General features: G+C 42.2%; 3 protein-coding genes across 4 annotated transcripts in view; 2 read left to right on the top strand and 1 right to left on the bottom strand.

Annotated features, from left to right (window-relative positions):
- The first annotated feature begins 6,774 nt into the window (after nt 1–6,774).
- Nucleotides 6,775–29,543, top strand: pnpt1 (polyribonucleotide nucleotidyltransferase 1). The gene is made up of 28 exons (XM_083774187.1): nt 6,775–6,974; nt 9,796–9,856; nt 10,439–10,513; nt 11,748–11,853; nt 12,309–12,358; nt 12,480–12,543; nt 12,634–12,681; nt 12,779–12,892; nt 13,019–13,205; nt 13,613–13,664; nt 14,893–14,950; nt 16,188–16,284; nt 16,474–16,576; nt 17,351–17,421; nt 18,201–18,237; nt 18,558–18,624; nt 18,754–18,843; nt 19,110–19,163; nt 24,165–24,274; nt 24,488–24,559; nt 24,656–24,719; nt 25,229–25,312; nt 26,234–26,317; nt 26,752–26,858; nt 27,079–27,134; nt 27,793–27,871; nt 28,168–28,215; nt 28,344–29,543. Exons 1-28 carry the CDS (start codon nt 6,859–6,861, stop codon nt 28,497–28,499), a joined length of 2,310 nt encoding a protein of 769 aa, XP_083630313.1. The 5' UTR covers nt 6,775–6,858; the 3' UTR covers nt 28,500–29,543.
- Nucleotides 29,544–31,314: 1,771 nt separating this feature from the next.
- LOC310866198 (poly(A) polymerase gamma-like) lies at nt 31,315–48,699 on the top strand. Its single transcript, XM_083775655.1, has 24 exons — nt 31,315–31,447; nt 33,151–33,309; nt 33,464–33,530; nt 33,671–33,752; nt 34,553–34,662; nt 35,305–35,358; nt 37,062–37,173; nt 39,058–39,147; nt 39,367–39,505; nt 39,772–39,844; nt 40,299–40,419; nt 40,582–40,666; nt 41,467–41,520; nt 42,232–42,351; nt 42,575–42,684; nt 42,803–42,924; nt 43,056–43,228; nt 43,840–43,940; nt 44,102–44,286; nt 44,550–44,633; nt 45,062–45,121; nt 45,256–45,359; nt 45,838–46,046; nt 46,221–48,699. The coding sequence occupies exons 1-24, from the start codon at nt 31,431–31,433 to the stop codon at nt 46,394–46,396; spliced, it is 2,607 nt and encodes an 868-aa protein (XP_083631781.1). The 5' UTR covers nt 31,315–31,430; the 3' UTR covers nt 46,397–48,699.
- A 20,313-nt stretch (nt 48,700–69,012) lies between these two features.
- Nucleotides 69,013–72,089, bottom strand: part of rel (v-rel avian reticuloendotheliosis viral oncogene homolog) — a 15,691-nt gene continuing 12,614 nt past the window's right edge. For both annotated transcript variants that reach the window (XM_083774771.1, XM_083774772.1), the window contains one exon: nt 69,013–71,567. In XM_083774771.1, coding sequence (XP_083630897.1) covers nt 70,525–71,567 — 1,043 coding nt within the window. In that variant the 3' untranslated portion in view covers nt 69,013–70,524. The remainder of the gene's footprint in view (nt 71,568–72,089) is intronic.

A 72,089-nucleotide genomic window follows, 5' to 3' on the forward strand; every position in this document is an offset into this window, starting at 1 on the left:
ATCTCTTACGTCATCATTTAGAGCTAGTCATACGTATACTATATACATAATCAGTAAAAAATAAAATAGCAAATTGTGCCTGATCTGCTGGGACCAGAGTACGTGGTGTGTATGTGTATGACTAGCTCTAAATGATGACGTAAGAAATATGGTCATTTGTGGTCATTTGGTCCAGCAACACAGGCACAGATTTGATGTTTTTCTGCGTAAGCATCAAATGGAGGAACAGCTGTCACGGTTTTTGGCGCAAAGTAACCACAGTATACCGCTAATCAACTTACAACTACACACTTTATACAGTATAGAGTATAGAGTATATATGTATACGTATATAGTATATGCCTATATACTATATATATACTATATATATTTCTTACGTCATCATTTAGAGCTAGTCATACGTATACTATATACATAATCAGTAAAAATAAAATAGCAAATTGTGCCTGATCTGCTGGGACCAGAGTACGTGGTGTGTATGTGTATGACTAGCTCTTAATGATGACCTAAGAAATATGGTCATTTGTGGTCATTTGCTCCAGCAAACCAGGCACAGATTTGCTGTTTTCTTGCATAAACATCAAATGGCGGAACAGCTTTCACGGTTTTTGGCGCAAAGTAACCACAGTATACCGCTAATCAATTTACAACTACACACTTTATACAGTATAGAGTATAGAGTATATATGTATACGTATATAGTATATGCCTATATAATATACGTATACTATATATATAGTATACGTATGACGTAAGAAATATGGTCATTTGTGGTCATTTGGTCCCAGCAAACCAGGCACAGATTTGCTGTTTTCTTGCATAAACATCAAATGGCGGAACAGCTGTCACGGTTTTTGGCGCAAAGTAACCACAGTATACCGCTAATCAATTTGCAACTACACACTTTATACAGTATAGAGTATAGAGTATAGAGTATAGAAAATTGTGCCTGATCTGCTGAGACCAGCTAGTCATACACACAACACATACTCTGGTCCCAGAGTTATTGTATAACTGCTCTCAATGATGACGTAAGTAATACAACATTATGTTTCTGGAATGTATAAAAGTCACAAAGTGTAACGATAAATGTTAACGTTAGTATAGTGTGCAAAATTAAGTATATATCTAAGTATATAATTATATATGAAAAAACTAAGTTAAAATTTCTAGAGTCTCAGCCATCTCAACACGCCTTGGCCTCATTATCCACAGAGAAAAGACGGAGATACTGTAACGAGGACTATTGAAGTTTGAATTGAAGATTGAAGACTAGAAAGAGTCAAACAGTCTCAGCCATCTCATTATCCACAGAGAAAAGACGGAGATACTGTAACGAGGACTATTGAAGATTGAATTGAAGATTGAAGACTAGAAAGAGTCAAACAGTCTCAGCCATCTCATTATCCACAGAGAAAAGACGGAGATACTGTAACGAGGACTATTGAAGATTGAATTGAAGATTGAAGACCAGAAAGAGTCAAACAGTCTCAGCCATCTCATTATCCACAGAGAAAAGACGGAGATACTGTAACGAGGACTATTGAAGATTGAATTGAAGATTGAAGACTAGAAAGAGTCAAACAGTCTCAGCCATCTCATTATCCACAGAGAAAAGACGGAGATACTGTAACGAGGACTATTGAAGATTGAATTGAAGATTGAAGACTAGAAAGAGTCAAACAGTCTCAGCCATCTCCGAGAAAGACACAAACATAGTCTCAGCCATATCAACACGCCTTGGGATCTCTATCCACAGAGAAAAGACGGACATACTGAAACGAAGACTGTTGGACACAAAAATCTAGATCATTGGATACCTATTATATAGCATTCTGTACCAATCCATAGTTGAACTAGAAGAACAAAAGGCAGGAATTATTGTTATAAAATGAATAAAAAGATGAACCAATACCTTAAAGAGGAATGAAATCTAAGGGTAGAAATACAAAACAAAACCAACTAGAACTGCACTCTGTCGAGTGCATACTTGCTTGTTGCACACTAGTAGGCCATAAATGGCCAACTAGTGCGCAAGCAGAGCGCGCATGTAATCTTTTCGCCCGCTGTAAACTGCCAAATTTCAGTATCTCTGTGAAGGAACGTTTGAAATGATTAATGTTTAGATGTAATTATTTGCTACCTACTATACATGTAATCATTTAGTATTAAGTATGATTCTAGTTTCTATCTATATAAGAAATACTGTTTTATTGTTGTAGATATATTCTGGATCCATTTTTTGTTTTTCAGAGACAAATAAATCATTTATATGTGTTGAAAAAAAAAGTATATAAACTGAATTAAAATATCTTATACAGTATACTTTTTCTGTAAACGGTGGAATCTCAATATCTCTGTGAAGGAACATTTGAAATGTGTAATTATTAGGTGTAACTATTTACTACCTATCTAATTTATGTATGTAACCGCCTATAAAAAAAAGTATATAAACTGAATTAAAAATGTAATTTTAATTTTAAATCTATTTCATGTTAGACTATAGTGATATTAATACTAAATCATGGTCAGAGTAATATGTGTCTCTAACTTCAATTTCTATAATAATACTTTCACATTTGTTAAAATATACATGATCTAAAGTATTTCCGTAATCTGTAGTTGGATTTGTATTTAATTGTTTAAAGCCTAATTTTGACATGTAGGTCTTTATACTTCTTTCTATCTCAGTATTATGGTCTTCATTGAAATCTCCTATTATCAAAATTGCAGAAGTCGGAGATGATATGTACTGTATCATGTATTCGAGAAATGTGTTTAATTTTGAAAGGTCTGTTTTAGGTGATCTGTACATAAGAATGATATATAGATTTTTATCTTTTACATGTATACATATATGTTCTACTTTCTCTAATATCCTGCTTTCAGTTGGAATTCTTTCAATGGAAATATCTTCTTTTATAGCAAACATAACTCCCCCACCTATATCTTTTTCTCTGTCATTCCTCATTGTATTGTAATTCGTGTTCGTTGTTTTTAATTTAAAAGTAATTTTATTATTTTTCTTTAAGTGTGTTTCAGTAAAAGCTATTAGATCCAACATTTCGAGTTGGGAATCTGAGTTTATATCTTCTAAATGTGGTAGATAACCTCTGACGTTCAATAATCCAATATTTAATGAATGTTTTAATGGTAATTGAGTTATTTTACGTATATTAGGATTTTCAAGAGGTGATTGTCGTAATCGTATCATTTCTCTCTCTACATTCTTATCTACTTTGATCTTCGTAGGATTAAAGTCAAGTATATATAGATCTTTTATCCTTTTTACTCTGCTGAATGCTACATAGGCTTGTCCCGGGTTAAAATGTGAGCCCTTCATAGATACGACAATCTCTTGTATAGTTAAACCTTGGACCTTATGAATAGTTAATCCCCAAGCTAATGTCAACGGGAATTGAAATCTATTTGTTGATCCTGTTTTTCTGCCTCCATGGAAAATGATAGCTTCATGTCTGTAAATTGGAACTGCTTCTGGATATTTTTTATAGGTACTATTAGCCTTCGCATTAAGACCAACATATTTGTCTTGGAATTTAACGAGTATTACTGTAACATACGTGCTGTTTTTCCCAAAGTCAATATACTCAACAAATCCTCTGATACCGTTGACTAATCCATCAGATACCATTACATTAGTAGTCAACATCACTTGTGCACCAATTGCTATACTGAGTGTAGTTGGTAAACCTCCTGTTTGTGATAGTTTCCTATTTGTGCAATCCAGATCAAATAGTCGTGTGTCTTTATCTTTTCTACTACAACAGGCTTCCGTGTGAAATTGTCAAATGATCTGGAGTGTTGATATGCCCGAGTCTGTCTGCGTCTTCCTCGGAGAGTCCTGGTTTCAATATCTTCCTTCTTTCACTGTGCATAGGATAGCTGAGAGTCTTTGGCTGAGAGTCACCCCAGCTAACTGGTACACCTGAGAGTCTTTCACCCTTTCTAGCCTTCCCCCGTGGACGTGTCAAATGATCTGGATTGTTGATATGTCAGTTTCGGTGTGGAGGTGTCCTATTGATCTAGATCTGTGTTTACAACAGGCTTCCGTGTGAAATTGTCAAATGATCTGGAGTGTTGATATGCCCGAGTCTGTCTGCGTCTTCCTCGGAGAGTCCTGGTTTCAATATCTTCCTTCTTTCACTGTGCATAGGATAGCTGAGAGTCTTTGGCTGAGAGTCACCCCAGCTAACTGGTACACCTGAGAGTCTTTCACCCTTTCTAGCCTTCCCCTGTGGACGTGTCAAATGATCTGGATTGTTGATATGGCCAAGTCTGTCTGCGTCTTTCTCGGAGAGTGTTAAATGACTGAGCTTCTTGCGATATTATAACTTAGTTTTTGCATATATAATTATATACTTAGATATATATTTAATTTTGCAAACCACACTAATATTAATAATTATGGTAACATTTTTGACACGTTGTGACTTTTATACATTCCAGAATCATAATGTTGTATTACATACGTCATTACTGAGAGCAGTTATACAATATCTATATACGTATATAGGCATATACTATATACGTATATCTATATACTCTATACTCTATACTGTATAAAGTGTGTAGTTGTAAGTTGATTAGCGGTATTCTGTGATCGGCCTGGTCCAAAAACCGTGACAGCAAAAAAAACGTTCCGCCATTTCAGGACCCCCCCAGAAAAACATCAGATCTGTGCCCGTATTGCTGGACCAATGATGACGAAATGACCATATTTCTTACGTCATCATTTAGAGCCAGTCATACACATACGTGTATGACTAGCTCTAAATGATGACGTAAGAAATACGTGTATGACCAGCTCTAAATGATGACGTAAGAGATATGGTCATTTCGTCATCATTGGTCCAGCAATACGGGCACAGATTTGATGTTTTTCTGGGGGGGTCCTGAAATGGCGGAACGGCTGTCACGACAAATGGACCAGGCCGATCACATTACTTGCGCGCTCTGCTTGCGCAAGTAATGAATGAAGGAAACGTATTTACATAAGAAATGATCTCCTTGAAATACCCCTTTCAGTTCGAGAGCAAAGAAAGGAAAGAAGACAACGTTTGGTTATACGTAACAAAAAACTGATGACTAGAGAACTACACAAAAAAACAATGAACGAAGGAAACGTATTTACATAAGAAATGATCTCCTTGAAATACCACTTTCAGTTCTAGAAAGATGTATATTTTGACTACTAATGTAATGATCCTGTCTCTGAAAAACTAAAAAGGGATCCAGAATATATCTACAACGATAAAACAGTATTTCTTATATAGATAGAAACTTGAACCATACTTAATAATACTAGGTGTTTATATGTATAAAGTAGGTAGCAAATAGTTACATCTAAACATTAATCATTTCAAACGTTCCTTCACAGAGATACTGAGATTTGACAGTTTACAGCGGTCGAAAGGACTTGCGCGCTCTGCTTGCGCACTAGTTGTCCATTTATGGCCTACTAGTATGCACTCGACAGAGTGCAGTTCTAGTTATTATTATGATAGAAGGAACAGTATGGGTTGGCGCCCCAGCCTGTGTCTTCCGTGAGGGGGAAGCCCAACAGAACAAATATCCCACGGTGAGGCCTTTAGGAGGGCCATTCAAGCCCAAAGCGGAGCCTGCAGCATCACCGTTGCCCAGGTGGAGCCTGCAGAACCATTGCGGCTCAAGAATCCACCACTCCTGAATGAAGTGTCTGGTGCTGGGAGTCTGGTGCAACACACAGAGGTCATGGACCCATGGTGAGAGCAGGAGTGGACCTGGTGAGACGTAGGAGGGGCCCAGACAGGAGTCAATCAACAGAGCCTAGTCCTTCCACGCGCTAGATTGATCTACCTCCCATTCCTGGCAGAGGACTGGGAAATGCCATACAGACCCTCGATCAGTGGGTAGCTACTCATGGGACTTAGTCAGGACTTGATCACCCCGGCTGGGTCACTGAGGGGTATGATGTTGCAAGACCTGAAACCCTGATGACCTTGGGATACATCACTGAGGAATGAGGATACGTCCCAGGTGCATCCACCGTTATAATAATAATAATAACAATAATATTATAATAATAATTATTATTATTGTAACAAAGACTCTCACTTCCAGTCATGTTGTTGGATCTGAGTAGCCATTGGATATTTAGCCCCCATATATGGGGATATCCGACTAGGACGTTGGGCTATATGACACAGGACATGTCTACTAGCCCAAATATTTGGCCCGAGCCGACCTAGTGCTGATATCAGATAGATGTGGTAGAACCATATATGGATAGATCTAATCTAACTGGCTTAGTCATCGTGACAAGCATAGTCGGACTCGGAGAATATATCACAAGGGTTTTATAATAATTATTATTACTACTATGGGAAGTGTCATTATTGCCCTCCCGGTCAAGTTATAGTACAAACCTGATGAATGCTAATGGTACTAATAGTAGGCCTATTGTTTGACTAAAAGTATTTGTACACACAAAAGCCTCTTGGATTAGAGTAATATTGAATTTGGGTCTCTCACCCTGTAATTGAGAGTGGTGTAGTCTATAACTATATTGGTTATTAATCCAAAAGTATTATTAGTGTCCATTTGGTCACATACAAATAATATAGGCTTTACAATTAATCTCTACGACTACAATAAAGTAGACTAGGATAAAACGGACCTACCGTTGCGTGAGGACGATGTATGGGGATCCCTTTTGAAGGTGCACACAGTGTCATCCAATCAGAGGACCAGCTTCTCGTTGTACTTCGAACTGTCATGGAAGCCCCCATGCGCACGAAATCGAACACATTCTAAAGGCAAACAGTTCCCAGAAGAATATTTGTATTTAAAACATACATTATGCATTTGCTGCGACTCGGGCCGTCACTGGTTCGTTTAGGTATCCGTTTATGTCACCAGAGTGTGTACAGCAGGCATGGAACTCTGCGAAACGTCGTCGTGGACTTGGGAGAAAAGTGAGTTGACATCATCTTCCATTGCCTACTGCCGTTTTCTGTTTAGCTCTGTTTGACTGATTCTTTCACAACGCAGGGGTCTTGAACCATTTGCAGACCAAGGACCCCTTAGTCCTAGCCCAAACATTTAGATTCTCGTAGAGGTTTTTTTTCTCTCTACGAGAACGTCAAACGTTAACCCAGCCCCTAACGTCGAAAAGGAACGTTTGTGCCTCAAAGTCACTCTTACCTTGAACAAATGCAAAATGTAAGCTGCTTTAAATGTTGCCCCACTTGTTTGTGATCTGTGCGCACCCATATTAAACACCGAACATGCTTATTTTTCAATAAAAAAGGTATTTTAATCCACTCTGTTTCGGAATCCTCCATTGTAAATGCGCAACTGAACATTGCCCGCGCCCCTAGCGGCCAGGGTTCTCTTGCGCATCTACAATGGAGAGAAAACCAAGATGGCTGCCAGATTCCGAGACAGAGTGGCTTAAAATACCTTTTTATTGAAAAATAAGCATGTTCGGTGTTTAATATGGGTGCGCACAGATCACAAACAAGTGGGGCCAAATTTAAAGCAGCTTAGATTTTGCATTTGTACAAGGTAAGAGTGATTTTGAGGCACAAACGTTCCTTTTTGACGTTAGGGGCGGGGTTAACGTGTAGAGAGAAAAAAAACCTCTACGAGAATCTAAATGTTTGGGCTACCTTAGTCCACTTGCCAGAATATGAACCCTGGCATTTTGAGTAGTGACTGAGTACCCTAACGTTTTATGTTAGTTAGACATGTTGACTATGGGTCCCCAGCATCTAGAAACTGTCGTATGTTGACTCAGCAATATTCATAATTGGCATAACATGTGACCATACCATTAACAACCTATATAAGGAAAAATGTCATCATGCTATAAGTGGCATGTGACATGTCAAACATGGGGGTTTTCATAATGCTGAATCCATTCCAAGCATTAGCATCAGCATTTGGGCAAGTGGCACATGGGCAACATTTTTATGAAACAAATGCAGTTTGAAAGAGGATAATTCAAGCTTTCCCTACAGCTGCAATGTTGGTGAGTTTAACACTGTACACTCTGTGTTACAAATGGATTTTTTATCGATAATGAATACTGAGTATTTTACTGGTTACTGTAGCTCAGGCTTTGTTATAAGATTTTGCTGCCCGTGTGGAAGTGCTGTGTGGATGCGGATTAGCCGCCATATTTGGTGAGACGATAAACTACCCAATATTGCAGCTGTATGGCAAGTTTGGGTTATCCTCTTTGTCTGTGTCAAGTGTTTGTTCTCCCAACTACACCATTGACATGTTATGAGCAACAGACAGACTTTCTAGTTTTTGTCAAACCGTGTGGAGCCATGATTTTTGTGTGAAAATGAAAAAAAGCACTTGGAAATTGTCAAAACCCTAGCCTGCATAGTGCATACCGCCTGTTAAGAAATTGCTCATAATATGCAGGACGTTGAGTGAAAATGAGTGCTGACAAACTCAAACACTTTAAATCAAGGTTGCACAGAGTACATTGACAGAAAGTCGTTCACGTCAACTAGTCCAGTATCTGGCCTGTACACCCGTCCACAATTTGGTGTTGGGGGAATTTGAACTGAGTCAATGGGTCCCTAGGCGTGAGACATCTATGCATGTGTTTGTATATCACTTAATCACGTAAATAAAAATACAATAAAAGTGAAAGTAAAAACAAAAATCATAATTGAGTTGAATTGAATAAAAACATTTATATTGATATCTCAATGACAAGATGACCCTTAATGGTCAAAACGATATCGGAAATTAATTATAAATGTCAGTATTAGTTGAATTCGACTTTTGCACCTTTCGACCATGACCTTTCAAGGTCAATATCAGCCAAAATGATTAAAATAGTATCCACACACCTCAATTAGTGGCACTATGGCGGACAAGCACCTCTGATGTTTCATGCCTAGTAGGGACCCATTGACTTAGTTCAAGTGAGAAATTCCCCCAACACCAAATTGCGAACGGGTGTATAGGCCAGCCAGGTAGGTACTGGATTAAACGGTGGATTTGGGCTTTTTTTCATCACACACACACACACACACACACACACACACACACACACACACACACACACACACACACACACACACACACACACTGATATCTATCTATAAATGCACCAACTCTGTACGTGTTTGTGTATTGTATGTATGTTTGTAATCCACTTAAAGGTATATTCAGTGATTTCACTTAATTCAAATATCACTTATTTCTTTGTTTTGTTGTGATAATCCTCTCTACTATAGAGTGTGCTGACCATATAAGGAGTTCCTCCCTGTCCCCAGTTAACCCCTGGGGGTCAAAAAACCTTAGGTTTCGTTTTTGGCTCTCTATCCTGATTGGATGAAAGGCTTAGGTCCCACAGCCAAAAACGAAACCTAAGGTTTTTTGAGTGAAATCACTGAATATACCTTTAACTCGAGAAACGTTCGCCCCACCGTTCCACTCCACCACAGGGAGTGCAGTGCCTGGCCTTGAGTCGGTCGGACCCACGGTTGTCCAGAACCGCCACAAGACCTGTTCTGACATCACAATGTTGTTCTGGCATCTGTAAGCCATAGACTCCATATTTGGGTATGCCTGACAAAGAACTCCATATATGGGCATAAAAGGGACACAGCCATAATAACTGGGTGGGGCATGCATTTCGAACTTGCATCGTTCCAAGTAGGCCTGTGCCCAACGGGCACCGCTCTAGTAATAATGACTCCGAGTGGACTGGAGTGGACCTATTGCCGTGTCCAAATTTAATGTCATGTGTGGCGTTTTCTGTTTTAGGAAAATGGATATCTCCATGGGGAAGTTTGCCAAATTTGCAGATGGAGCTGCAGTTATCCAGGTAACATTACTTTCATTTTTTTACATTTATTTAACCAGAATGAAACCACATTGAGAATGAAGTCTCTTTTATGAGAGTGAACTGGCCAAGAACAAATGCGAGTGCTGGTGTTTTTGTCTTGCATAAATGCTTTATGATAGCGTTATAGTCATGCACCAATGCTATTTTGTTGATGCCAAATTCATCTTTATGTACAAATAGGCCTACTTAATTCTGAAGTGATAAATGAGAGGTCATAGCATCTGTAGTAACTTTACCTCCTAATATAATGAGGGCCATTAAGTTAATTTATTAAATAATCTTGACTTTACTGTCTGGTTGTTCATATTTAACTACAATAAGAAGATGTTTGTTTTTAAAAGCATTGTGCAACATTTGCTGTTTGTATGGCATTTCCAATAAGGATAATGCATGTTATTTTTCGTATCTGGTTGGAGTGATACTGTGTACAGTTATAATTTGAGTCCATTTGTTTAGTACTAGTCTGTTGAGTCAAGGCCACCAATCAGAACTTCAAATAAATCTGGAAAAAGCTCAAGATTAAATATGATTCAAATGTGCTTCTTCTTTCTCTCTCTGCAGCTGGGTGACACCTCAGTGATGGTGACCGCTGTCAGCAAGACAAAACCATCTGCCACTCAGTTCATGCCTCTAGTGGTACGTTCACAGACACCATGTTGTCCTCCCTTTTAGTGTAGTCAATATCAATTTATCTCTTTAGATAAACATTACAGTTACAGCACCAAAGGAGATCATCATACTATGAAAAATAAATCTTAAAAAGTAGACAAGTAGACAAAAGAGACAAAAACAACAACAGCAAAATGTGTAATATGTTTTTGTATGATTGAGGATGTCATTGCTAAATAGTGCAGCATGATATGAAAAGAATGTATCATGAGAATTTGGTTGATATTGCCATACAGTACCTTCCTTTTACAGAGGTTAACTCTTGTTCCTCAGTTCATTGCCACAGCTGATGTACTCTCCTATTCACCATCGCATTTACTTCATCATTGTTTTGTTGTGTTTTCCATTTATTTATTAGTCAGGTAATTAAATGCCAGAGGTTGGACAAATTTTGATTATTGAATCAACTGATTCTGACAGGAAATTAGGTCTACTAGCCAGGATAAAAAATCTATCCTGATCAGCTCACTGCTAATACCCTAAATTTGCCATAACCCATTTTGGGCGGGAACCCCTTTTTGGTGTTTTAAACATTATGTTATAATTTAGCTATTGAAAAATAGCAGATCTACAAGACCTTGTAGGTCTGCTATTTTTGAAAAATCAAGAAAATATTTATTTCGAGGTCAGGCCTAAATGGGTTAATCCAAGATGGCCCCATTAATAACCTATATAAGCCAACATTTTCTAAATGTCATTATGCTTTAAGTAGCATGTGACGTGTCAAACTGGGGTTTTTTCATGATTCTGAATCCATTCCAAGCATTAGTTTTGCATGAAAAACACTCCTTGGGCTAAAAACGTCCATAGCCGTCATCACAAATGTGATGAGTTCAGCACATGCAACACAGGTCTCCACAGTCCAGCTGGAGTTGAATGTGGATGTTGTCAGCTTCTTAGGTGGTTGCTGCACTACTAATCAGCCCCTGGATCTTTATATTTGTATGCAGAGCATGGATTACATCTTTATATTTGTAATTTTGTATGCAGAGCATGGATTACATCTTTATATTTGTATGCAGAGCATGGATTACATGGTGTGTGATAATGTCATTAATACAGATGGTATTATAGCCCTTTGTCACGTGCCCAATATACAAGTTTGTATCACCCTCATTAAAATAAATGATATATTTTGCAGTCCTAGTGCTATGAAGCATTTAGGGAACTTGTCTCTGATGATGATTTCTCTGAATAACAGGTGGATTACAGGCAGAAGGCAGCTGCTGCTGGCAGAATTCCCACAAACCACCTGAGACGAGAGATGGGCACCACCGACAATGAGATCCTTACTAGCAGACTCATTGGTATGATAATGAACACAGGCTCCACAGCTCCAGCACTTGTTGGTCTCCATAATGAAGATATATGTTATTTGATGGCAGTTTAGCAGATATCAAGGCAAATGAGTTGTGACTTGTAACTTTAAGCACAAATCCAGCTGACTTTGCAGTATGAAGTGCAATTACGTGCACAGAAATAATGTAATCATGTCCTGTCTAGGTTAGTGTGCTGATTATGTAAATGGTCTTGTACCACTAACTCTAATTATCTTAATGAGGATAAGGTCTTAATCACAGTATGTGTAACACGTATAGTTTGTTGCTCAAACACACCATATTTACGTTTAATGAATCACCTTTTTTACAGACTTGTTACATCCTGATTGTTTTCAGTAATCAGGGAAGTTGTGTGCATGTAATGGCATTCATACTTTCAAATTATTTAACTATCTTATTCTTTTGTGTTTTTCTTTTTTCAGATAGGGCAATAAGACCTCTTTTCCCTGCAGGTTACTTCTATGACACCCAGGTCAGTTTAACAGAAACTACACTTAATTGGTACTGGTAGTACATTTTCCTGATTCGACATATTTAGATTTTTTCATTTGAGAATTCTTTCTTCAATTGGCACATATTCTTCTACACTGCAGATTCTATGTAACCTGTTGGCTGTGGACGGCGTTAATGATCCAGATGTTTTGGCCATTAATGGAGGTGAGTCCAGTCTCAGCTGTCCATGTCTTCTTAATAGTATTATACTCTGTGGAACTTTTATGCTAAAATTAACCTTCTGTTTCCTAACAGCTTCTGCAGCTCTGGCCCTCTCTGACATCCCCTGGGATGGACCAATTGGTGAGGAACGGAGTCAGATAGTGTTGAACTCTGTTCAACGTTGTCTGTCAAATAGTAATGAATTCACCGTGTGTGTGTGTGTGTGTGTGTGTTTCAGGTGCGGTGCGCGTGGGCTTAATAGATGGAGAGTTGTTGGTCAACCCCACAAGGAAGGAGATGACTTCCAGCATTCTCAACCTCGTGATAGCTGGATCCCCCGGCAGTCAAGTGGGTGAGTCGGTACACAGACTTGGAACCATAAACATTCTGTTTCCATTTGACAAGAGACTGGTCATGACAGACAGTAGACAGTGCATGTTGAGACCAGTAAAATGGTTATGTTTGTCTGTCCTGCCAGTGATGATTGAGGCGTCGGGGGAAAATGTCATGCAGCCGGACTTCTGCCGTGCTGTCAAGGTGGGAGTCAAGCATACACAGCAGATAATCCATGCAATCCAGAAGCTGGCACGCGAGCAGAAAGTCTCCAAGCGCACCCCGGTCAAGATCTTCTCCCCACCGGCTGACATGGTGTTACACACACGCCAGTAAGATTGTTGTTTTTACCACACAGATTTGGTATTGATGACAGGGGCACAGGATGTGCACCATCCTGTGCCCCTGTCACCAATACCAAAGGGTTGTGGGGTTTCTTTGGGAAAACTAGATGTAGTGGATGATTAAATGTTAATTTTACATAATCCCAGGAGGAGATTAATTTAAGATGCATTACATTTTTACCACCAGTACCTGATGGTGGACCAGCCACAAGACAAGACATGTTACTTTTTAAGTTTAATCAAGGGACAGGGCACTTATGCATTGTTTATATTTTCAGATATTTAAAAAATGTGTAAACATGATCAGCAAATTGTGATTGGCCGGAATGAGATGATGTATGATAAGAGTGCCCCTCACTTCACACGGGTGTGATTTTTTTTTTTTTATCTTACAGGTCAGCCTCAGAAAGGATCTATTCTGTTTTTACAAATTTTACCCATGACAAGGTGAGTCATTTTTGAACATTTGACTATATATATATATATTGCGGACCCAAGGCCCGCAAAATGTTGGAAGCAGGAGCGAATACTTCTTACAACTTCATTGTAGACAAGTGAGAAAGAAAGGCTACTGACTGTACTGCAACTTTTATACTCTACCTGGCAGGTTAAAACAAACGCCACCAAATTAGCATTTGAATGCCTGTGTCCGTAAAGGTTTGACTACATGACAAAACCATAGTCATAGGAGAGGGAGAGCTCAGGGGTGCTAATTTGTGTTCCTATGATGTTCAGGGGTGCTCTAGCTACCAGGCACCCCCGCAGTCGTCGCCACTGGTTGGACGTCCAGCCAAAATACGGAACAAAATATGAAAATTCTGACTGATACATCTTGATTACATGACTCAAGAGATATTGTGTACTGATTTTGATTTGTGTGAGCTTTGAACATTTGAAGGTCTATGACCAAAAGCTTGCTATATAAAAAAAGAAAATTGGTTTCCTTTTGGCTCTGGCACTTTTCCCAAGTCTACTGGTAAATAAGTGGTGCTTTTTATCCCACGATTTTTGTACCTGCCGAGGGGAAATGTGTTGAAAATGCAAAATGGTGGAAACTGGCAAAATAGTCTGGCATGACTACAATTGCATCATGAACTGAGGAATCCAGGGAAATTAGGCCAATTTCTTGGCTTACTGATAGTGTTCAAAGTTTCACAGCATTTGAACTGTGCATTCATGACTGCCACAAATGCCAATTGTAGCCAATTTGAAAGGAATCGGAAACATCTGATAGATAAATCTTGATCAAATGGAGTAGTAGTAAAGTGTGTTTTGCAAATACAAAAGGGTGGAAAATGTTGTCAGGCAGAAATGCGCGTAGCCTATATACAGTATACTGTAGGGAGTTGCGCCATTTCATTCAAGAAATCCAGTGGAAAGAACATTTTGACTGTACGAGCTCTAGTTCAAGAGTTAGAGGCCGAAACATGATCAGCCTCTTAAATTTGAGTCAGAGGTTCTTCCTTTGCCTACTGGGAGTGTGTCCATAATGTCAGTCCAGCGGTGCCTGAGATTAGCTTCTCTCAGAAACACACAGATGGACAAACCAAAAACATGGTCTCTGGCCTTCAGCCATCTGACCTGGCGGAGACAATAACCGATTTTTTGAGTTTTATTTGGTCTGACATGTTTAGGAAACTAATTTAAAAGACTAACTTCTCTCTCCTCTTGTCAGATTTCTCGAGATGATGCCATCAACAAGATTAGACTTGAAACAGAGGAAATCCTAAAAGGTACAATTGTATTATTAAATGATGAATTTCATTTTTATAGCGCTTTTCCAAGTGCTCAAAGCGCTTTACAATGAAAGGCACGCAAGCTGTCATTGTATTTGGGCACAAGTTAGTGTTGTCAAAGTTACTCTTAAACAGTAATTTATTACTTATTACTTTAAAAAAAGTTCTATAGTCACACTACTTATTACCCCCTACCAAAAGTAACTAGTTACTTATTACTTTTTTTTTCTCGCCCCCAGCAATTGCATCTTTTGTCCATAAAAGTCTTACTTTGCATTTTCAAAGCAACTCCACCCCAACCCAGTCTACCATTATAAATATACACTCAAACCCACAGTTCCACCAACGCTCATGAAAATAGCAACATGTTACTTTTGGAAAAAAGTTAATGTAATATTATTAGTCAAAAGTAACTAGTTACGTTACTAGTTACTGGAAAAAGTAATATTACTGAAAGTAATGTATTACTTTAGTTACTTGACAACACTGGTCACAACATACAAAACATGATGTGTAACATTCTTATAGGTTATTGATTATGGTTATAATTAGAAGCCTGGTGGTCTATAAATGTGTTGAGACCTATATGAATAGAGACGGCACCCGGAGGAAACCCTGAGGCGAAATGGACATAGTGGCTGAATTTGGTATTGCAGCTCGAGCCAGCGCTGGTCCGTTGACTATCATTACGCATGTGTTTGGGACCATGACACGTGAACGAATGTTTCATACGTGAACGCGCACAAACGGCACAATGATAGTCAACGGCAGCGCGTTCATGTGTTTGGGGCCAATCCATCCCAGAATGCACTCTGTTCCTACATGGAAGGAGGAGTGAAATCGCCTCATGCGCTTTTGAGCAACTTAATGCAAGTGGATGGGAGGAGAACTCGGGTGTCTTCTCTATTCATATATACTCTAAGGTTGAGACCTATTTGTATTTGTTAATTTCAGGCTTGCCACTCGGCACCACTATTGATTTTTGTACAAATGATAGGACAATTCTTAAGTTAAGTAGAAGCCACGTCGGTGTAATACCTCATTAATATGCCAATACACACCCCTAGAATGAACATGCCAAAAGCTCCACACTGATTCCAAACACATCTTCGACTGTGGTTGGAAATTGGAATCAGCCAAGGCTGGTAGTTTGACACCCCTTCTTTGAGTTCGTTGATTTCTAGGTTCCAGAGTATGTAATCTAAACGTCATGCATCTCCTTTGTGCTGTGCAGAGAGATTCCCTCAGGCAGAGCCCTTTGACTACATTGAATCCTTCAACACAGTGTCCAAAGAAATCTTCCGAAATCTGGTGCTCAACGAGTACAGGAGGTAAGCGCAAGGCTAGTACAAGTCAATGTAGCTAGCAGATAATAAATGTTCTCTGTGCAAACAATGGCCAGAAAGTGGTTGGAAACGTCAATGTATAGTCCATCTCTGTTCTGATAAGATATTGAGAAAGATAGCGAGTCATCATGTCATGGAATTGTGCTTGCTTGTGTGCGCGTGCAATTCTGTTAGGTGTGATGGGAGAGAGCTGACTGCTTTGAGGGACATCTCCTGTGATGTGGACCTCTTCAGTCCACTCCATGGCTCAGCTCTATTTCAGAGAGGACAAACACAGGTACATGTGCAAGTACAACGTTTGATCAACCTTCCAAGTCGCAAGAAACATTTTCAACATGAGAGTCCCACTGATCATGACACTTAAATAGACAATAAACATGAAACAGTAGTCTATATATTCATGGATATAATATCATCTTATCATCTTACCTAATACCTACATATAGATGTAGGTATTATATTAATAATGTATCATAATTCTTCATTAATATAGTATATATTTTATACTATCATTTAGAGTGTAAAGACAAGGTTACCCAAATCATCTCCTTAATCTGTTACTTCCCTATATATTGATGAATCAGATGAATATACAATGAATCAGATGTACTCGTGTAGCAACGGCCTTGCAGTTATCAATACAGAATCATGATCTTGTCATGAAAAGGGGTGTAGGACAGCAACTGATGCAGACAAACCTCCAACTTAGCCCAAGAACAAAAAACGGATAAATACTGTACAGTACCAGTACAATACAGAGGGGCAAAGAAATTGCCAGCATCTGCTTTATCAGACCAGCTCAGTGTTTTGTTCAAGTGTACACCTAGTAACCTGTATGTGTCCACAATCTCCACTGCCACACTGTGGATGATGGTTGGCTAGTTGGTCTTACCCACTCTATATTTATTACTAGTAATCAGATTTACTCGCAGGACCTAGCAACAGCCTTGCGACTGTTGAATACAGTAACACCCTAGCAACCACGTGGATCACCCGGCCTAGAAACTGCCTAGCAACAGTCCATTTGTCCTCACCTTCTCTTGTTGTGTAGGTGCTGTGCAGTGTAACATTTGATTCCTTGGAATCCAGTGTTAAAACGGATATCATCACCACAGCTCTGAGGTAAAGTTATACAACATGCTTCAAATCATATTCATATTATGTGTGATGTTGATGATTTGTATGTACTCTATGGAACCCCTGTGTGTCTGGAATAAAGTTTAGATTTAATTTAATTTATTTCCCTGGGGGCACGTTGGTGCAGTCGGTAGCGCTGTCGCCTCACAGCTAGAAGGTTGTGGGTTCGATTCCCACTGGGGACACTGTGGGTGCTGGGGGTGTGTTCTCTCCTCCACGTCATCAGTGCCCATAGTACCCTAGGTGGGGTTGGCAAAAGGGCCTTTCTGTGTGGAGTTTGCATGTTCTCCACGTGTCCCACCAGGGTATCTATCTCTAAACTGCCTCCCTCTGGCCAGCCAGGGCACCTGATGGAGGGGAAAGCTACTGGTTGGAATAACATGTTCCTTCCACATGCTACATCCAACCGAGGAAACGCCCCTCTGTCAGGTGAAAAGAAGCTTCTTGGACTCCTCATGTATTGAAGGAAGCATGAGGTCAGTCCGTTGCTCTCCCCAGTTTGGCAGAGGGAGTGTAGCGCCCAGGATTACACTTGACAATTGACACCGGGTGAAATAAAGGGTTACAAAAATCATGAGATGAAATGTATTCATTAAAAGTATTTTCTAATTAGCTGTAAAATGTGTTTGACACTAATTACTAAGGGTTTACTTGAATTACCTAAGCATCCTTTAATTCTATGGACAGAAAGCCCTGTCATATAACACCTTGGCGAAACAATTATCTGTCACCTATATATCTTTTTTTCTTTCTTTTTTTTACAGTGGCATCAAAGACAAAAACTTCATGCTCCATTATGAAGTGAGTAAATGTGAGTAAATGTGACAAAAAACAGGGTTGTCCAACCCTGTCTTTTGTCACATTTTCTTCTACATCCTGACAGTTTTCTGAAAAAGCTATGTTTCTATGTCAGTCGTTCTTCGATAAAACAAAATAGCAGACCTACAAGCTCGTAGCGCACCACTCGGTGGTGCGCTATGAGCTTGTAGATCTGCTATTTTTCAATCGCTAAAGCATATAATGCTAACACCAAAAGGGGTTCCCGCCCTTAAGTGAGTTACTGTATGATCCCACATAAATTGTGAAATCAGCTGAACTTTTCCTTTTTCTTCTGATTTCAGTTCCCTCCATATGCTACCAATGAGGTGGGCAAGGTGGGGGGAATTAACAGGAGAGAGCTTGGACATGGTTTGTGTTTTATTAAACTTGTCAAACATTTTCTTCTGTTTGTGTTTCATATCCACCCAGACATTATTTCTACAACACCTGGCTCTTTTATATATTGTTATTGTGTTTGCATTTGTTTGTTCTTTTTAGGCGCCCTGGCAGAGAAGTCGCTGAGATCGATAATTCCAAAAGACTTCCCTTTCACAATCAGGGTGACCGCTGAGGTGTTGGAGTCAAACGGTGAGTTGTTAAGACCTGCCTCCTGGACATTGGAGCAGAGGTTTCCAACTGTGTAATTCAACTGTCCTGTGGGATTACACACAGTATACAACCTGCAAGCTCTGCCTCTTTCTCTCTTTCGTTATCCGTCTTTTGACCCCTCCCTCTGTCCCCTCCACGCATGCATGCACGCACACACACACACACACACACACACACATATGGCTCTTTTTGTCTTTATTCCCATTCTGCCATTACTCCATCTCTTCCTCCTGTCTTCCCCTCAGGATCTTCGTCGATGGCCTCAGCATGTGCAGGCAGCTTGGCTCTGATGGATGCAGGTACAGTGTAGACTCAATGATGCACTAACACAAGTAATGACATATACGGTACTGAGAATGGTAACAGGACAACTCACCCCTTTTCCGTTTTCCTCCCGGAACTTTCCCCAGTGAGGGGTGGGAGAGGCTGGACAGCAGACGGCTGGACTTGGAATTTCTCTAACTATAAACTTTCATGACAGCAGACAGCCCAAGTACAAATATAATTTATGAAAAGCTACTACAGTGAAGTCGGTTCACAGAAGTTGTTGTAGGGCTATGTGGGGATTATCTGACGAGGTACCATTTGAGTGGGCAAAACCTTACATATACTAAATTATACTAAATTGTTCATAGGGTCAATATGTAAAACTAGAACTGCACTCTATCGAGTGCCTACTTGTGCGCCTAAAGCAGAGCACGCGAGTACTTTTTATGTGTATGCTCGGAGATATGTACCAATGCCGGGTTATAACTTTTTTGATGATGACGTAATAAAGATAGGTTTCAGATTACATGCATGTATACATACAGACATTACCTTTAATTCCCCCAACACTGAAACATATCCTAATTACGTCACCATCGACGGGTACCCCGAGGCCATCCAGTTATAATAATAATAATAATAATAATAAACCTTTATTTATATAGCACCTTTCAAAACGAGGTTACAAAGTGCTTTACAGAAAAACATAAAATCAAATGCAGTGCACACCATAAACAACAGTTGACAATAATAAAAATAAAGAACAGGCAATGAACAGAAATGCAGTAGGACATAAGAACAATAGGGAATGTTAAAAAAAAAAGAAAAAACGTTTAGGTGTTAAAAGCAGCTTTATAAAAATGAGTTTTTAGGAGGGATTTGAAGCGGGGGACGGATTCTGCGAGCCTTATCTCGAGGGGGAGGGCATTCCAGAGAGTTGGGGCTCTGAATGCAAAGGCCCGGTCACCTTTAGTTCTCAACTTGGAAGTTGGAACTACCAAGAGCGCCTTTTCTGAGGACCTTAAGGTGCGCTGTGGGACATAGGGCTTGAGTAGGTCAGATATGTAGGATGGGGCCAGATCGGAGATGGACTTAAAAGTTAATAATAGGATTTTAAAATCGATTCTAAAAGTGATTGGGAGCCAATGCAGGGATGCCAGGATTGGTGAGATGTGGTCGTATTTTTTTGGACCGGTCAGGACTCGGGCTGCGGCATTCTGAACTAGTTGTAAACGTTGGATGGATTTATTGGAAAGACAAGAGTACAGGGAGTTGCAATAATCGAGACGTGAATAAATGAATGCATGGATTACTTTAGTTAAGTCAGGGGTGGATAGGAAGGGTTTGATTTTGACAATGTTTCTGAGGTGGTAGAATGATAGTTGAATTACTTTTTTTACATGGGCTTCAAAATTGAGGTCGGGGTCAAGGATAATACCAAGGTTTCTCACGGAGGGCTTTACATTTGGAGTAAGAGAGCCCAGGTTTTGCACTAACATGGCTCTGTCTTGGGGTGGACCAAAAATGAGAACTGAGAAATGAGTCATTTAGCTGTAGAAAATTGATTGACATCCAGTTCTTTATGTCTGTGAGGCATGCGTGGAGTTTTTGTATGCTGGAGGGGTCTTTAGGATTGATGGGGAGATACAATTGGGTGTCGTCGGCATAGAAATTAAATTGAATGTTATGGCTGCGGATGATGTCGCCGAGGGGGAGCATGTATAATGAAAATAGGATGGGGCCTAGGATGGAGCCTTGGGGGACACCGCAATGTAGGGGGGCTAGAGATGAGGTTGCTTCACCAATCCCGATGGAAAAGTGTCTGCCAGTGAGGTACGATTTAAACCACTCCAGGGCGGTGCCTGATATGCCCACACAGTATTCCAGCCGGCTGATAAGGACCGCGTGATCGATAGTATCAAAGGCCGCGGTCAGGTCCAGCAGGACAAGGATGGAACAATATCCCGAGTCTGCGGTCATAAGAAGGTCGTTAACCACTTTCAGGAGAGCTGTTTCCGTGCTATGCAGAGCACGGAAACCTGACTGGAATTTCTCAAAAAGGCAGTTTCCACTCAGATGGTGCACGAGCTGAGTGAACACTACCCTTTCCAGAACCTTAGAGAGAAAGGGTAGTTTAGATATGGGTCTGTAATTGCTCAGGGAGGAGGGGTCAAGGTTTGTCTTTTTGAGCAAGGGGGAGACAAGCGCAATCTTAAAAAGGGCAGGAACTGATCCAGAGGATAGGGAGCTATTTACAATAGACAGAATATGGGGACTGACAGTGGGTAAGATCTCCTTCAGGAGCCTGGTGGGAATGGGATCCAGGGGACAGGAGGTGGACTATTGTGTTCTGGAGGGTTGAGAGGGATATCTGTTTAAATGAGCAAAAGGAGGGTTTGAGGGAGCTAGAAGCTACATCTGGACCCGGGGGGGGAGGCAGAGGAGACTGTGAGATGACCAGTTGGGATCTAATGAGATCAATTTTGCTGGAGAAAAATTGTAAAAATTGTTCGCACCTTTCAGGGGAAGCAAGCAAGTTCGGGTTGGAGGGGGGGCCGACAGCGAGTTCAATTGTTTTGAAGAGGGTTCTGGAATTATGATAGTTCGTGGCAATAAGGGTGGAAAAGTAATTTGCTCTGGCCTCTTTAACTGAGTTATTATAAGATTTCATAAGATCTTTCATTATTTCAAAAAACACTTGTAACTTTGTGGATTTCCATTTCCGAATGGCTTTCCTGAGCTCTCTTTTAAGTGTGCGAGTGTGGTCGTTGAGCCAGGGTGAGACAGTGGTGGGGGTGCTAGTACGGGTTTTGAATGGGGCGACAATATCTAAGGTCGTCAGACAGATGTTGTTGAAATAATTGAGTTGATTGTCGGTGGAGAGGGAAAAGGCAGGAGGGGAGACAGAGGACCTAAACACAGAAATGAATTTGGCAGAGGTTGATGGGTTGATAGTACGAGAGCGACTGGGAGCCTGGAGTTTTTTGGGGGGTGGGGCTACCATCATAATAAAGGTAATAATGGAGTGATCAGTTACGGCTGACCATTCTGAGGCATTAGTTTCCAGGTCGATGATGCTCAGTCCAGAGGACAAAACAAGGTCAAGCGTGTGGCCTTTTTTATGCGTAGGGCCGGATGGGTGAATCATAAAATCAAACGATTCTGTAAGGCTGCGAAATTCTCCTGCCAGGGAATTATTGGGGCAGCAAATGTGGACGTTGAAGTCGCCGAGCAAGGACACTCTGTCATATTTGGGCATGGATAATGAGAGCAGGTCTGAGAGTTCTGTGATAAAGGAGCTATTGGATTGTGGAGGTCGGTAAAAGTGTGGGTTGGTGCTTGACGGAGAATGCTAAGTACTCAAATGAGGAGAAATTACCAAATGAAAGGGGGGTACAGGTGAGATTAGTATTAAAGATGACAGCAACACCGCCGCCACGGCCGGAAGGCCTGGTGTTCTGTAGGTAGGAATAATTGGGGGGAGAAGCTTTGTTAAGAAGACTAAAATCACCATTTTTTATCCACGTCTCGGTCAACAAAAAATGTCAATATTATTTGAAGAGATGAAATTATTGCAGAGAAATGACTTTTCATTGAGTGATCTGATATTTAACAGAGATATTTTTATTTGGATTGGGGCTATTTTTGGTGGATTAATGTAGGGGGGGCAGGGTGGATAAATTAGGTTGTTGAACTTGATTCCGTGGGAATTGGTGTTGTACTGCGGTCGTTGGCCAATTTGAACAGGGATTGAATACTGTGTGTGAATGTTAATAGAATAAAAAATGATGGGTGAAAATAAAGCGAGATTAGTGGTAGGAGGTCCGCCCGGCCAGCAGGGGGCGATATAGCGGATACGGGTTGACAGGTGGTGGTGGTGGACTGGTGGTGAGCCGGAGCAGACGGGGCGACGAGTCAATGTTGTTGTTGTTGTTGTGAATAGTTGTTATGGGCAGCCACGGAACGGCGGAGGTTACGCTTGAGTATTTCACAGCCGAGTTTGCTTGGATGTAGCCCGTCAGAATAAAACGCCCGGATGGCCTCGGGGGTACCGGTGGCATAATCGACAATCGCCAGTATATACTTATATACAGTATATACAGCCTTCGCGCTGCCTTGGGCAGCGGCCCCACTATGTCCATCGCTATACATGACAATGGCACTTCAATTACAGGGAGTGGTTGCGCTCGGCCGGGCGCGGTGAGTTGGCATTCTGGACAACTTCTATAAAGCTCTTCAATAGCGCGTTTTGCGCCCGTCCAGTGAAACCTCTCCATGACTATCATAGGTTTTCTGTACGCCTCTGTAAAACATTGGAATGAAATACTAAAGTCGGGTTATAACTGGCCGTCAATGGTGACGTAATTACGATATGTTTCAATATTGGTTAGCTAACAGTTAGCCTCGATACCCAGGCTTTCATTTCGTCTGCGCGAAAGATGAAAGCCTAAGCCTGGAAAAAGCCGTGGGCTGAACCAGTCTAAAAGTGGGAGTCAACCCTTCCGGGTGGGCGTCGCTCTAAATGATGTGACGTAGCGCTGCACTAGGGGGGAGAGGAGGGGCCGGGGGTGACGGACAGATCGATGAGATCCAATCAGGGTGCGCGCATTTCTGAGGCGCGACCCTCCCATCTAGGCCAGAAATGTCTCTGCTTAGGTCAGGCTAGCTAACAGTTAACTTATGTATGTATATGTATGAAAAGTACTATACTGTGGTCACAGGAGTATCTTTTTTATATTTTTTCAAAAAGAATACAAACAGCCAATAGCATATTACAAATTAGTTTAATTTAAATTCCGGGCGGAAAAACGGGCAAGCACCGGGGTGAGTTGTCCAGAATACAGTGAAATCGCCCTGTTTTTAAGATTTTTACACTTTCACAATTTTCTATACTGAGCTACTGACTGATATTTTATACGTCATCATTCAAAGCATAAACGTTATGTTTTGTTACTAAGTCTAGTGCAGTGCTGTGAGGTATACATAACAACTCAAACTTCTGGTGGATAAAATGCCCTATTGTATGTCTCCAGGTGTGCCCATATCCTCTGCTGTGGCAGGTGTAGCCATTGGTCTCATCTCTAAACCCAACCCAGACAAACCTGCTGAGATCCAAGACTACAGATTACTGACTGACATTCTGGTACACATGGCTTGGCTGAGATTGTACCCATGTACATGTTTTGAAATGGCAGAAAGACAAATTCATGTTTGAGGATTGTATATATTTAATTAAATTAAACTCTTTGTTGCAGTAGTTTCCCCAAAATCTAGGAGAAGGGGTGCTACTGCAACTGAAACTAACTTCTATTCTGAGGTTTTCTGAATATGGGTTGATTATTTGTTTTATAAACAGGGAATAGAGGATTACCTTGGAGACATGGACTTCAAATTGTCAGGAACAGCCAGAGGCATCAATGCCTTACAGGTACTGTGTGGACACTCATAGCTTTGCTCTCAGACCATGCAAATTCAAGACTTGTGTATATGATATGTTGATTTCATTCTTACGTCTAACTTTTAGGCTGATGTAAAGATTCCAGGCTTGCCTCTGAAAGTAGTCATGGAGGCAATCCAGCAGGCCACAGGTAAGCACCAATGGCAATGAAACTTTGAAAGATGAGGGCCCAGTTAGGGCCGGGGACTTAATTTTCGGCCCTGATGAGAACTCATGTGAAACTGAAATGACCGTATTTGTGTTTTTCTAAACTATAGGCTAGTGCTATCAGCTGCATTTGTAGAAGGAAGGTAGGAAGTCTGCACGCTGTTCTTATGCTCCCAGTAGTTTATTAGGAATCAATGGTCTGGAATCAACGTTTGGACCCCTCGCCCTCTGGGTCTTCAATCATTCCTGATGAAGACCTGGAGGGGTCGAAACGTTGATTCCTGACCATTGATTCCTAATAAACTACTGGGAGCTTAAGAACGGTGTGCGGACTTCCTACCTTCTTTCTGTATGTATATTTTTGTCCTGCACCCGTCAACATTTTTTGAGATGTGCATGCTTCCCGTTTGGATGTTCTCTCATCAGCTGAATTTGTACCATATGTAATTTTTGTCCCCAATTCTCATCTGTATCAAACTGACCCTGCTCCAGCTGCAAAGAGGGAGATCCTAGGGATTATGAGTAAAACTATAGCCAAACCCAGGGCTAACAGGAAGAAAAATGGGCCGCTTGTTGGTAAGCTGTGTGTGTGTGTGTGTGTGTGTGTGTGTGTGTGTGTGTGTGTGTGTGTGTGTGTGTGTGTGTGTGTGTGTGTGTGTGTGTGTGTGTGTGTGTGTGTGTAATAGCGTTTGTTGACCACCAGGTGTCACTGTTGTGCAGCCTAACACACACACAGGCCATGGAGGAGGGTTTGTACCGCACAAGTACAGTACAGCACCACTCACTTCAGACTGGTCTTATTTTTGAGGGGCGCTATATACAGGTTTAATGTTTGTTTTTAGTTCAATGTTTGTTTTAAAAACGCCATTGACAATGAAGGGAAAATGCATGTCATCTTGTCCCTAACACAAAAAGGAAATGCCATTATAACAAAGATAATTTAATGTTTGTTTTGTCACCGTTTGTTTTACATCACCATTACATCACCTAATGTAACACGAGTTAGACTTTTATATTAGCGCCCCTCACTTCACATGGGTGTGATTTTTTTGTATTTTTTTTTTGTCTTAAGGCCTGAAGATGATATGCTCTGACTGTATGAAGGTTTTGTAGAGACAAACCAATAGAGGGTATGACTATGCGCGTGACATCATCATCATACCTGGATGTTATGTAGGAATGCCCACTGAGTGCCAAAAAAACTACTTTCTGGCCTTGACAGCCCATACATCCAAACAGAAAAGTCCTATCTGATTGTATTAAACAATGTTAAACGACGTTAAACTCACTTTGCCACTCAATTTGCCATTCACTTTATGCATGCACATAACCTCTATAGGTGCATACTGCATACACAGGTCATCTTGTTGAGTGCCACTTTTCTCAAGTATCTTGTCAAAATCCGAACCTGCCTGGTTTGAAATTGAAAGATTGTATTATTTCTATTGTATTTTTATTCTGATCTGGTGTGTTTGGCTCTTTTAATATTTTCTGTAGAGAATGTTCGGGTGCCGGTCTCCAGAAGAGCACGTTTTGTTGGCCCAGGGGGGTATAATCTGCGCAGACTACAAGCAGAAACGGGTAACACTCTGCACTAATTTAGACTTTTGATTTTACAGAGGCTGTAGGAATCATTTGGGGGACAATTTGTGTCCGTACCATCCGACTCTTTGTACAGCGACTAGAGACTTGACTTCAAGCTAATTGTGTTTGGCCAATCACTGCTGACCCGCCAACTGGAGAGTAGTGGTTGAGGGTTGAAACACTCTAAGAAGGTTGGAGACCACCTGATGACCTCTCTTCCCGGCCAAGGCTTCATCCAGTAGAAATTGATTATATTTGCATCTTTGATGTATTTACAGACTGTTGCATTTAAATAAGCCAATATCCATTATGTTTTATAGCACTGTAACATTGTAACCGATTTTCCAGTCGATAGAATAAGCCAATATTAAACAAAACGGTTTTTTTTATAGCCACTGTAATATTGTAACAAATATTTTGTCATTGTCCAGGTGTTACGATAAGCCAAGTGGACGAGGAAACGTTCTCTGTTTTTGCTCCAACACCAGGAGCCATGAATGAAGCTCAGGAATTTATCAACGAGATCTGCAAAGATGATGTGAGTCTGCTCAAGAGCAAAAGCCAGGGATCCCTGGCTGATTCAAATTTTAGTAGTTTAACACTTCATAAACCTTCTGAAGTTGAGGTGGTATACAAGGCTAGTAACTAAACCTTGTCAGTGCTACTATGTACAAAACCCTCTGATGGGTCATCGGCCTATTGATCTGAACATGTATACTCCTAACATTTATTTTTGTGCATGCGTGTTTCTTTTGCAGCAAGATCTGCAGCTAGAGTTTGGTGCCGTCTACACTGCCACCATCACGGAAATAAGGTAAACTAGCATTTTATTATGTACAATGGTGTCTCTCGTTTATCTCTCATTTATCAAGTGTGGCCCCAACCAGGTGTAAGATAACTTTACCCTGATGAAAAATACAATTTCATATGTGTGAGCTACCAATATGGTGCACAGACACCAAGAGTAGACGTATGGAAATTTGCATTGGACGGAATGCCATCTGTTGATTCCTGACTAAGAGCTATGACAGCAGCTCGGATGGCATGTATCGTAAATTCTCTTTCCCCCCCATCTTGTCCTAGCGGCCTAGCCCTATCCCAGTCCCTCCAGACGCCCAATGAAAATACAAGTTTAATGAATACTGAACAATGTGTACTGTAAATCCTCCTTAAAATGTACACAATTTAGTTTGACTCACTTCCACAATTGTTGATTCAGGTTTGCAGATTCAGATTCAGATACCTTTATTTGCCATTGTGTAAAACACATAGGAATTTGCTTTGACATTTGACATGTGTGCATTTCTTTTCCTTTTTTCACATATAACGACAACGTGGTTGTGACAGGGGGGGGTGAAGGGAGAGGGTGGGGGACACACAGTGAGATATAATTTCCTATTCTGTATCATCTTTGCAAATGACATCCCATGTATTTAAACAGTTCCTAAGCCCTCTCTCCCCTTTACTTCCAGGGACATTGGTGTGATGGTGAAACTCTATCCTAATATGAGTGCTGTCTTGCTCCACAACTCCCAGTTGGACAACAAACGGGTTAGTAAATCTGTGTCTGTGACAGTGCATGGGGCATTGCATATGTGGCAACAACACCTGGCATACAGTATAAATAAATTGATTAAAACAAACTAGATCGATGTTAGACGGCTGTCTGGTGCATATTTATGTCTGTGGTATATGAAATGGGTTAAGAAATCACACTCTGCTTTATCACTTTATTTAGTTTAGTGAGATTTTTTTTTAACGTGACACAATATTCATTTCTGTAGTTGATGTTTGAGCATAGCTTAGCAATTATTTAACCTATGGATATGCCTTTTGTCTTTTTTTAGATTAAACATCCAAGTGCTTTGGGTTTAGAAGTTGGACAGGAAATACAGGTATGTCATCAGTCAGTCACTTCAAAAATGGCCCAATAAGTACAACTTCTTGACTTCAACTATTTAACCACCTATTTCCCATTATTTTTGTGTGAACTCCTTCTCTCTACCTGGACCACCGCCGACAGGTCAAGTACTTTGGACGAGACCCAACAGATGGCAGAATGAGGCTTTCACGGAAGGTACTCCAGTCTCCTGCAGCAATTGTCGTCAAGACACTGAATGAAAAGCAGAGCATCACTATGGGAACAGGCAATAACCAAGCAGAGAGCAGCTCTTTGTGATGTGACAAACTGGTGTTTAACCAAATTCTGACCATGGCTAAACCTTTAATCACATGGACGGAGCGACGGACACTGCCATGAAACTGTCGTGGTTGAATCCTGGTACAGCAGCACTACAAAAAAATGCAACAGTGCTCAATGCACATTGCAGACCAAACAGGATGGTGTTTTCTGTGACTTTGTGGATCTCGACGGAACTTCAGCTTATCAGAACGGATGCCTTTCTGATAGACCCATGCAATGGTAGAGAACTGTTTTTACCACACGTGGGACAATTATAGGATGAACAATTTATCATATTGCAAGGAACTCCCCTTTTTTCCACTATAGAGTTCCTGCCATGGGGGACCAAATAAAATCCCTCCCCCCCCACACACCCCACTCAGTTTTTCATGTTTTTTATATTGATAAAATGTCATATGCAAATATGCACACCAATTCTGCAGCATAGAACCTCCTTAAGTAGTCTACTCTACTTGTCCAACGGAGATTTAGATCAGAAAATGTGTACCGTTTTATTCATGTAGCATGGATAGGGTTGAATTGGTAATCGATTTCCTGGAGAGAGTGATAGTCATATATATCATTCACTCAAGTGAATGATGGCTATTCCATTATCAACAAATGTTGGGTGTTACTGCAGAGAATATTGCGGTATAATCCCTCTAGCACTTCAACTATTACTCAATTACTAGTACTAAAAATCTCATTTCAGTACGGCTACTGATTTATTCTTTTAAAGGGAAAAAAAGTATGTTTGGTTAAAACTTAAATTTTCTTATTTTCACTTTCAAGTTTTCTTTTTTTTAAGGATCTGTCATTATGTTTGTACCAGCTGAATTGTGGAGACTAGAGACTCATCATCCTGAGTATATGTGGCTATAAAGAAATATTCACTTTGACTGTTAAATAAATGCATTTATTGCATAATTCTGTCACAATGAAACAGTAATTGTAGTAATTTATCTCAAAGCAGAAATTTTCAAATAGCCAATCAATTTCATTTGCATACATAAACCTTTGCTTCATCTAAGTTAGACAGCCCCAACATTTAGATTTCTTTTCATATCGTATGTTATCTGCCTTTGCAGGCATATTGCCCGAGGCAGAGTAATTTTAGTATGGCTACACGAGGCTAATGTTAGAAAGCATAATTGTATAAAAATGGTTATATTAACTACTGTTCTGGCCACTATGCCCATAGCTGCGTGTATTGCAGAGGCCCCAAGTGATTTGCAGATTGGGTTGAAAGTCGGTTGGTGGTTTTACAAAACTACATAGCTCTCACAAGTCGGACCCCGCGATCCTACTGATATGTCTATAATATTATAGACATATCAGTAGGATTGCGTATGTTTATGTCAAATGTAGTATGAATCCCCAGCATTTATTAACTGAAAATGTGATATTGTTTTTTCCTTGTATAGGTTGTAAATGGTATGGTCACATTAAGGGCCAATTATGAAAATTGCTCAACATTATATGCAAGTTAGCATCCGTGAGCCCACTGACCACAGGCTCAGTTGTTAACTTGTCATATGAGATTATTTAGGAAGCACTTGTTTTAAGTCTGTAAAATAATCCTCATGGACTCATGCAGAATTAATTAAATTCAATTTCTGAGACGCCACCAGCGCCATGTCCACCACCAGACCTGTGGTCCTTCATTTTTTCTTGATCAGGCCAGCCGCCAGCCATCACTGCCAAGTTGTAGTTTCTATCTAGACCGTCCAAATATACTGTTTATTGTCTCCACCAGGCCGACGGCATGGGAAGAGAGTAAGTATGTTTTGCACTCCGTCTGTGTGTCCGTCTGTGAACAGCTAATCTCCGGCACCGTTGGCTTGATCGCAGCCATACTCTGCACACACACTCCCTGAATGCCACAGCTGAACCTCTGCCCCCAGGTTTTCACATTGGCCTCTTATAGCGCCACCAGAAGGCCGCTTTGTGCAAAACCATTTTTTGGACAGTAGGCCTACACCTAGGCCTACATATTTTGTCCAAACATCACGCAAATTGGTACACAGTCTAGAGCCATTCAATGAAACGGGTCTTTCAGATTTTTCGGACTCCATTCTGATGGGCTAAGATTGGCTTCCAAAGTTCGCAAGAGTGCTCAGTTTCAAACAAAATGCAGCAAATCATGAACACATTGTGTGATTTCCATGAAATTGTGCACACATTCCCACTAGGAGGAAGAAATGCCACTGGAACATTTTCAACTCAGCCTCATGGTGGCGCTATAACTGGCCGATTAGTGTTTTTACCTCTAACTGCACGGATCTGCTCTTTATAGCGCCACCAGGAGACCGACTTATGTAAAACACATTTTCGAATATTACTCCTTCAGATTTTATCCAAATTTCACGCAAAATTGGTACACATGCGCTCCATAGTCATGTAATCAAGACGGGTTTGTTTGATCTCTTATAATCCATCCTGATTGGCTTCTAAAGTTTTCAGGAGTAGCCCACTGCACTTGACAGTTTTCAAATCAGCGTCATGGTGGCGCTACTACAACAGGCCAAGTTGCGTCACACACGCACGCACACACACGTGCTTATATTACTCCTAAACATTTTGACAAACATCTCACACACACTCCTATCCTCCTGGTGGAGACCAAGTGGAGACCTGTGCCCAGAAGGACACTTTTCTTTTTTAATTATATATATATTTTTCTTTTTCTCCAAATATACTGTTAGTTTTGTTAACCAGTGACGTAAATTCGCTTGCCTGACAACCAACTAGCCAATCGCAGCACGACCTACTACGACCCCTTCGGGCTATGGGATGTACGTTCTACCTTACGGGAAAAAGTGACCATTGTTATAAATTAGGTCGAGGCTGCATCCACTGGCTGAGTTTACAAGTTTTGTACAGGTTCGTTGTGGGGTAAAACGGGAAAATAACGCTCTTTGGATTGTCATGAAAGAAATGTCAAGGTGAGTCGTGTACATTAAACGTTCGTCTGCTCGTGAGCATTTGGTTGAGAGGAGCATCCAAAAGAATAGGCTAACAAGCTAACGATGGCTAACTATCACAACAAGGCCTGTAGACACCACTTGATACCTGTTTAGCAACAAGTAGCGTTCATTATGTCTCTACATTTTTTTACTTTAATCTTACCAGCATCTCACATGCCGCCTTCTGTTGTCCTTGTAAACGTGCGGAGTAAGTTGACTTAAGCAAATCGCAAAGTTGCTAGTTAGCTTAAAGCCACTTCTTCCGTAGCACAATGGCTAACGTCTGCTAGCGTACACTACATTGGCCAACATGTTTGTAGCCGCTCAGCTAACCTAAAGCCCAAACCACACCAAAGGGTCGTGTCGGGACAAAACGCATTTTAAGGTCTACACCACCAATGCAACTCAATGAGTTGCACTGATGTGGTTTACCTTAAAACCGTGTTGTCCCGACCCGACCCTTTGGTGTGGTTTGGGCTTTACGCTACTAAATCAAAGTAGCTGCGTTCAAACAAAACAACCGCCATTCTGCCAAAACAAGTCAATGTTTACGTATCAAATCTCAATGCTGGCACTATCACTGATACATTTTTCCTTAGATACCAAATAGTTTGAAGTATCCGGTATTTGGTCGTTGCTAACTTGTATACTAATTTAACTAACTAACTAACTTAAATCCACTAATACCAGCACCTAGCCCTCCAAGCAGAACCCAAATGCTACTGAAGTTTCTGACATTTGTTCGACCCAGTGCATTGGGTCCTGTTCCTCGTCGTCCATGCCACCTGATTAAAACATTTACTGGCTGTGTTTACATGTTAAAACGCCTCCCCGCGCTCTTTGACGATATTCTTCAGTATGAGGCTTTCTGAATATGTAAAGTATAAGTACACATACATACCTTTGCGAATATCTCCTGTGGCGCGGAAGCCGTTAAGTATTTTTAATATATGTTTGCCCGATTTGGAAGCTTGGATTCTTCTTGTTTATTGACACCTCATTGTACCGCCTATCTGGCTAGCTAGTGGCGCTATAGCTATGACACAGCAGATCAGAGGCAGGGACGTAGCCTCACAAGCCAACCGCACACCGGGAGGCGGTACAATAAACGGTAAACAAACAAGAAGAAATAAAGCGACCAAATCGGTCAAACAAAGATTAAAAATACTTAACGGCTTCCGCGCCACAGGAGATATTCGCACCGGGATGTATAGCTACTTAAAGTTACCGAATTCAGAATAACTCAAGGAAAATAATGGCGTCACATGCCGCGGGGCCTATTTTAGAGAGAATCTCCACATCCGCATTTAGGAATTTCCATACGAAAATACAGTAGAGAGCAGGGACCCAACGTAAAACTCAACACAATATCAAAAAAGTTTTACGTAGGGTCCCGAAAGGGGCTAACCAGCACCTGGAGCAAGCAGTGCGAATTAACAGCGTAATCTAAATGTTGCTTGGTGTGTTAATGTTGATTTTGTAAATTGATTCTAAAACATTCAGTACTATGCATGTAGAAATGCAACAGAAAATAAGCAAAACAAACTACCTTCATCCAAGACTGACTGGTGCATTTATCTTGTACAGAGAAGACAGCAGTTCACCTCTGCTGGTACTGTAGCTAATGAACCATGCTTTTGTGTTGCCTTTCTTACCCTATCCCTATGGTCCCTCCCTGACAGTATCATGCCTAGTGGGCAGCAGCCTCAGAAACATTATGGCATCACCTCTGCCATCAGCCATGCACCCCCTCGGGAAATAGACCACCAGTACACAAAGAAGCTCAGTGATGCTATGAAACCATTTGGAGTGTTTGAAGATGAAGATGAACTGAACCATAGGTGAGGATCAATGGATGGGATCTTATATTTTGATATATTCTGTAACTTCATTCTTCCTCCCCTGTCGGCAAGGCGGTGTCCTTTATATTTATTGCACTTTTTTATTTGTCTTTCTGTCCTCGACCACATGATGACAATTGCTTCTCATTTTCAGACTGGCTGTTCTTGGGAAATTGAATAACTTTGTTAAAGAGTGGATTGCAGAGATGAGTGAATCAAAGGTAGGGGCTTCTTAAGTGAAAGAAATATGGTGTGATACAATAGACCATTACTCATGGGAAAACTATCAAAATTAAGCTTACTTATGACATTCAGTATAATAGTGTCTTGCTGACATTGCAACATTATTTTCTCCCCATAGAACCTCCCACCCTCTGCGATAACAAATGTGGGGGGCAAGATTTTCACATTTGGTTCATACCGTCTTGGAGTGCACACAAAAGGTATTTGTGGCATTATTCGACATGGCCTGCCTTGACCTAGTTTGATTGCTTGGTGAACCCATAGCAAAGGTGCTTGATGCAAAGTTAGAAAGGCAATGTGTGAAGTTCATTTAACATTATTATTTTGCTCTGTACTACAGGAGCTTATATTGATGCCTTATTTGATTTAAAGGACAACTTTAGTTTTTTTCAACCAAGGTTCATGTTTTAGGTTGTTATTAGAGAAAGTAAAAGATGAGTGTTATTATTTTTCCATTTGCTGCTTTCTTTCGTTTTAGGGATTTTAGCTGTTTTTGACAGCATGGGGCATCGAGCAAGGGGCAAAATGTGAACTTTTTTACAAAATGTTATAGCGATTTATTTTTTTATTCTTTACTATAGTCCTACTAGACCCCAAGCAATTACATCTGGCCACAAAAGATCACGAGATCCTCTGAATGTGTCAAACTGACATATTGAGCCTACGACACACAGTGTGGCTTCCCCGCAGTAGGCCTCCTTCACATTCGGTAGATCCTGCGATCTTCTGTGGCCAGATGTAATTTCCTGGGGTCTATTAGGACTATAATAAATAATAAAAAAATGAATTGCCATAATATTTTGTAAATACATATTTAGCCCCATGCTCGAATGCCCCCGCCCCCCTGTCAAAAACAGCTAAAATCCGTAAAACGAAACAAAGCAGCAAATGAAAAAAGTTTAACACTCATCTTTTACTTTCTCTAATAACAACCTAAAACATGAACCTTGGTTGAAAAAAACTAAAGTTGTCCTTTAACATTGTTTGTTGCTCTCTGTAGGAGCTGATATTGATGCCTTATGTGTGGCGCCACGTCATGTAGAGAGATGTGACTTTTTCCAGGCCTTCTTTGAGAAGTTAAAACTACATGAAGAGATCAAAGACCTGAGAGTGAGTATTCTATTGAAACGAATGGCCTTGAACATTAAAGTTGCAAGAATCAAGGTATCTTTAGACTGCGTAACGTGTAGGCCACAAAATCAAGGGGACACCAACTAATTAATGTTTTTTTCTTTTTTGCAAGTATGTTGCAGTCTGAGTTTAGTCTACCGTAGTTACATTCTGTGATGCAAGGACGATGGTAAAACATTTCTGTATATTTGTTGTTATGATGGAAGTTGGAACACAATTGCTCAAGAAATGTTACAGAATTTGACTTAAATGAATGGATGAAATGTTGGCCAGACATTTTAATTTCTCCATAGACTAGTATTTTTGGTTAGATTTTTGAAATTGAAGTGATTACATACCTTACTAATATAACCAACAATCCATTGTAATAATATGGAAAAGGTTTGGCAATCAATGTGCTAATCATGCCAGGCAACTGGTATGGTTTATAAAAACAAGTGCATGTACACACAGTCCAATTAGATGCATATTTACTGTTTCTATTAACATCAATCCAAAAGATTACATTATATATTATGTCTTGCACAGATTTATTTTGTTTCTTATATTAACTTATGGTTCTTTTTGTAGATGTACAACCTGGATATTTTCATGTAATGCTACATGTATATTTATTTTCAGGCTGTGGAGGATGCCTTTGTACCAGTGATCAAATTCAAATTTGACAGAATAGAGGTAAGGAGACATATGTTTTCCATATTATATCTCCCCACCCTGCTAACAAAGTCATCCAATTCATCCTTGGCAGTAGATGAGGAAATGTCAACACTTTGTCAACACGTTTATCTACTAATCCTTACCCGTTTAAATATATGAACACCAAATTATTACACCACTGTGTGTTGGTGTGGGATTCTGTGACCCGCCTAACGGAAGCGACAGGAAGTAACCGAATTCGATAGGCAACCAACTCTGATGTACCGCTATGTACCCGGGAGTGTAGTCAACTGCGTGTATGCCGTATGCGCAGTCCGGCGAAAGGTTTGTTGCTAGATTGAGACTTATAAAACAGCGTACAGTTTGATAAAGTGAGAAAGGGTCTCATTAAGATCTCTATAGAGCGTCGCAGTCCCCCTCGAGAGACCCGGAAAATAATTCCCAGTTCATTTTCCTCAAACTTTTCAAAAAATATTAATTTAAAGGGATTGTGACATTAAAAAAAAGGTTTTGGAATTGTTCTTGTTTTTCTTTAGGTTTTCTAATCTCAATTGCACCCAAAAAACATGAACTTTTAACATTCAGTAGATTTTCTGTGATTGGGGTTTTCTGGCTCAAACAGGTGCTCTGATTTGCCGGCAGTAAGTGACATCACTTACTGCAAATCCCATATATGTCGGTCAACCCGTGGAGACCATGGCGTGGATCTACAAGCTCGCTGTGAGCTTTGTGCTCGTGTGGACAGTCTTGTCCCTTTTAATCCATCCAGCGTCTACTTTGATCCAGTACATGAGCGCGGAGCTCACCCAACTCCGGTTCCTCCACCCTGCCGCTCCCCCGTCTGTACTCCACCTCTTCCCGGACATCTCTCGCCTTCCTCCCCGTCGGAGATACATCCACCGCGGTTCCGGACGGAGTTATAACATTGACGACTCCACTGCCATTCACTGCCATTCAGCCTGTTTTCATTGTAGCTCAAAAGGCCCAAAAAACCCAAATAAAACTTCAGACCACAGAAAATCCACTGAATGTTCAAAGTTCAGGTTTTTTGGGTGTAATTGAGGTCATAAAACCTAAAAGAAAAATAAATGAAAATGAATGTCATACAACCTTTAAAGACGTTTACGCTGCGGACAAAGCCAACTCGAGTTGTGACGAATCATTCACAGGCATTCAAAAGGAACTCAAATGTGATGTTAATGTCCTGTAAGTAGGCTTAGAAATAAAACTACCGGTAGTGTTGACTAATCATTACATGTGGCTCTTATCTTGAAGAGGAAGTTATGCACAGTAAGAAGTCCGTTTCAGTTGTAAACAAGCTACTATGACACTTTCCCAAAGTTACGTGCTCCCCCGCCGAGGTTCGGAGCTCGAAGGTTATTTTCTAAATTAATTAGAAACAAATGGTTCGAAGGTTCGCTCGAAAATTCCTGCCGAAGGTTTGAGTCCTAAAAACAGGGCTAGGGTACAGCCTTACTGGCCAGTGAGGAGTGGAGACAGTTCTTCAGACAGACAGACAGACGGGGTGTGTTTGGTTAGAGGCACACTGAGGCACAGCCAATACAAAGTAATAGGAGAGTGCTCCCGGTGCACGTTTCTGAACGCACACAGACATTCCTTAAATGATTTTCGGTCCCCTCGGCTTGTTCCTTCTGTGTCTTCGCATAAAAAGTGCTAGATGAGTAATTTATGTCCTTGGCATCTTTTCTCTCTGTGAACAGATTGACCTGTTATTTGCCAGGCTGGCCCTGCAGTCCATACCAGACAACCTAGACCTGAGGGGAGACTCCATTCTGAGGAACCTGGACATTCGCTGTATTCGCAGCCTCAATGGTACATCATAACTGTCATTGTTGTATTTTAGGGGAGAGCGGGAAGTTGCCTCTCAAGAGAGGACATTAGAATTGATTTTACACAAAGGGTAAGTGCAGTGATTTTTATACTTGGGATAAATAAAAAATATAATGAATAAATATTTATAATATATTCATGCATACCTGTAGTGCAGAGAAAATTGGCTCCAGTGATCTGTCAGTTGAAATCCTGAGGTACTGTTTCCAACCTCTTGCTGCTAACAAGCTCTCTGAAAATGCTACGCTCTGAAAGTGTTCTGTAGGGATGTGCACAGCTAGTTGATAAAATTATCCACAGCATTTGCAGGCCCTTGCCAAGCTGGGAGGGGGGTCGTCATGTGAGAAAGACATTAATTTGTTTTATATTGTCTGAAATTAAAGCATTTTGCCAAATAAGGTTTTCTTGCATGCATTTTTCTTTGTAGGGTAATCATGAAGCATGGCTGAAAAAGGCACTATTCTGCATTTTATATCAAGCATTTTGAAGTAGATTTTATGCTGTTTATTTTTGTGATCCCTAAGCTTTCCTTATTTTTGTATTCCCTTAATTGTAGACGAATCTATTAAACGGTTTCACTGTTTGCTCTGCCCTTGTTTTGGTGAAGGCATTGCAGCTTTTGAGATCGTCTGCACTGTACTCTGATCATACGCTAAAATCAAATTATTCCGTTTAGCGAACATGCTAAAGGTTTTCTGTCTCACGGCTGCAATTTGTGACCAATTTTGTTTTATTACATCCGAGTGCAATATACAAGGTTCCAATTTAATTTAATTTAACCAATTTGAGCCCCATTAAGATAAAAATAATATATATATATATATATATATATATTTTTTTTTTAATGGCTGATCTACAAGCTCACAAGAAGACAACATTGCAACACGTTTTGAGCTTTTCAGTGCTTAACGGCTTTTTTTCAGAAAACATTCTGAAATCTTTGTCTATAATGACATGGTCAAAATGGATGTTGATCAATTAAATGTTGATCATTTAAAGGCTGATCAAATGTTGATCAGCCTGGCTCTTACAGATTGGCCCGGGCAGGAACATCACTAATGTTTTCCAGAAAGCTGCCGTACTACACAATTTTCTCACAATGAGTACTAGGCATGTCCCAAACTCTACCCATCTGGGCCAAGGAGTTCAAAACGTTCCTTATCCAAGTGGATCAGATTTGGATGTTGGGTTGTTGAAAACCAAAAATCAGCATTTCACTTTGATATCTGACTGATTACATTTTGTCAATAAGAAATATAAGTTTGAGTAACCATATCTTTATCACACAATCCAAATCTGATCTGCTCCATATGAAAAAGTTTTGAACTCTTGACCTAGGTGCTAATGCAACCTGACCTTATTTCAGATTGCGATTTCCTGATTAGTTTAGTAAGTGTAAATTTTGTGACAACTGCTGTGAAGTTACAGCAAATTTAAATTGAACTTTAAAAGGAATTCCTTGAACTCTACTGTGGAGGCGTACAATCGGGTTCTAGCTGTTTTTTGTTAGTTTTACATACTCTGTTGGGAATGCTTCTTGGTAGCAAATGGTTAGAAATACTACAGATATTATGTATAGACAAATTAAATATAGGAGTAACATTGCCACACTTACTCTTTATTTGATTATATATTCTTTTATGGAATTTTAAGCTCAATTTCAACAGTAAAATGACTAAATCATTAATGTAAACTAAATATTCTACTAGTAGCCAACCCATAAGGATAGCCAGGGTCAAAACTGCACTGGTTGTGTTTGGTCAAATGAAAGTGTCCCTCTCGGTAAGAAATGGTGTAAGATGAAGATTATTTTGGTGCTCACAAGGCACAATGTAATGTCACCCTCCAACCCCTCCAATAACACAGGCTGTCGAGTCACTGATGAGATCTTGTACCTGGTCCCGAACAAGGAGAACTTCAGGCTGACACTGAGAGCAATCAAACTATGGGCAAAACGTGAGTGTACTTTCTATCTCAATGTTTGAGCTCCTGCACAGTGTCTACTCTGTAATAGCGTAATGTCAAACATAATTTCCAGGTGAGATAACAACAGAAAAACAAGAAAATTCTGTTGACATTACAGAGAACAAAGTAATGTTGAAAATGTCCTTGCTGTGACAAGTATCTAGTACAATATTTTGTCACAAAGTGATATTGTGAAATGTCTGCCTGAAGGTCGTGGGATATACTCCAACATGCTGGGTTTTCTGGGTGGAGTGTCATGGGCCATGCTGGTGGCCAGGACCTGCCAGCTGTATCCCAACGCTGTTGCTGCGACACTGGTGCACAAATTCTTCCTGGTTTTCTCCAAATGGTGAGGACACCTGTGATATAGTGGTGTTTGCCTTATGTTTTCATCAGTTTGTTGTTTTTCAATTCCTAGTGTAATGTTGGCTTTTGTGCCAGGTTTGTAATACAAATTAAATTGGGATCCATTGTTTATCTAAGTCTTCTAAGAGGTCCTTCCATGTGACATAATGGCATCATGTGTACTTGTACACCAAGCTGCCTCACAATACAGATACAGGCCAGGGGATGGGCCATGGGCCACATGGCTACTTACGTGCTCTCTTTATGCAGGGAATGGCCGAATCCTGTGCTTTTGAAACAGCCGGAAGACAGTAACCTGAATTTACCTGTGTGGGACCCCAGAGTGAGTATCAAGACTATGTTGGATTAACACTTTTTTGCCCAGGAATCTTTCAGAATATAGGCGCTAGGCAGATGAGGCAGATTTTAAAACCGGGAGGTATAATGCTCCATTACTACCTCGCACTACCTCGTCTGATCTCTCTTTAGAAGCGTTAATATTCCAAAAGAGATCCTTGATTAAGTCAGAAATGAGGACAGGACATTGCTGTTCTGATCAAAACCACGGAGAGCGACATAGATTTAGAGATAATAGACAGTTTTGTCGGGCTGTAAACAAGGAAGTGAACGGCTGCGCGCATGCGTGAAACATGCCCGAGAGCGCTGCACAAGGCGTTGCCTAGCAACGGGAGCTGTCAAACAAACGGATTACAGCGATCCGGTTTTATACCATTCAAAAAAAGACTTCTCTCATGTCGATGAAACCTTTAATTTCCTGTAACATTGCCTTACTTTAGGTTAACCCAGCTGACAGATACCACCTGATGCCCATCATTACACCAGCCTACCCCCAACAGAACTCCACCTATAACGTCTCCACATCAACACGGACCATCATGAACGAGGAGTTCAAATACGGTATGGAAGTTTGTGAGAGAGATGTTGGGGGTGGGGTGGGGGGGGGGACACGGATGGAAACCATGCCAAGGCAAAATGGCACAGTGACCATCGCAAAAAGCTTCGTCATAATGGCAGTGTTTTTCTGTAATGACAATAATACTTTATATATAATCCTTACAGGTCTCAGCGTCACAGATGAGATCCTTCAGGGGAAAGCAGAATGGTCCAAGCTCTTTGAGCCACCCAACTTTTTTCAAAAATACAAGTATGTGTTTGTTGGTCTTTATTAGTTTCACTCAATTAACCTCCTCAATACCACAGTAATCACTTCTCTTTATTCTTTTGCTGAGCCAGTCTTCTAAATTCATACGGTAGTATAAAAAAGTTTGAGAACCCCTGAATTATAGAATTATATACAGATTGCAATACCAGCTTCCATTTGCCATACAGTTATTATACTGTAAATGTGATGCTGGATGCATTGCAATACCAGTTTTCACCAGTAGGCTTTGCCATACACTTGTTATTAGGTACTGTAAATGTGATGCTGGATGCAGGTTTCTAAACAAACTTCTTTATCTCCTGACATACTACAGTAGGCCTAGTACTACTCGGATATAATGTGCTTTTGCAAGTTACTGTACGATACGTGAAGTTGCAGGAGTCTGACTCAGGACTGTTTTCCCTCCAATGTCCATGATCAACATTGCGTGCGTCACTGTTGACATCTACCCGGTGCTTGTGCTGACATTTTCAGTTGAGCTCAAGGTTGCCCTTTTTATATGCTTTACTCACAGCACAGGCACATGAAATGACCTGGATGTGAAGCATCTGTAGTGCTAAATACTATGTTAGTTTTTGAAGAGATAAGATGTCAATTGAACCCTCTTTTCTCTCAACAAATGGCTGCCACTGCTAGGTGTATTTTGGCTGCCACTGCTAGGTGCATAATTGCATATAAGGGAAACACTGCAGTCTTTATCCAACTGTAGCACAGAAGGCATGTTTTGTATATTTGAATGGTTTGCTTCTCCTTATGTTTACTTTATGCTGTTCTCATTATAGGCATTACATTGTTCTGACTGCCAGTGCATCCACAGAAGAAAACCACCTAGAATGGTGAGTGTTGCATGTCTGATTTATATAATTCTATTTGTCATACAAAGCGACTCAGCACAATACTCAGCCTCTTTCCTACCATTTAAACGGGTCACCTTTCTCTGTTCATGTAACACAATGAGTGGCACCTGGTGGACAATTGGGTGCCACGTGATGAGAAGCAATTCCACTAGGACGCGTGTCCGGTTTGTAGCCATCTTGGATCCTAACAGTATTAGTGCCAATGCTAGCAAGCTAAGGCAAAACCTTGCTCCAGAAAAAGCTAATGTTCCAATCGCGATCACCGGATAATCAGAAATGATCTCCGAACATCGGCGATCTGTTCAAAACCATGGACAGCGCTGTATTTTCAGAGAAAATAGTGCCAAGGCTGCAGCCATTCAGAAGCTAATGCGATTGGCCGAGCAGACGCAGTGCAGACGAGGCAAGCGTCCCTAGCAACCGGAGCGATTCCAAAAATGGAAAATAGCGACGCATTCTTATATCTATATTAAACGCCTTAGGACATTCCCAACATTATATTCAAAAGACATTTGAATGTTACAAGAATTTACATTACAAATTTAACAGAGTGGTTTAAATGAATAAAACGTCCTTCTCTACAATGCTACAAAACATTGATGCTCAATGCCTCTAACACTTCAGAAATGGAACCTAATAATTAGAATATGGAAGCGAGTTCTTAACAATAGCTGATTTATTTCCTTGCAGGATCGGTCTGGTCGAATCCAAGATCCGTGTCCTGGTGGGGAACCTGGAGAGGAATGAGTACATCACACTGGCTCACGTTAACCCACAGTCCTTCCCAGGGTCCAAGGAGAACCGCAATGAGTGAGCCCGTTAACCACTTGAAACTTAGCATCCCTATTCTGAGGGCAACATTGCAATGCATTGAGAGCTTGTCGACCAGCTATTTGTTTGTGTGGATAGTGGAGGGAACGTATAGAACTAAGTAATGCCAACTAAGTAATTATGAGTTCACTAGATATGTTTAGGGTTTAAGTGGTTACCATGTACTCAAAGGGGCCAAACAAATGGTGTGTCACCCCAACAGGAGCGACTTTGTGTCCATGTGGTTCATCGGCATCATCTTCAAGAAGGTGGAGAACGCGGAGAGCGTGAACATCGACCTGACTTACGACATCCAGTCCTTCACAGATACAGGTTTTTGTCCTGCCTTTTATTTCGGTTTGTCTGTTCTTGTGTTGTATTCCATTTTATTGGGGTTAGACAATAGTCGCTGTAACCTGAAGTTGACTGTAGATCCTGTGGTTCCTTGCAGTGTACAGGCAGGCCAACAACATCAACATGCTGAAGGATGGGATGAAGATCGAGGCAACACACGTGAAGAAGAAGCAGCTCCACCAGTATCTTCCTCCTGAGCTTGTACAGAAGAAGAAGAGGGTGAGAACAGCTTGAACAACACTAGCTTATTTTAACTCCCCCTCCCCCCAATGCTATATATGTTTGTGTTAAGTTATCTTCCAAATATTCAGAATACTGTGAATCAGTCATTTTGTCTTCCTTTTCCTCAGAGCATAGTGGAGTTGAACCGTAGTGCTAACGGAGGAAGCGGCTCCAAGCGACTCTCCCTGGACAGCAGTCATCTCGACAGCTCCAGAGACACGGACTCAGGAACCCCCTTCAGCTCCCCGTCACCCATCCTCACCAGCAAGCCCCCCAAGCCCACATCAGACACTGAAGACAGGTATCAAAACCCACCAGGACACATTTCTTTGAGGCATTTCCCGTATACAGTATGTAACACTCACAAACATGTAATGCCTGCACCCATTTAGCTGTGTACACATGCTCAGTCAAGTGCATATGTAACTATTCAAAGCTCACCACATAGAAATATACTGTACATACAGGGTGAACGCTCGCACTCAATGACGCACACACGCATTTAGCTGCATACATGAGCGCATGTTCAAATGGATATATAATTAATTTGCAGTTCATCAGTCAACATAAAAACGACTATAAGCAAACAATCAAACAGTCAATGTCACAAACACCCACTTGGCATGCTAGTGGTGGCGTTTACAAGTGTGATTCTGTGCCATTGTAGTGTGTGACATCAGACACTTTGAAATATGTAAAAACACAAATTACCGACATAAAAACCCCAGGGATGCGTTTCTTGTCTCCCAAACATTATTATAATAAGATCTTGTTGCAAAAGGGTTGAAGTGGCCCTTTAAGGTTATGGGCAGGCTAGACAGAAAGGAAAACGGCATGAAATACTATATATCCTAAATCTAAATAAAACAGTAATTTCAGTGAGTAAATCTATTATGGTTCTGTGTTTTGCAGCGGCATCCCTCCCAAGCCGTTGTTTGATGACAGTTTGCCAGATTCTAACATCTCACCGGTGGCTAAAGACCAGGGCATGTCCATCCCTGTCATTGGCTCAAGTAAGTCTCCTCCAGCAAGTATTGAATGGATGAGAAATTTCCTGACAAGGGGTCCAATTCATATCTAGAACTATCATGTTGTCTGTCCCATTCACCGTAATTCTTATTTTCCTTGTTGCTCCCTTGCTTTCATCTCTCCATTCCCTTTCTTCTTTCTGTAGAGTCACCACCAGCCAGCAGCACAAGCCCTTCACTGGTCAGTGGGAGTGAAAAGCCCAGCGCTGCCAGCAGCCCCAAAGAGGAGCCATCACCCAATGGCCTCGAGGACCCCATTAGTGGAGCCTCTACCAAGAGACCACATTCACCTACACAAGAAGACCTCGCTAAGAAGAACAAAGATGCTGAGGTAGGGAGGGTTTGCCAATGGTCAAAAACGCACCGCGTGCTCCTGCAATCATTAACATGAAAATGTATAGAATTTAGATTTGTTTTCCCAAAGCAGGGAAAGTTATGGTGATTTAACGTTGTATGCTTTTTGAATGGCCAATGAAATATCATGTTCATGTATTGAGAAAAAAAAAATCTAATTGACAAATTTACACTGACCCATATTGTTTTTCAGTACAGACTTGAGGCAAACAAAACTTTGCTTTGCTTGTTTGGCTTTAGATTGTGTCCAATGACGACTCTGCATTCAAAGAACCATTACCACCAGGCTCCGACACGCTCACCCAAGGAGACGGAGTCCAGAATGTAGGTGTCTTTCTGTCTTCATTCTCAAACAGGAACTTAACACTTAGTCAAAGAAAATCCTCTACACGTTGACTCAACTAGGTTGACCCCAGGCCAACTGATACTAGTGTAATTGGGGGTCTGGTGTGGCGAGCAGTGCAACCTAGTTACGTTACAACCTGTAAACTAGAGGCTAATAATAACCTTGAGGTGTAGTCTAAAAATGAAATCGATAAATGGGGCCACTCGTTTCGCTTATCCCACATGAACTGTAACTATCTTCTAGCATCTTGGTTTGTTGCTTAATCTATATAGAAAAGGGATTTGGATATGTGCTTGTAAAACAGTGTTCGCGACAGACCTAAATGCCAGGGAGTAGCTCTCCTTTCTGTCCCATGGCAAAATCATACTGTCTGGTAATGTTGATCAAACCTTTTCTCTCCAATTAGACAAGTCTTTTGGCGACAAAGGCTAAGACCATTCCAACCATCGAAACGTCAAGAACACAGGTGAGCTTCCTCTCATTGGCCTTGATTTCTATTTTAGAACTGATATGTTTTTTTATTTGTATACTTTGGGGAAATAAAGCACACATTAAGATAACGCACAGTTATTGCTAAATCGTTCACTTTCCTTCTCGCAGAGACTTCCCAGTATGGAGCTGCCAGATGCGTCCTCACCCCTCCCAGCCAACAACAGCTGTCGTGTGGTGAAGAACTCCATCAAGTTGGCCCTCAACCGCCACAAGTGAGATCACCAATATAACGGTCCCAAAGCAGAGAGACGAATGGTTAAAACTTTGTGATCTCGCGTGTTGGAGTTAGTTTTGGCTCTGAACTGAATTTTGAGGCATTTGATAGAATTTCATGACCTGAATTTTCAAAACCTCTTGCTAAAACGGCTAACTCCACCACCTCTCCTTTTCATGCAAGTAATTGACAATATCTAAAGTCAGAACACCAACTTTGATGAGGCAGTATTGCATCGTTTAAAAAAAGCTTTTCCTCATTTATTTCCTTTAAGAATATATATTTTTAATTTCCTTAAATTATATTTTTCATTTCCTGAAAAATGAACATTTTGAGTTATGAGGTTTCCTCCGGACATGAGCATGCAGTGAATGGCAAAATGAATGGAAAATTACATCAGTGTGAAGGTTGAGAAATTATTTAGAAATTACTTTTAAAATGCTTGTCCTTTTTTATTGGCTTTCTCTTTCATGCAGCATCACTCCTCCCAAGGCTCCCAAGTTTGAGGACTCTCCAAAAACAACCCAACTCTCTCCAAAAACAACCCAACTCTCTCCAAAAACAACCCAACTCCCTCCAAAAACAACCCAACTCTCACCAAAAACAACCCAACTCCCTCCAAAAACAACCCAACTCCCTCCTGCCACTGAAGAGAAAGGCATGTCCATTCCCGTCATTGGCTCAAGTGAGTGTCTTTTTATGGAGAAAGGTGATACTTTTGTTTTGTTGTTGAATGTATTGGTTGCTTACTTGACTGCCATTTGTGAAATCATTCCTGGGTAAGTGAAGTGAACCAAGTGCTGATGACCAGACCCGTTTCTATCTCACTTTGTTATAACCTCTCTCACTCTCTGTGCAGAACCTGTGGTGTCCAAACACGTGCCCCACCCAGTAGGCAGTTCCATCCCCACGCTAGTGAGCCGGTTGTCGGACCCCATCAACGGGGCCACCTCCAAACGACCCCACTCCCCGTCGCTAGAGGAGCAGGCAAAGAGGCTGAAGGAGACGGAGAAGGCCCGAATCCACATAGCCTGAACACAGCAGGACACAGCTACTACTTGGATGGATGGTGAGATTCATGGGGGGCAGAGGGACAGCGGTTGAGAAGAATATCAGGAAGATGGGGAGTATGCGTGTTCAATCCGGTGTTAAGAGTTTTATTTTGAAGGAGCCAATGGATGTCCACTCTCTTTCTCTTTCTCTCTCTCTCTCTCTCATATATAGTAAAGAGTTAAATCTGTCAAACTGGTCCCTTCCCACCAACAGGTTACCTCTTGCCTGCAACTTCCCTCTGTATGTCACTTGCAAAGCCAGAGGGCGTTCGTCCCCAACAGAGTCAACACCGATTGATATTTATGAAGTGAAAGTGAGTGGTGGTTATTAAGCGGACCTGTCTCGCTTCTTGACGCCCGTGGTTACTCAGCGGTTTGATTCAGTCTTTTCATTCAATTGGATGAAAAAGTGGCCCCGCATTATTCCCTTTTCGCTTTTCTGTTGACGTTTTTTGAAAATGGCCTTTATACGTTGATCCGTTTCTCCTCGCGACGTACACACACGGACCACGGCGGAGCTTTTGTCTCTCCCCACCCTGTACAGTAAATGTTCATGTACATAAATGTTTTTGTCTTTAAAGAAAAAAAGAAAAAAACACAGCAGTTTAGTCTTTTGACTGATCTAATAGTTGGTTTTATTATGGAAAAAATGGAAGAAAAAAATGTTTAAAAAAAAGTATTTTTTTTTCTCTACTGCTTGTCGGGAAGAAAAGAAAACCTCTCCTGCCCAGAATATTTGTTTGTTTTTTGTAATTGACTGTATAAGTTTGAATACAGTTCCAGGGAGGATTGACTTGAGTTTGAGGCTTGGATATGGGCTGACATCACAATCCTGACTCTTCTATGACAAACTACTAGTACCTCAATGTTTTCCAGGATGCAGCAGTGCACAGGTGATTGGCTTTTTTTGGAGGTTTAACTTTAGAAAAGACCCTAGCGGTTTGTTTGATATCCTTTGCTGTAATCTCATCTGTCCAGTGCTGCTTCAGTGATCATAACCTCGCTAGGAAGTCCATGTGTTCAATCATTGTGACTTGAGGTTTATTTATACTTTGACAGACTTTTCTGCAGCCATCAGACCTGATCTGATTAGTATTTGCAACTTATTTGCTTTAGCCTACTTGGTGGGATTGTGCAGAATAAAGCATTTAGTGGTTGGTCAGAGTCCCGGGAAGGTATTTGAAACACATTTCATTAAACTATTCTGTGCATGACAAAAAGCCTGACACAGTCCAAATAATGGTAGCCTTCTGGTGCTATTTGAGGTTTAAATTAAGCACCAATATAATTTTTTATTATATTCCAATTCCTTTTTTCACCGGCATCTGTTGGTGAGCGAAGCCTAAAATGTCCCAGAAAGTCCAGAACCTTATTTTGTTTTATTTTTATTTTCATTTCTTTGATAATTGGTACTATAGTCAGTGTGTTATGTTGTTGTCAGCGCCTGGTTGTGAGGTCATTCATATCCATGCATATATTTTCCATGGATTTGTGGTGCTTTGTGAAAATGGTGATCCGCTTTTGATGAGAGGTGTGCGTGTATGGTTGCTTCTGTGTGATTGTTGTACAGACTACAGAGTGAACTCCCTTCATTTTGGGGGGGTGTTAACCCTCTGCGCCTCCTATGGAGGCTCTTAAAACGCATCTCCTGAGGACATGGGGAAAGGGCTGGGTAGGAGACCCGCAAAGGCCACATCTCCTGCCTTGGGTCCCAAAGAAGGAAAATTCTTTTTTCCTTTTTGTTTTTTTAGGAGAAGGGCACAGTGACATCCCATAAGGATATCGATAGGTTTTGCGTATGGGTGTGCTATTTACACTAGCCTCAACACTGTGCAATCCATATTATATACCCGTCGCTGTATGTGCCCTTCTCGTGGAAATGGCTAGAAAACTGGGATACAAGGAAGCTATTTTTGCTCTAGCTTTGATTCCCCTGACTAAATGTACAGAAAGAATGCATTGTTTTTACAAAAAAAAAGGCTTATTCAGCAGTTGAGGGAGGGGGGGTTGTCTTATCACATTATTTAATTTGCATATTTGTATTGTGATATTTTTTATAGCATTCATAGCAGGTAGGTATTTTTTGTTTTCCTTTCTGAATGATGATGATGATTATTGAAATCCACCACTTTTTCCCCTATTTTTTTTTTTTTTCTGTTGCAGGTTCAGAAACACTTAACAAAGCAGGTCATTTAAATGTTTGTTTCTAAAATGTATTCGAGAGGGTATTTTTGTATGTGCATATCAGTTCCTTTAATTAATTCACACACCCATTAAATCCACAAACCCAAACTGTCTTTTGTGTGTTTTTGTTTGATTCTTTCTACTCAGTGGGCAGCTTGGCCAAATATAATTGAATGACTAATGGTGTCAAAACTATTAGAAGGATTTCACAGAACCCTTCTAAACCTGAGTTTAGTCAAACAGTTTAAGTTGCATAAATTATGGAAGGTGCCTGAAACAACAACCTTAGTGTAGACTGACCGTAGTCATTTACTAGTGTAGTAGTGTATAGTCTTAAGTCATATGTAATGAAATACTTTTTATCAGCTTCAAGAGTCAAACAGTGCTTGTATATTGTATGTGTCATGTAAGGCCACAGGACCTGTCATTGTAATCAAGAATTGCGGTAGTGCTAAACCACAAATCATATACAGGAATTGGAGTGGGACATGCCCATATCTAATTAAGCCTGGGCCATAGCAGGGCTATTAGGCTACCACAAGATTGTGTAAAGTAAAGCAGGACATGTCATAAAAAAAAGGCATACAATGCCACGGCATGTTTGTTTTTCAGTTGGTTTACTGAAATGTAATTATCTACACTATCTGGAGTTGCACTTCAAACCACTAGTTCCCATTTCAGGAAATCTTTTATTTATAGAAACACTTTTCAACCTATCTTCATATAAATGGTCCTCATTAGTGATATGATAAAATAGTACAATGTTTTTCTACTCTGTAACCGTCTCATAGGAGGGCTGTGGGCAGTTCAGAAATCGTCCACCAGTGACCTCTTTGATGTGGTATCCAAGCTAATAGAAACGGCAGGCTTTCTATTCCTGAAAAGTTGCAATGTGATAATCATTCTCACAGTAATGCAAATCTAAATATATTTTTTTAATATTGTTTAAAAAAAAACCTGCCTAACGATGTCACTGGTGGACGCCTGGACGGGTTTCTGAACTGCCCACAGCCTTCCTATCAGACAGATGAGTAGAAAAACATGGTATCATTTTATCATGAACATTGGTGAGGACCAGTTCTATTATATGAAGATAGGTTGAAAAGTGGTGAAGTGGTCCTTTAATATATGTACATTTCCTTCCATGGCCATGGATTTAATGTTCGTATGTTTTTTTACAGTCAACCTATAAATAGTTGCCTGTTGCATAATATAGGCAAAACAAATGTCTCTAATTACTGTAACTTATGTTGGGTACTGGATTGGATACTGCAAGTTAGATTTAGTGAGCACTTTCAAAACCTGTCTATAAAAGTTCCATTCTTCTCCTATAACCACTGAGCTCACATTCAGCTTCACCAATAGTCACTAGACTAGAATAGAACACAATGTTTCCAAATGTGTACGTACGTAGGTATGATTATAGAAACACAGAAAAATATATTTCAATGTCAATACAAAATGGGATTTTTCATCAAGATGTAGGCTAAAATAAAATACTTTGCTTTCTGAAATATGCACTGTGGTCAGTGTGGTATAAAATCAGGGGGGCACGGTGGCACAGCTAGAAGGTCCTGGGTTTGGTTCCCGCTCGGGATGCTGTGGGTGCTGGGCTTTGCATGTTCTCCCCGTGTCCCCTAGGGTAGTCACCCTCACAAAAACATGCAGTAATCCTGGTCTCTAAACTACCTCCCCCTGGCCAGCCGGGGTGCCCGATGAAGGGGAAAGGAACTGGTTGGAATAACGTGTTCCTTCCACGCGTAAACTTCCCCCTGTCAGGTGCAAAGGAGTGACTTGGACACTCATGCATGAAGGAAGCATCGAGTTCAAGTCCGTTGCTCTCCCCAGGTTGGCGGAGGGTGTGTAGAGTCCAGGATCACATTAGATAATTGACACACAATCGCTGTATTGTGCACAATGCAGCGATTTAATTATATGACAATTGTCAAGCCTGGCCTGGGATTTAAGCTTCACCCTGACATACTGAAGAAAATAACGTGTGTGTGTGTGTGTGTGTGTGTGTGTGTGTGTGTGTGTGTGTGTGTGTGTGTGTGTGTATGTGTGTGTGTGTGTGTGAAGGAAGGAAGGATGTTAGGCTTCATCATGATGCAATAATGGAGTTATTATATGAGGCCAGAGACAAGCTTAATATGAAAGTGCAGAGTCATTTCATCTGCCAGCCTTGTCAGTGAGTACTGTTGAGGCACGCTACAGCCTGAGTCATGAAGACAGCTTTGTCTCTCAGCAAGTCAACACCTAATTATGTCTGCCAAAGAATCAGACAGATTAGGCTATCGTGCATTTTTAGTGGGCACCTTCCCTGGCTGTGTCCTAGATTTAGTTGAAATTGGTTCAAACATAAATTAGTGTGGTTGCCCGAATGGGCAACCAGACTCTTGTAACTGTGACACTTTATTATTTCACTGGAGTAGTCTTTATTTTGACGCTTTATACCTCCCACACTGTACGCTGTACGCACTTGAGCCATATGTCAAATTGACCGAAAAAATCGGGAATCGTGTGCTTGTATTTTGTTAAGAGAAATGTTGTATAGTTTAATTGATATGAATTTATTAGTGAATTAAATTTCCCCATTGACATGAATGGGAAAAGGCAAAAATTCACATTCAAGTATTCGTTCCTCGGAGACTGTAATCACTATAGTTACAAAACTTTTAGGGATAATTCAACATTATCCCTAAAATTATTTAACCCTAAAATGTTATCGGTCGGCCTCATGGTGGCGCTATAACAGCCCACTTTACCTTTTGGCTTATAACTCTTGAACCGTAGGTCGTAAAATCAAAATTATTTTTCCCTGGATTCCTTGGGTCATGACGCATCTCCCCATATAGGCCACGCCCATTTCCGCCATGATAGATTTTCCGCCATTTTGAATTTTGTCCAAAACACACTTTTTGCTTTTCCTCCTACAGATTTTGTCCAAATCTCACAGAAATCGGCACACGTGATCTCTGGACCCATCCAATTAAAACTGAACTGCAGAATTTTTAAAGTGCGTATCGTTCGGCCGTAATCGTCTTCCGAAGTTAGTAGGAGGGGCCTATATCACAAAAAATGCCATAAATCACGAACGGAATGTCCAATCCATCCCACATTTCAATCACATGTCCGGGGTGGTTCAATCAACCAAGTTCTAAAAGCATTTTCATCCATAGGGGGCGCCGCAAATGCGAGAAATGTAACCGTTTGTCGCAAAAACATGAATTTCGGGGGTTAAATCCCCTCCGAATTACTTACGCATGATCTAAGGCGTGACTTGAAATTGTAATTGGCTGGCAATACTAGTGGGAGGGGCATATGTAAGCCACTGCGGCAACCACACTCTGCAATTTTTTTAAATTGCGAATTTTCTAGTTTGTGATGCCTTTGACAGATGTTTGTAGAAGTCGTTCAGTTATTGTTACATCATTTTGTAATTAACCTCTTAAGTCCTACATAATATATACACTTAGTCGCACAACAATGTTCAATTGTAAAAATGGCTGATCTACAAACTCACAACACAGCATTGTGAGGCTGTTTTTGAACATTTGTAAAGGATAATTTCACATGTTTCAAGTGATTAAAGGATGGATGGCTTTGCCGGCATTTAATGTGAATCACCACCAGCCCAGGTGAAATGTAGGCTATGCATAGTTCTTGTGAGGCTGGAATCTATTTTACAGTATGGCTCTAGATGCGGAACATAGAAATGTTATGTCAGATTTTCACATTCAGAACCGTGTTAATCAGACCAGTGTGTGTCCATGTGGAAACCTCGTATGAATCTGATCTCAGGTCAGAATGGGTTAATCAGACCAGTGTGTGTCCATGTGGAAACCTCGTATGAATCTGATCTCAGGTCAGAATGGGTTAAATACTACTGAAGTTTCACTTGTAAGTTTGGGTAAGAAACTGTTTTTTTTTATTATTTTTTTATCAGCTTGCAGAGACTTTTTGTCTAATCACGTGGTCTGGTTCTTTATTTTCTTTACTTTATACGATAAAGCGTCCAGTACAGGAGTTATGTACAATTTGTCAATTTGCAGGTATTTAGAACAAAATTAGACTCAAAATCTATACATGCTGCAAGTGCTCCGTCTTCCAATAAATAAGGTTTATCAAGTAGAAATACATGTTTGGTTATGGTGACATACATTTTGTGCGTTGTACATTTACATGACATTGGCAGTTATAAATAAAATTGATATAAATTAACATGTTTTGAGTACTGAGTTATTTCACCGAGCTGGTTCAGTTCAGGTGAAGAAGTTTAAATGGTTTAATGTTTGAAATTATGTTAATTAATTTATTATTAGCCAAATTTGTTTGATACATATCAAGTAGTGTCTAATGGGGGTCTAATGGGGGCTCAACAAATGTGGATTTGGGAACAACTGCAGACTGCAGTACAGTATTAAGTTATTAACAGATCCCTGATTGATCTAAAAACGAATCCACAAATCACCAACAACACAGCAATAAGGCATTGAAACGTTTCCTTTGGAAAGTCAGAAAGTGACGTGCAAAATAAAAAATAAAATCTGCCAATTTATACACACTATGTTACACGTATACCGACGGTAGGATACCGTGTCTTTTAGGGGCGTTTCTGTGGTCAAGATAGGGCTTTTTTTTGGTAGGCTACTGTAGCCTACCTGTCAGTTCTGCTGCTGGAGTCGGGTCTTCATGTAGGCTATAGCCTATGTGGTCTTCAATGTATAGCCTATGTGGCGTGAACACTAAATCCAGGCTAAAATCGCGAGATAGTCAGCAAGTCATTAATTACAGAAGTATTTCACACACCTTTGATTCGCTGTAATAAAGGAACTAAAAGGTGATGAAGCAGAGGGAAACACAAAAGTCAGTTGGCAGCGCCACAGCCCAGCGACACCCACGTTGTGGCCAGAAATGTCACTCCGTTTGTAAGCTAAAGGATCCCACATAATGTAGGTTTGTAATAATGTAGTTTTTTGATGAATTGAATTATTGAACAATGTGGACTTTTGATGAATTGAACAATGTGGACCCTCTTAAACAAGTGTAATGCTTAATTGGGTCGTCCACTCACAGTTAACAGTCTTTGTATTGAGTTTGTGCTTGAAATGTACTGTAATTCTACAAACTATTAATAAAATATTTAAATCAATCAATCAAACCAGAGCTAGACTACACCATGATATATTATTAGGAGTACAATAACTTGGCATTGTGAATAAAAAGGTATTAGCCACAGTGGGGTTGCAGTGTAATGTAATGCTGAAGGTTTAATCACAGGGCTGTCTGCTTTATGTATTATGATTAAACGTGCATTCTGGTATATTGTGAATCAATGATTGAGAAAAACATCAAAGGGGTTTGAACCCGTGAAGTTCTATAAAGTTGTATTAAGAAGTCGGGCGTCTAGACCGCTAGACCACTGACGCTGCCAAGAAAGGGACTCATGTCTGTATTGACTATTTAAGTCGTGACGTAACCCGCTTCCGGGTCTTACTCAAGGAAGCTCCACGTCATACATTTTCTTTGTCGTGGACACTTTACAGTTTACATTAATAATAATTATACTCGAGTTGGAAGCATTAAGACACATTTTAACCCTCAATGGCTTCCTTTCTGAAAAATAACGTTATTGTAAAAAATAAAAAGATTCACGCGTTCAGAATCATAATAATATGTAGCTATAGAAGCGGCGGCAAAAGACTCGCGGGCGTGGCCTCACGTCACACCCGGAAGGAAGTGACGCCAACCCCTCAAATACGGAAGAGACGCGTGGAGGGGGGTTTTGCTCAGTGTTGTTTTGATTTTGCCACGTCACCATGTCCGCCGTGGCGTCGTCGTGTCCGCAGCAAGCAGGTACGTTAAATGTTATTTAATACTTAACGTTGTTGTTGTTCAAACATGTGATCACTTTATGATAACTTTGTGATGTTTATATATTATGTTCGTGCCACTCTGTAAAACCGTGTTCGAGTAGCCTAATGGTTACCGTCGGCGCCTAGTAGACTACGGCCACGGCCCGGGTTCGAGTCCCCATCGAGGACTGAGAGTTTAGCTTCATTTCTTACCAAACTAACACAATTGTTTTAGCTTTTCTCGTCGAGGTCCATTATTCATTCAGTATTTGAGCCTAAAAATGGTGGTCCCGTGGCTCAGATACCGAATGAATAAAGGACCTCGACTTGATGCAAACAAACAGTTGTGTTTGTTAAGAAGAAAATAAACTCGGTCATCGACTGGGAAGTGAACCCTGGCCCGGTTGTTCACATTATTACCATCGACGGTATCCATACGGCTACTGGATCATGGTTTTATAATGTAGTTAATAACATATATGAACACAACACAGTAGGAACAGAGCATTCTGGTTCACGACGGCAGCACGCTAGCTAGCTAACGAACTAGCGTGTTCGTTAGCTAGCTAGCGTGCTGACGTCGTGAACGTGCACAATGATAGTCAACGGACCAGCGCGTTCATGTGTTTGGGGCCAGGCTGCAATACCTTCATTCGGCCACTATGTCCATTTGGCCTCAGGGTTTCCTCTGGGTGCCTTTTCTCTATTCATAATATACTCTATGCTCACAATGGTGGTCAGTGGCTCAAATGGGTCTGAGAGGCTAAATGGCCTCAAATGGTGGTCCGTGGCTGAATAAATAATCGACTAGAGGTGAACAGAGTAGTGTTTAGATGGTTCTGTTATGACTGCATGCTGTAGTGCAGGGTTCCCCAATAGGCGGCCCGCGGGCCATTTGCGGCCCACAGAGCGCCCCCTTGTGGCCCATGAAAGAATTTTTTTTTAAAGTGTCCCAGATATAAATGGCATTAAATGGGGGTCAGTAGCCTATGCATGTCAAACTGGGCATCCTTTTCAAATGGGGTCTTGCCCTGAAAATGAATTTTCAGGGCAAGACCTCGACCTCGCGCGTGCAGACTCGGCCCCCAGCCTGGTACGCTAGTCAAAATATGGCCCTTGAGGAAAATTAATTGGGGAACCCTGCTGTAGTGTTTAGATGGTTCTGTTATGACTGCATGTTGTAGTATTTAGATGGTTCTGTTATGACTTCTCCTCTGCATGTTGTAGTGTTTAGATGGTTCTGTTATGACTTCCCCTCTGCATGCTGTAGTGTTTAGATGGTTCTGTTATGACTTCTCCTCTGCATGCTGTAGTGTTTAGATGGTTCTGTTATGACTTCTCCTCTGCATGCTGTAGTGTTTAGATAGTTCTGTTATGACTTCCCCTCTGCATGTTGTATTGATTAGATGGTTCTGTTATGACTTCTCCTCTGCATGCTGTAGTGTTTAGATGGTTCTGTTATGACTTCTCCTCTGCATGCTGTAGTGTTTAGATGGTTCTGTTATGACTTCTCCTCTGCATGCTGTAGTGTTTAGATGGTTCTGTTATGACTTCTCCTCTGCATGTTGTAGTGTTTAGATGGTTCTGTTATGACTTCTCTTCTGCATGCTGTAGTGTTTAGATGGTTCTGTTATGACTTCTCCTCTGCATGTTGTAGTGTTTACTGTTTAGATGGTTCTGTTATGACTTCTCCTCTGCATGCTGTAGTGTTTAGATGGTTCTGTTATGACTTCTCCTCTGCATGCTGTAGTGTTTAGATGGTTCTGTTATGACTTCTCCTCTGCATGCTGTAGTGTTTAGATGGTTCTGTTATGACTGCATGTTGTAGTATTTAGATGGTTCTGTTATGACTTCCCCTCTGCATGTTGTATTGTTTAGATGGTTCTGTTATGACTTCTCCTCTGCATGCTGTAGTGTTTAGATGGTTCTGTTATGACTGCATGTCGTAGTATTTAGATGGTTCTGTTATGACTTCCCCTCTGCATGTTGTAGTGTTTAGATGGTTCTGTTATAGCCTCGATACCCAGGCTTTCATTTCGTCTGCGCGAAAGATGAAAGCCTGGAAAAAGCCGTGGGCTGAACCAGTCTAAAAGTGGGAGTCAACCCTTCCGGGTGGGCGTCGCTCTAAATGATGTGACGTAGCGCTGCACTAGGGGGGAGAGGAGGGGCCGGGGGTGACGGACAGATCGATGAGATCCAATCAGGGTGCGCGCATTTCTGAGGCGCGACCCGCCCCTCTAGACCAGAAATGTCTCTGCTTAGGTCAGGCTAGTTCTGTTATGACTTCTCCTCTGCATGCTGTAGTATTTAGATGGTTCTGTTATGACTTCCCCTCTGCATGCTGTAGTGTTTAGATGGTTCTGTTATGACTTCTCCTCTGCATGCTGTAGTATTTTGATGGTTCTGTTATGACTTCTCCTCTGCATGTTGTAGTACAATTTTTACAATTTAGGCATTTAGCAGACGCTCTTAATCCAGAGCGACTTACATTTAAGCAAGAACAAAGCATGGGAATACATCACATAAAAAGCATTTATCATGAAACATGCGTAAGCTAAGAAAGTAACAGTGGAATATTTATATAGTGAAACTATACATACACTATACATATAAACTATACATCTTTACTACTATGCTATATATGTGTACTATGGCGTGCTATGACTACATACAATACAATTACAGTGCTGTCTACATAACATGCTATAAGTCTATCAAATGCTATATAATCCAACAGAAATGCTATCTAAGGGTTTAGGGTAAGTGCTAAGGGCCATGATGGAGTATTTAGATGGTTCTGTTATGACTTCTCCTCTGCATGTTGTAGTGTTTAGATGGTTCTGTTATGACTTCTCCTCTGCATGCTGTAGTGTTTAGATGGTTCTGTTATGACTTCTCCTCTGCATGCTGTAGTGTTTAGATGGTTCTGTTATGACTTCTCCTCTACATGTTGTAGTGTTTAGATGGTTCTGTTATGACTTCTCCTCTGCATGTTGTAGTGTTTAGATGGTTCTGTTATGACTTCTCCTCTGCATGCTGTAGTGTTTAGATGATTCTGTTATGACTTCTCCTCTGCATGTTGTGTTTAGATGGTTCTGTTATGACTTCTCTTCTGCATGCTGTAGTGTTTAGATGGTTCTGTTATGACTTCTCCTCTGCATGTTGTAGTGTTTAGATGGTTCTGTTATGACTTCTCCTCTGCATGTTTTAGTGTTTAGATGGTTCTGTTATGACTTCTCCTCTGCATGTTGTAGTGTTTAGAATGGGGGTGGGCAACTTTGACGATGGAGACTATATTTCCAATATATTTCCACTCTCACTCCAGAGGGCCACGTTGCATATTGCTGTTGTAGCAAAAATAGCCGATGTACAAGCTCAAAACGGGTCACAGTGCAACGCGTTTGGGGCTTATTGATCAGCTATTTTTTTCCCCCCAAGACGGTGGATTGTGGCCCATGCCTTCCTGCTGTTATTTGTCATGTTGGTGTTCTCTATATCTTTTCGTCCTGGGCATGACGTTAAACTGTTCCGTTCGAGAGGACCGGCGACCCTCGAATGTAAACAGCCACGAAAGGAAACTATGTGTGTGAGGTGTTCTATCATTTCATTCCAGTACTACTACTTTGGGTAGTGGCTGGACGTTTGTGTAGATATTGAAAAGGAGGGGACGAGCAGGCTACCTTGTGGTAGGCCGTTCTTTTGGGCTTTCCATTTACTCCTCTGGTCATTTAACTGGACATAGAAGCGCCTGTTGTTGAGGAGGCTTTTCCCGACCATTGTGCGGTGTTGGACAGTGTCATAGGCAGCAGAGAGATCTCTGAATGCTGCTCCAGTTATTTGTTTTCCCTCAAACCCATCCTCCATGTGTTGGGTGAGGTTGAGCTCTGTCCAGCACAGGAGCGGCCAGGACGGAAACCAGCTTGGTCTTTAGTCAGCTTGGTGTCTGTGAGTGGTATGAGGCGTTGGAGTAGCAGCCTCTCTTGTAGGTGATGCAGAGGAGGGAAATGGGTCGGTAGCTCTTTGGGGGTGATGGGTCTTTGCCAGGTTTGGGGATTGCAACCACTTTGGCCTTTCTCCAGACAGAAGGGATGGTTTTCTGTGCCATGCAGTTATTCAGTATCCCCACGAGCCAGGTCTTTGCGTTAGGTCCCAGGTGCTGTATCATTTCTGCCAGTATGTCATCAATCCCTGCTGCTTTTCCGGGTTTCAACTTTCCCATTGCAGTATCGAGTTCTTCTAGGTCGAAGGGTTTGGTTTGAGGGCTGGCTGATTGAGGTTGGTCTGATACCACTGTGTGATGGTATTCTCCTGTGGGTCGGTGGCGGTGTTGGTCACAACTGGTGGCCAACAGTCGTAACCAACACCGCCACCGACCCACATAGAATACCATCGCACAGTGGTATCAGACCAACCACAATCAGCCAGTCCTCAAACCAAACCCTTCGACCTAGAAGAACTTGAAACTGCAATGGGAAAGTTGAAACCCGGAAAAGCAGCAGGGATTGATGACATGCTGGAAGAAATGATACAGCACCTGGGACCTAGCGCAAAGACCTGGCTTGTGGGGATGCTGAACACGTGCATGGCACAGAAAACCATCCCTTCTGTCTGGAGAAAGGCCAAAGTGGTTGCAATCCCTAAACCTGGCAAAGACCCATTATCCCCGAAGAGCTACCGACCCATTTCCTTCCTCTGCATCACCTACAAGCTCTATGAGAGGCACTAACATTTCTGAACAGACTATATTTACATCAATATGTCTGGGTCCCCACATACTCACTCAGGGTTGACGTGTCACACCTGCAGTGATGGGAGGGGCACCAAAATGTGGTGTTTTGATTGGTTGATGGGGGCACTCCCTTAGTATAAAAGTGTGTGTTTTGTGTACACATGACCTGATGAAGATCAAATAGATCGAAACGTTGTCAGTATTTCAATACAGAACGTTTTTTTTACACCTGTGATGTGCGGGCTCCATCCAATACCTACACCAGTTGTGATGCAACAGAGTTTGCTGTGACCGTTGTGAATTATGGGTGGTGTGGTCTTTGCCAAGACGGTGGATTGTGGCTCATGCCTTCCTGCTGTTATTTGTCATGTTGGTGTTCTCTATATCTTTTCGTCCTGGGCATGACGTTAAACTGTTCCGTTCGAGAGGACCGGCAACCCTCGAATGTAAACAGGAGTAGCAGCCTCTCTTGTAGGTGATGCAGAGGAGGGAAATGGGTCGGTAGCTCTTTGGGGATGATGGGTCTTTGCCAGGTTTGGGGATTGCAACCACTTTGGCCTTTCTCCAGACAGAAGGGATGGTTTTCTGTGCCATGCATGTATTCAGTATCCCCACGAGCCAGGTCTTTGCGTTAGGTCCCAGGTGCTGTATCATTTCTGCCAGTATGTCATCAATCCCTGCTGCTTTTCCGGGTTTCAACTTTCCCATTGCAGTTTCGAGTTCTTCTAGGTCGAAGGGTTTGGTTTGAGGGCTGGCTGATTGAGGTTGGTCTGATACCACTGTGCGATGGTATTCTCCTGTGGGTCGGTGGCGGTTTTTCGCGTCTCGGTTCCTCAGGTGCAAGCTGCATAGTTGGGTTTGTGTGTGTCTTTCTTTTTCTGTCTTTCTTTCTTAGGACGGAGATCAAGGTAGACGCCGTTGGAAGGCTCAACACAAGCCGATGCCCCTAGAGATCCATCCCAAAGCTTCCCTCAGGGAGTTCAGCAAGCCAGCTAGCCAGCAAGCCTGCCCAGTCAGCGAACGCAGCCAGTCGGCTCCGCCAGTCAGCCAGTGTAGAAAGTCAGGCTACCAAGCCAGAGCATATCAGCCGTTGCAGTCAGCCACTGCAGCCATACCAGCCTTGCTCAGTCAGCTCAGCCAGGCCTCTCTCGAGGCCTGGCTCTCTGTCTGCCTGGCCCGGTCTGCCCTGCCCTGCCTTGCAGCAACAGAACCAGCCTTTCTGGCAAGCCAGCCAGCTCAGAATGCGAGCTGAGCAAGCCAGTGCAGCAGCAAGCCCAGACTAGGTTACCGCAGCCTTACTGTGCAGCCACAGCCACTCAGCCAAGACCAGCAGGAGCTGGCCAGGCTCCAACCCTTGCAGCGCAGCCTTAGGCCGGATAGTCCCCCTGCCTGCACTTTGTTGCCTTCCTGGCCTGTCTGCCTGCCTAGGCGCCTCGGTCTTCCTGTCTGTCTGCCTTGGCCTGCCTGTCTGAAACTGGTTTAGACTAACTGCGTGCTTGCCAGCTGCGTTGGCTTGCTGAGCTCGTATTCTGAGCTGGCTGGCTTGCTAGCAAGGCTGGTTCTGTTGCTGCAAGGCAGGGCAGGGCAGACCGGGCCAGGCAGACAGAGAGCCAGGCCTCGAGAGAGGCCTGGCTGAGCTGACTGAGCAAGGCTGGTATGGCTGCAATGGCGGACTGCAAGGGCTGATATGCTCTGGCTTGTCAGCCTGACTTTCTACACTGGCTGACTGGCGGAGCTGGCTGGCTGCGTTGGCTGACTGGGCGGGCTTGCTGGCTAGCTGGCTTGCTGGGCTCCCTGAGGGAAGCTTTGGGATGGATCTCTAGGGGCATCGGCTTGTGTTGAGCCTCCCAACGGCGTCTACCTTGATCTTCATCCTAAGAAAGACAGACAGAAAAAGAAAGACACACACAAAGTCAACTATGCAGTTTCCACATGAGGAAGGCAGGCAGGAAGGCAGGCACGCAGGCAGGCACAAGCTGCCTGCGTGCTTGCTTCGCCCTCCAGTTGCTGCTCCAGTTATTTGTTTTCCCTCAAACCCATCCTCAATGTGTTGGGTGAGGTTGAGCTCTGTCCAGCACAGGACGGGACGGAAACCAGCTTGGTCTTTAGTCAGCTTGGTGTCTGAGTGGTATGAGGCGTTGGAGTAGCAGCCTCTCTTGTAGGTGATGCAGAGGAGGGAAATGGGTCGGTAGCTCTTTGAGGATGATGGGTCTTTGCCAGGTTTGGGGATTGCAACCACTTTGGCCTTTCTCCAGACAGAAGGGATGGTTTTCTGTGCCATGCATGTGTTCAGCATCCCCACGAGCCAGGTCTTTGCGTTAGGTTCCAGGTGCTGTATAATTTCTGCCAGTATGTCATCAATCCCTGCTGCTTTTCCGGGTTTCGAGTTCTTCTAGGTCGAATGGTTTGGTTTGAGGGCTGGCTGATTGTGGTTGGTCTGATACCACTGTGCGATGGTATTCTCCTGTGGGTCGGCGGCGGTGTTGGTTACGACTGTTGGCCACCAGTTGTGATGCAACAGAGTTTGCTGTGACCGTTGTGAATTATGGGTGGCTCCCTGAGGTCCTTGATCGCCATTGGGTCCAACAGTGGTCATTGAAGCGTGCACACACACAAGCACACATGCACCTACACACGCACAGGCGCACATGCGTATGCACACCTGGACCTTTAAATGAACAACAACACAAAAACTAAGGCACTGGTGTCGGACTTCTGGTTTACCGGAACGGGGTTCAACTCCCTGCAGTGCCCTGCTCAATGTGTTGTATTTCATTCATTGGTCCATGGTCTCAGGTCATTGAGCGGCGCGCTATAGTGCGCGATTCTTCATCATTGTTGAGGATTTTTTAAAGGTGAAAATCAAGGAAAAGCAAAAGGCTATAGTCCATGGTCACAGACCGCATACTGGTCAAGGTCATTTATACTGGTGAAGATCATTTACTAGTCTTATAAAGGTCATTTATACTGGTCAAGGTCATTTACTAGTCTCATGAAGGTCATGTATACTGGTCAGTCATATACTGGTCACGGTCATTTCTACTGGTGAAGGTCATTTATACTGGTCAAGGTCATTTGTACTTGTCAAGGTCATTTATACTGGTCAAGGTCATTTACTAGTCTTATTGAAGGTAATTTATACTGCTCAAGGTCATTGATATTGGTCAAGGTCATTAAGTGGCACGCTATAGTGCACGATTCTTCATCATTGTTGAGGATTTGAAAAAAGGTTAAATCGCAGAAAAGCGAAAGGCTAAAGTCCATTGTCACGGAGGGCATACTATAGTATGTTGTTTTTCTATTTTTGGTGGTGTGCGGGCTCCATCCAATAACTACACCAGTTGTGATGCAATAGAGTTTGCTGTGACCGGTGTGAATTATGGGTGGTGTGGTCTTTGCCAAGACGGTGGATTGTGGCCCATGCCTTCCTGCTGTTATTTGTCATGTTGGTGTTCTCTATATCTTTTCGTCCTGGGCATGACGTTAAACTGTTCCGTTCGAGAGGACCGGCGACCCTCGAATGTAAACAGCCACGAAAGGAAACTATGTGTGTGTGAGGTGTTCTATCATTTCATTCCAGTACTACTACTTTGGGTAGTGGCTGGACGTTTGTGTAGATATTGAAAAGGAGGGGGCGAGCAGGCTACCTTGTGGTAGGCCGTTCTTTTGGGCTTTCCATTTACTCCTCTGGTCATTTAACTGGACATAGAAGCGCCTGTTGTTGAGGAGGCTTTTCCTGACCATTGTGCGGTGTTGGACAGTGTCGTAGGCAGCAGAGAGATCTCTGAATGCTGCTCCAGTTATTTGTTTTCCCTCAAACCCATCCTCAATGTGTTGGGTGAGGTTGAGCTCTGTCCAGCACAGGACGGGACGGAAACCAGCTTGGTCTTTAGTCAGCTTGGTGTCTATGAGTGGTATGAGGCGTTGGAGTAGCAGCCTCTCTTGTAGGTGATGCAGAGGAGGGAAATGGGTCGGTAGCTCTTTGGGGGTGATGGGTCTTTGCCAGGTTTGGGGATTGCAACCACTTTGGCCTTTCTCCAGACAGAAGGGATGGTTTTCTGTGCCATGCAGTTATTCAGTATCCCCACGAGCCAGGTCTTTGCGTTAGGTCCCAGGTGCTGTATCATTTCTGCCAGTATGTCATCAATCCCTGCTGCTTTTCCGGGTTTCAACTTTCCCATTGCAGTATCGAGTTCTTCTAGGTCGAAGGGTTTGGTTTGAGGGCTGGCTGATTGAGGTTGGTCTGATACCACTGTGTGATGGTATTCTCCTGTGGGTCGGTGGCGGTGTTGGTCACAACTGGTGGCCAACAGTCGTAACCAACACCGCCACCGACCCACATAGAATACCATCGCACAGTGGTATCAGACCAACCACAATCAGCCAGTCCTCAAACCAAACCCTTCGACCTAGAAGAACTTGAAACTGCAATGGGAAAGTTGAAACCCGGAAAAGCAGCAGGGATTGATGACATGCTGGAAGAAATGATACAGCACCTGGGACCTAGCGCAAAGACCTGGCTTGTGGGGATGCCGAACACGTGCATGGCACAGAAAACCATCCCTTCTGTCTGGAGAAAGGCCAAAGTGGTTGCAATCCCTAAACCTGGCAAAGACCCATTATCCCCGAAGAGCTACCGACCCATTTCCTTCCTCTGCATCACCTACAAGCTCTATGAGAGGCACTAACATTTCTGAACAGACTATATTTACATCAATATGTCTGGGTCCCCACATACTCACTCAGGGTTGACGTGTCACACCTGCAGTGATGGGAGGGGCACCAAAATGTGGTGTTTTGATTGGTTGATGGGGGCACTCCCTTAGTATAAAAGTGTATGTTTTGTGTACACATGACCTGATGAAGATCAAATAGATCGAAACGTTGTCAGTATTTCAATACAGAACGTTTTTTTTACACCTGTGATGTGCGGGCTCCATCCAATACCTACACCAGTTGTGATGCAACAGAGTTTGCTGTGACCGTTGTGAATTATGGGTGGTGTGGTCTTTGCCAAGACGGTGGATTGTGGCTCATGCCTTCCTGCTGTTATTTGTCATGTTGGTGTTCTCTATATCTTTTCGTCCTGGGCATGACGTTAAACTGTTCCGTTCGAGAGGACCGGCAACCCTCGAATGTAAACAGGAGTAGCAGCCTCTCTTGTAGGTGATGCAGAGGAGGGAAATGGGTCGGTAGCTCTTTGGGGATGATGGGTCTTTGCCAGGTTTGGGGATTGCAACCACTTTGGCCTTTCTCCAGACAGAAGGGATGGTTTTCTGTGCCATGCATGTATTCAGTATCCCCACGAGCCAGGTCTTTGCGTTAGGTCCCAGGTGCTGTATCATTTCTGCCAGTATGTCATCAATCCCTGCTGCTTTTCCGGGTTTCAACTTTCCCATTGCAGTTTCGAGTTCTTCTAGGTCGAAGGGTTTGGTTTGAGGGCTGGCTGATTGAGGTTGGTCTGATACCACTGTGCGATGGTATTCTCCTGTGGGTCGGTGGCGGTTTTTCGCGTCTCGGTTCCTCAGGTGCAAGCTGCATAGTTGGGTTTGTGTGTGTCTTTCTTTTTCTGTCTTTCTTTCTTAGGACGGAGATCAAGGTAGACGCCGTTGGAAGGCTCAACACAAGCCGATGCCCCTAGAGATCCATCCCAAAGCTTCCCTCAGGGAGTTCAGCGAGCCAGCTAGCCAGCAAGCCTGCCCAGTCAGCGAACGCAGCCAGTCGGCTCCGCCAGTCAGCCAGTGTAGAAAGTCAGGCTGCCAAGCCAGAGCATATCAGCCGTTGCAGTCAGCCACTGCAGCCATACCAGCCTTGCTCAGTCAGCTCAGCCAGGCCTCTCTCGAGGCCTGGCTCTCTGTCTGCCTGGCCCGGTCTGCCCTGCCCTGCCTTGCAGCAACAGAACCAGCCTTTCTGGCAAGCCAGCCAGCTCAGAATGCGAGCTGAGCAAGCCAGTGCAGCAGCAAGCCCAGACTAGGTTACCGCAGCCTTACTGTGCAGCCACAGCCACTCAGCCAAGACCAGCAGGAGCTGGCCAGGCTCCAACCCTTGCAGCGCAGCCTTAGGCCGGATAGTCCCCCTGCCTGCACTTTGTTGCCTTCCTGGCCTGTCTGCCTGCCTAGGCGCCTCGGTCTTCCTGTCTGTCTGCCTTGGCCTGCCTGTCTGAAACTGGTTTAGACTAACTGCGTGCTTGCCAGCTGCGTTGGCTTGCTGAGCTCGTATTCTGAGCTGGCTGGCTTGCTAGCAAGGCTGGTTCTGTTGCTGCAAGGCAGGGCAGGGCAGACCGGGCCAGGCAGACAGAGAGCCAGGCCTCGAGAGAGGCCTGGCTGAGCTGACTGAGCAAGGCTGGTATGGCTGCAATGGCGGACTGCAAGGGCTGATATGCTCTGGCTTGTCAGCCTGACTTTCTACACTGGCTGACTGGCGGAGCTGGCTGGCTGCGTTGGCTGACTGGGCGGGCTTGCTGGCTAGCTGGCTTGCTGGGCTCCCTGAGGGAAGCTTTGGGATGGATCTCTAGGGGCATCGGCTTGTGTTGAGCCTCCCTTGATCTTCATCCTAAGAAAGACAGACAGAAAAAGAAAGACACACACAAAGTCAACTATGCAGTTTCCACATGAGGAAGGCAGGCAGGAAGGCAGGCAGGCACGCAGGCAGGCACAAGCTGCCTGCGTGCTTGCTTCGCCCTCCAGTTGCTGCTCCAGTTATTTGTTTTCCCTCAAACCCATCCTCAATGTGTTGGGTGAGGTTGAGCTCTGTCCAGCACAGGACGGGACGGAAACCAGCTTGGTCTTTAGTCAGCTTGGTGTCTGAGTGGTATGAGGCGTTGGAGTAGCAGCCTCTCTTGTAGGTGATGCAGAGGAGGGAAATGGGTCGGTAGCTCTTTGAGGATGATGGGTCTTTGCCAGGTTTGGGGATTGCAACCACTTTGGCCTTTCTCCAGACAGAAGGGATGGTTTTCTGTGCCATGCATGTGTTCAGCATCCCCACGAGCCAGGTCTTTGCGTTAGGTCCCAGGTGCTCAACTTTCCCATTGCAGTTTCGAGTTCTTCTAGGTCGAAGGGTTTGGTTTGAGGGCTGGCTGATTGTGGTTGGTCTGATATCACTGTGCGATGGTATTCTCCTGTGGGTCGGCGGCGGTGTTGGTTATGACTGTTGGCCACCAGTTGTGACGCAACAGAGTTCGCTGTGATCGTTGTGAATTATGGGTGGCTCCCTGAGGTCCTTGATCCCCATGGGGTCCAACAGTGGTCATTGAAGCGTGCACACACGCACGCACACACACATGCACCTACACACGCACGGGCGCACATGTGCATGCACACGCTAACCAAATGTAACTCTGAGAGTGTAACACATGTAACCAAATGGACCCTTACAGCTCTAACTCTGAGAGTATATATGGTGGCCGACGGGCACGTACAGGTCTAGTGTAACCAAATGGACCATTTGCTCCATGTCTGTAAGTCTGAGAGTGTAACACATGTAACCAAATGGACCCTTACAGGTCTGTCATTCTGAGAGTGTAACACATGTAACCAAATAGACCCTTACAGGTCTTTAACTCTGAGAGTGTAACACATGTAACCAAATTGACCCTTACAGGTCCAACACTGGTTATCGAAGCATGTACACACGCACGCACGTGTAACCAAATGGATCCTTACAGATCCAACACTGTTTTTTGTTAATCATCGAATGAAATGTGGGAGGTCGACAAAAGAGAAAGTTTAAAAAATCAAAGCAAAGGTAATTCGAAAATGTTATTTTTGTGCTTTTGTGTTTCTCTTCTTTATACATTACTTTACTGTTTGAAATGTAAAATTTACATTTCAACGAAAGGACCTGTAAAGGACAACACAAAACCTAAGGCACTGGTGTCGTACTTCTGGTTTACCGGAACGGGGTTCAACTCCCTGCAGTGCCCTGCTCAATGTGTTGTATTTACATGGTTCATTGAACGGGGTTCAACTCCCTGCAGTGCCCTGCTCAATGTGTTGTATTTACATGGTTCATTGAACGGGGTTCAACTCCCTGCAGTGCCCTGCTCAATGTGTTGTATTTACATGGTTCATTGAACGGGGTTCAACTCCCTGCAGTGCCCTGCTCAATGTGTTGTATTTACATGGTTCATTGGTCCATGGTCTCAGAGGTCATTAGAGCGGCGCGCTATAGTGCGCGATTCTTCATCATTGTTGAGGATTTAAAAAAAGGTGAAAATCGCGGAAAAGTGAAGGGCTATAGTCTATGGTGTCGGACTGCATACTGGTCAAGGTAATTTATACTGGTCAAGGTAATTTACACTGATCAAGGTCATTTATACTGGTCAAGGTCATTTATACTGATCAAGGTCATTTATACTGGTGAAGGTCATTTATACTGATCAAGGTCATTTATACTGGTGAAGGTCATTTATACATGTCAAGGTCATTAATCCATGGTCTCGGAGGTCATACAATAGTATGTCGTTTTTTTTCGATTTCGGAGGATTTGAAAAAAAAAAAAGGTGAAAATCGCGGAAAAGAGAAAGGCTAGTCCATGGTCACGGACCGCATACTGGTCAAGGTCATTTATACTGGTCAAGGTCATTTATACTGGTCAAGGTCATATATACTGGTGAAGGTCATATATACTGGTGAAGGTCATTTACTAATCTTATGAAGGTAATTTATACTGCTCAAGGTCAGTGATTGATTGATTGATTGTCGAATTACAGTACATTTCAAGCACAAACTCAATACTAAAAAGTTCCAGCATGTGTCTCCACAGTAAGCTGAATAACAAAGTGTGAATGTAGTTTCTAGGTGAAAGTGATTTTTAAATTTCCCCATTGACATGAATGGGAAAAGGCAAAAATTAACATTCAAGTATTTGTTCCTCGGAGACTGTAATCACTATAGTTACAAAACTTTTAGGGATAATTCAACATTATACCTAAAATTATTTAACCCTAAATTTTTATCGGTCGGCCTCATGGTGGCGCTATAACAGCCCACTTTACCTTTTGGCTTATAACTCTTGAACCGTAGGTCGTAAAACAAAAAATATTTTTTCCCTGGATTCCTTGGGTCATGACGCATCTCCCCATATAGGCCACGCCCATTTCCGCCATGATAGATCTTCCGCCATTTTGAATTTTGTCCAAAACACACTTTTTGCTTTTCCTCCTACAGATTTTGTCCAAATCTCACAGAATTCGGCACACGTGATCTCTGGACCCATCCAATTAAAACTGAATTTTGAAAGTGCGTATCGTTCGGCCGTAATCGTCTTCCGAAGTTAGTAGGAGGGGCCTATATCACAAAAAATGCCATAAATCACGAACGGAATGTCCAATCCATCCCAAATTTGGGATCCATAGGGGGCGCCGCAAATGCGAGAAATGTAACCGTTTGTCGCAAAAACATGAATTTCGGGGGTTAAATCCCCTCCGAATTACTTACGCATGATCTAAGGCGTGACTTGAAATTGTAATTGGCTGGCAATACTAGTGGGAGGGGCATATGTAAGCCACTGCGGCAACCACACTCTGCAATTTTTTTAAATTGCGAATTTTCTAGTTTAGATTATGAGTGCAAATTTCATCCATAAATAGCTATTCAAGTAGACATTGTTTTCTTAGTCTAATTGTTGTTTTAATTTATGTGTTGAGGTGCCACTGACAAACACTGTGCATTAAGGTTTTCTTTCTGTAAACTATATGACAGATCATCTTTGAATTCAAAGTCATCGTCTGAAAGGTATGAAATATCATATAACTGTTGTGCAATACTGTCAATATACAATAAAATGCTTGTGCGCCTGTAGTATGAACAGCACAATAAAACACAAAATGAATTTAAAAAAAGAGATTCATTTTAATTAACAATTGATCGTGTAAAAAAAAACAAATACCAAAGAATCATCATCTGTTTTACAAAACAGTAGTCATTAAGATGGCTAGGCTAGAGGTAAAAGAGTGGCCTGCTGATCATAGAGACAGTAACCCAAAATGCAACGGTTTGAGCCACAGCCATGTCTCCTGTCAAAGTCATTGATCAAGAATAAAAGTAAACTTGAGAAAGACCAATACCAGTCGAAACGTTGTATGTCCTGCCTGTTGTGATTGTGAATAAATACTTGGAGCATTACAAAGTGAGTTGCGAGCCCTTGCTTTTCTTCATGATATCTGTTAGTTTAACACTTTGGCTCAGCACCAAGATCGGAGGATGTGCGCCGTTTTATTTTATTCTGAAAGTCATTGATCAAGACATGGTGTCCGCAACTACTCACATATGTACAGTAACTTAAAGACTGACAGTGTTAAACAAATTAACTTGACTCTTACCTAGTTTTGCATGAGGCTGCTCATTAAAGGTTTAAAATAAAAAGCAAATGGTATGTTCAGACTGGCAGCCCAAATCCTGATCCATGATCCCATGTGTTTTGACAAGATGTGTCAGACTCTCAACGCTTGGACACAGAAACCTGAATTATACTTTGACATACGACTGTCACTCACCGAAAATAGCCGATCTACAAGCTCACAATCCATCGTCATGCAACGTGTTGTGATCTTGTAGATCTGCTATTTTCTATGAGCGAAACGGTCATACAACAGATAAGCATCACTTACACCTAGCCGCTATGTTGTTGGGACGACAATGTCTGAATACAAAATTCCGATCTGATCACTTGCGAATAACAATGTGGACCTAAAGATCAGATTTGAGGAACAAATCAGATTTGCCTGCAGTCTGAACAAAGTGTAAGTATATGGTTAAGGATAATTCTCTAAGCACATGAGATCATTGTTATGACATAGTCATTACAGAGGACATTACACCAGTGTCGTCACTGACTGTGCTTATCCTCACTTCCTCTATGGAAATTTCAGTACCTTGCCCTTTCTTGAGAGCTTTAATAGTTAATTGCTGCTGTCACTCTCAACTACGGCTAAACACATATGTATCTACAGTAAAGAGTGAACAATGACATTGCATTTAGAGCAAATGCCTTGATACAATACCAACGAAACTGCTATAGCAATGTCAACCAAGATATGGCAGCCGAAATAAAAACCACGCACGCGCACACACACACACACACACACACACACACACACACACACACACACACACAAAACAGTCACTCAACCAATCCACAAACCATTAGCTGATATAAATCAAAAGTGAAGCTAGCTCAGCCTGAGAATAATAAAAAAATAGTGAGTAATACATTCATATCTTCGAAAAGTAGATTTGACATATCTCTCCAAGTTCCAGGCATGACTCATACATTTATTCCACCTTGTTTTTTCCTAAAGGAGCTGTTTGTGGGCTTCCTCAATGTGTTCAAACATTTTCATCGTCACTCCTGGTTGTTGCTCCTTGTGGCTCTTATCCAGTCGGCCAGAGTTGCAAAGTGGCCGTCTTGCTCCATTTTGTTGCTACAAAAGGGGTTGTGTAGGTCCTTAAGCGAAGGTATGTTGTCATTACTACTTCTCATGCTATCCATGCTGGTGCCAGTGCTCGTGGGTCTAGGGAGCAGGTTGGTGTATGTGCCACCTTGGCTCTCATAGGGAGACTGCATGTGGGAAGCGTGGCTCTCTTGTAACTGGGGAGCCATGGGCTCCTGCTTCAGCTGGAAGCCGGTCTGGCAACCTCCTTCCACCAGGTTCTTCAAAAAATCCTCATCCTCTTCTAAGAGGGGGAAAGAGCCCAAGCCCAGGGTACCCCCACTGTCTCCGGATCCAGCCCCGTTCAGTCCCTGAACAGGATTGCTTGAACTGAAACCAGCCCAACCCCCCTGGCTGCTCTGGGCCAGGAAGGCCTGGTTCTGGCTACCCTGGATGCTATGGGCCTGGAAGGTATGGTTCTGTCTCCCCTGGATGTTCTGGACCTGGAAGGTCTGGTTCTGTCTCCCCTGGGTGTTCTGGACCTGGAAGGCCTGGAATGCCTGGCTCTGGCTCCCTTGGTTGTTCTGGGCCTGGAAGCCCTGCTTCTGGCTCCCCTGGTTGTTCTGGGCCTGGGTCTCTGAGGCCAAGTCCTCCCTGTGGTGGTGCTGAGGTTGGGACTGAGACTGTGGCCGAGCCTGGCTCAATGCCATGCCCTGGCGCTCCAGCTCTAAGCACTTCAGGTCCATCATGGAGAGCTGGGGTAGAGTGCTACTGCCACTGACATGTGAATATGCAGGCAGACGGCCTGACTGCAGCTGCGATTGGCTCATGGTGCTGGTGGCATTAATCCTGACCGCATCGATGGAGAGTGCTGGGTTGGGGTTTGACCATCCCTGGTTAACAGACATATTAGGTGCTGGTGATGTCATCATTGGGCGCTGAGGGCTTGGCTGGTAAGTCGTGTTAAATGCCGCAGATTGTTGCCGTGACATCGAGGAGGAGAACATGTTGGGTTCTGGAGAGTAAAAGATATTGTGAGTTTGTGCCAAAATGAGAAAATCTTGAAAGTAAAAATGTAGAAAATGCTGATCCAAGTTGATGTGTGTGCAATGACATTTAACCCATTTTGGGATGGGAACCCCTTTTGGTGCATTATGTTATGATTTAGCTATTGAAAAATAGCAGATCTACAAGCTCATAGCACACCACCGAGTGGCGCGCTACAAGCTTGTAGGTCTGCTATTTTAGAACGACTGACAGCTTTTTCAGAAAACTGTCAGGATGTAGAAGACATTTTTTGAATCTGATCTCAGGTCAAAATGGGTTAAGGGATATTGTAAACTTGTAAAGCGAGGCAGTCATTGTTGAAAAGTGTAAATTTTTCCACTTTTTACACAGCTGCTTGTGAACAAAATGTGTAATCTGACACAAAATGTTGATTCCAAGCTCCTATCCTATGTCCATAGGAATGTAAACTAAGCCAGAAAACTTTGTCTGTTATTGAGATCATCTTTCTGCTATCAGAAAATAACAGACA

This window comes from Protomyctophum parallelum, assembly GCF_964188405.1.
Source record: "Protomyctophum parallelum genome assembly, chromosome: 10".
NCBI classification, from domain to species: domain Eukaryota; kingdom Metazoa; phylum Chordata; class Actinopteri; order Myctophiformes; family Myctophidae; genus Protomyctophum; species Protomyctophum parallelum.

What these genes read in the sequence shown, in the direction of transcription:
- pnpt1 (XM_083774187.1), top strand. Translation starts at nt 6,859, where the DNA reads ATGCATTTGCTGCGACTCGGGCCGTCACTGGTTCGTTTAGGTATCCGT. An exon ending in ATCATCACCACAGCTCTGAG is followed by an intron (nt 17,422 to 18,200) that starts GTAAAGTTATAC and finishes TTTTTTTTACAG; the next exon opens with TGGCATCAAAGACAAAAACT. An exon ending in GAAAAATGGGCCGCTTGTTG is followed by an intron (nt 25,313 to 26,233) that starts GTAAGCTGTGTG and finishes TATTTTCTGTAG; the next exon opens with AGAATGTTCGGGTGCCGGTC.
- LOC310866198 (XM_083775655.1), top strand. An exon ending in AACTTTTTTCAAAAATACAA is followed by an intron (nt 40,667 to 41,466) that starts GTATGTGTTTGT and finishes TTCTCATTATAG; the next exon opens with GCATTACATTGTTCTGACTG. An exon ending in GAAGAAAACCACCTAGAATG is followed by an intron (nt 41,521 to 42,231) that starts GTGAGTGTTGCA and finishes ATTTCCTTGCAG; the next exon opens with GATCGGTCTGGTCGAATCCA.